The sequence below is a fragment of the Chrysochloris asiatica genome, unplaced genomic scaffold (assembly GCF_000296735.1).
Source record: "Chrysochloris asiatica unplaced genomic scaffold, ChrAsi1.0 scaffold00015, whole genome shotgun sequence".
Taxonomy (NCBI): Eukaryota; Metazoa; Chordata; class Mammalia; order Afrosoricida; family Chrysochloridae; genus Chrysochloris; species Chrysochloris asiatica.
In genome coordinates, this window is record NW_006408533.1 from 30,923,625 (window position 1) to 30,984,066 (window position 60,442).

At 44.0% G+C, this 60,442-nt stretch overlaps 1 protein-coding gene across 1 annotated transcript; it reads left to right on the forward strand.

The window, feature by feature from the left end:
• Positions 1 to 9,445: 9,445 nt before the first annotated feature.
• SLC14A2 (solute carrier family 14 (urea transporter), member 2) lies at positions 9,446 to 43,953 on the forward strand. The gene is made up of 9 exons (XM_006835101.1): positions 9,446 to 9,604; positions 14,316 to 14,496; positions 15,663 to 15,852; positions 18,570 to 18,698; positions 27,942 to 28,134; positions 40,411 to 40,558; positions 42,502 to 42,636; positions 43,221 to 43,270; positions 43,771 to 43,953. Exons 1-9 carry the CDS (start codon positions 9,455 to 9,457, stop codon positions 43,951 to 43,953), a joined length of 1,359 nt encoding a protein of 452 aa, XP_006835164.1. The 5' UTR covers positions 9,446 to 9,454.
• Positions 43,954 to 60,442: the final 16,489 nt, after the last annotated feature.

Sequence of the window (60,442 nt, forward strand, 5' to 3'; positions counted from 1 at the left end):
GTGTGGGTAAGTGTGTGCAGGTATGTGGGTGAGTGTGCACATGAGTGTGAAGACTGTGTGTGGGTAAGTGTGTGCAGGTATGTGGGTGAGTGTGCGCATGTGTGTGAAGACTACGTGTGAGTAAGTGTGTGCAGGTATGTGGGTGAGTGTGCGCATGTGTGTGGGAGAGTACATTGAGGCAAGTACGAGCACATGGTAGAGCCCTGGTATGGTGCTGTGGGCTAATGCGTCAGACTGCAAAGCTGTTTGAACTGCAAGGTCGGTGGTTCACGCTCACCAGCTGCTCCTCAGAAACCCTATACAGAGTCACTATGGGTTGGAACCAATTCGATGGCACTTAAAACAACAACAAGCATACACATGTGAATGCGGGTGTGTGCATGTGTGTGGAAATAAGTGTGCACCTGTGGGAGAGTGGGTGTATGCATGTGTGTAGATGAGTGTGTACATGCATACAGGTGAATGTGTGCATATGTGTAGTGTGTGTATGTGCGGGGAGAGGCTGAGTGTGTGGTAAGTGTGTGTATGAGTGTGTGGTGAATGTGTGTATGTGTGGGGAATGGCTGAGGGTGGCATGTGTGGGGGTGAGTGTGTGTATGAGTGTGTGGTAGTGTGTGCATGTGGGGATGTGAATAAGTGTTATGTGGGGAGTTGTGCGTGCATTTGGGTGTGAGAGTGGATGTGTTCATGGTCAGTTGGAATCACAAGGTTCACAGTGTAGGAAGCCAACGACTCTGACATACATCTTTGTTGTTGTGCCATCAAGTCATTTCCAGCTCACAGTGTCTCCGTGTAGAAGAGCAGGACTGCCTCAGTTGGTTTCCTACATTATAATCTTTAAGGAGTCCTCATGTGGCCCTGTGGGTTAATGTGCCAGACTGCAAAGCCATTTGAACTGGAAGGTCGGCAGCCCTATACAGTGCCGCTATGGGTTGGAATCGACTCAACAGCACTTAACAACAACACCAATCTTTAAGGAGGAGTCCTGGTGTGGTGCTGTAGGATAAGCACTGGACAGCAAGTTTGGTTTGAACTGCAAGGTCTGCATTTCAAACTCACCAGCTGCCCCTCAAAAACCCTAAACAGGGTCGCTATGAGTCAACTGACTCAATGCCACTTAAAAACAACAACCATCTTTAAGGAAGCAGATCTTTACGCCGAGTGACTGGCAGTTTCGAACCACTAGCCCTTTGGTTAGCAGCTGAGCACATTGAACCAACAGGGTTACATTTACAAGGGGACTTCAAAAAGTTTCTGGACATCAATACTTTCCTGCTGGCCCTGGATTCTATCTGCCACGCCTGAGCCCGACCCTTTGGAGAGACCCCAGAAAGCTGCAGCCCCTGATCCGAAGGCCATGGCCTTTCACTCACCCCAGACCAGCTGCAGATGGTCCAGAAGCTGTGCTGCCCCACCCAGCCTGACCCCTAATCCCAGTGAGTCAGGCTCCATCCGTCCAGGTCAGACTCCTTGGATTGGAACTGCCAAAAAAAGCTCTGAGCCACCCACAATAGAAGGTAGACTGGGCCAATCTCTTACATAACCCAGCCTTGAGAAAGGCCCACTTCCTGATTCTCTGCCAATCGCCAGCTAGTGACCATGCCTCTCTAGCTTCAGTCCCTCGCTGACCGGCCACTGGCATGAACCACTAACCCATGGGCCTATCTTGGTCCCATTCCTGGCAGCCTGACCCGGCGTCCACCAAGCCTTAACACTTGATCTCTCCTGTTTGCCTAACCCCAACCCCAGTGACCCAGCCTAGAGTAGAAAGGCAATTTTGGAGTCTTGTTAGCTGACCATGCTGCCACTGTGATGTAATGGCAGGGCAGCAGTCTTAGGGTAGCACAGAGTGAAGGTAAGATGTGCCCAGGGCAAGCTCTAAGTTACGTGGCACCCTCAATTTCAAGATGAGTAGATGGTGAAAGAAAGGATGAGTCGGCAGAAGTACCTTCTCTGTGCCGCTGCCTCAGTCAGACACCATTCCTATCAGTGGTACCTCAGAATGTCACTGCACACCTCACCTGGTGCTCCCCTCTGTCCCACCCCCTTGGTTATACATCTGGGTGTGTGCAGTATTTGAGTAAGGAAGTTGAGCAGTATGGGGTTAGTAGAAAGTGCTCCGTAGCACCCTCCGCCTTCAGAGGGTGCCCACGGCACATGCCACACTTGCCATGCCTTAGATGTGTCTCTGGTCTGGGAACGTGATCTGGTGAGCAAGACCGAAAGGGAGGGAAGGAGAGGGACTCACTCTCCAGTGGAGAAGGGAATTATTTTGTCCAGTGAAGAGAAGATGGGCAGAACTGGAACCAGCAACAGGAGAAAGGCTCAGGGAGCCTGCGTTGGCTCACAGATGTGTGATTTCAATGAGAACAGGCTGCCTCGTGGGGCCATGGGGCCCCAGCCAGTAGACACTGGAGAGCCATCTGTCAGCAGTACCAAGGAATGCATCACTTCACCGTTCCAGAGAGCACAAATATCTTTCAGTCTTAACCAGTTGTTATCAAATTGACCCCAATTCACAGCAGCCGCCTGTGTGGCAGAGTAGTGCTCCATAGTATTTCCAATGGCTGTGAATTTTCAGAAGTAGCTCACCTTTCTCTCAAGGTGCCTCTGGGTGAACTTGAACCATCAACCTTTTGGTTACAAGTTAAGCATATTAATTAACTGTTTGCATCACTGAGGAACTCCCTTGCAGTCTTCAGATTGTAGAAGTTTGTGAAAACTCTTCTTTTTCTCAATTGTAAGGCCTTGAGACAAAATTAATCACTTCAACAAATAGGTGGAATCTTTTGTAATTACTCTTCTTTCTCCAGAACTGCTACAACCGCAGCAACTCAGTAGGTTTCGAATACAGCATTGTTGTTGTTAGGTGCCGTTGAGTCGGTTCTGCCTCATAGCAACCCTGTGTAGGATTTCCAAAGAACTGCTGGTGGGTTTGAACCACCAACCTTGCAGTGAACAATCCGGTGCATAATCGTACAGCACCACACCAAAAGCCCAGGATGCAAGCATAAATGAGACCATGTTAGATTTAGCTCCAAGTGAACCATTCACTCCCCACAAAGGAGGGAAAAAGAAAGCTCAGTCTGTGCTAATTCACACCAGCAAGTCAAGAAACACCTCTAAGCAGGGACCCCTCCCCATTCCTGACAGCAAGAAACACCCACTGAGCAGCACTCGGAGGAGGAGGTGCAGCCTCTTTCCGAGGGCATGGGCATGGGCTTACTCTTCTTTCAGAGAAAAGTCAAAATAGTGCAGTTGTTGTTGTTACGATTTGCATCAAGTCAGCTCCAAGTCACGGCCATCCCAGGTATGTCAGAGTAGAACTGCGTGCTGTAGGGTTTCAGTCAGTGGCTGGGTTTTTGGAAACAGGTCACCAAGCCTTCCTTTTGAGGCACCTCCAGATGGACTCAAATCTTCCATCTTTTGGTTACAGCTGAATGCATTAACTATTTGTACCACCCAGGGACTCCACAGTAGACTTAGGAGTCATATTTCCTAAACTTGGAAGAAAAATTGGGTCCAAATATAGGAGCTAAGAACTCCCAGCTTTCTGGCTTCTGACCCCCCCTCCCCAGATTTGGCTTTCATTCCTGCTGATGCCCCTCCCCGTGCCCAGCAGGGTCCACAGCTGGAATGTCCTGGCAGACACCGTGTCCTTTCTCTGCATTTTCTTGGCCTAGAGTGTGCTTCTTTTTCTTGCCTGCCTGGAAGAGTCCTGATGTGAAAACACTGGAAGTTTCAGGGCAGCTACTCTGTGACCCAATAGCTGTCCCTGCTTACCCTTGGCCATGGCTTCCCCTCAGTAGTGAAATGTCTGTTCACACCCCTTATGGGGTCATAGGGCCCCAGCCGATAGACACTGAAGATCCATCTGTCAGTGGTGCCAAGGAATGCATCACTTCCCTGGTCCAGAGAGCACAAACAACATCTCTTCCAGTCTTAACCAGCTGTCATCATGTTGACCCTAACTCATAGCAACCCCGTGTGGCCAAGTAGAACCGTGCTTCGTAATATTTTCAATGGCTGTGAATTTTCACAAGTAGCTCACCAGGCCTTTCTTACTAGGTGCCGCTGGGTGAACTCGAACCACCAACCTCTTGGTTACCAGTTAAGCATGTTCTTTAACTGTTTGCACCACTCAGGGACTCCCTGCTCCCTGCTGCTCCACCCACTGTGAGCTCTTTACAGGCAAGGCCTGGACCTTTCAACTCTGTTCCTTCCAGGCTAGCCCAAGGCTGCATACAGCAAGTACTCCACAAATGTTCTGCGGAGTGAAGGAGAGTGCTCTTCCAAAAAGGACAGAGATGCAAGCATGGTTTCTGGAGCCCCCTCCGTTTGCAGAAAGTTTGAGGGCTGGCTCTTTGGAGAGATGTGGGGACGATCCAAACAGCCCTTTCTATTTCTGGGGGAGGAGATCGTGAATGCGCCAAGCAGATAATTATGTGTTCTTGGAAGCAACTTTAATGTATTGGCTCAGGACTGAGTTGGGAACAGCTCTGAGGCCTGCTGTCTTCAGACAAAAAGTGGCTCGGGCAAGGATTTCCGGGTCCAGGTCTAACAAGTGGCCGACGCCTTATGGAAACTTTTGAAGGGCTTTCTGTTTCAGACAAGCCAGCTTGTACTTCACCATGTTGCCCTAGCTATCTTTCCCTTCAACTTGGGAACACAAGAAAAGGGAAAACTAATCATCATTGAGTGCCTACTATGTGCCAAGAACCAAATCAGCAATTTCACCGTTTTAAGAGTGATAACGTTGCTTTTGAGAAGGGAATGGAGACCCACGCGGCCCCTGGTGGCAGAAAAAAGAAACGCAAGCATCTCAGCCTCAAGGACTTTTCCTTTCTGGAGGGCCTTCTTAGCTGCACATCTCAGCTCTGCCTCGCAGCCAAAACGTCCTCACTTTAACAGGATAAGCACCCCTATGGCAAATATACGCTGTGTTCTCTAGACCACGTGATTATGAAATAGAATAAAGTGCTGAGGATTAGGCGTAGGCCTTCCGGGTCTGAGTCCTACAATGCAACCGGAATAGTGGAGGAAGCCCAGGGTAGGCAAATGTGATTAATCTTGACTCTGTAGCAAGCCACACCTTTCCGTGGGACTCTGCGTTCTGCAGGTATCACAGCTTTGGAAAGTATTTTTGTTGTTTTTAAGTGCCGTCGAGTCAGTTCCACCTCATAAAGATCCTGTATAGGGTTTCAGAGGAGCGACTGGTGGGTTTGAACTGCCAACCTTGTGATTCAAAGCAACCTTTCAGACCAGTGTTTGTTCTACAGCGCCACACCAGGACTCCTTGGAAAATGTAGAGATCTGCATATCTATTTTGCTTTTCTGGGCCTTGATTTTTTGCCATCTGTAATTGGAAATACTGTTTGGCACATCAGGACTGAAAAATACAGAGTACCTTGTTGGAAAGTCATTTAGAAAATTCATCCTTGTTCAGTCTTCATTCATTCATTCCTTTCTTCATTAAGCATCAGGGGTGTGGGGTCATTACTGTCCAGCTGTGTGCAGGGCAGTGCAAATAAAGAAATGAGCAAGGTAAGCACATTGTTTACACCTAGAGAAAGAGAGAGAAATGTGTGGTTAGAAACAATTCCCGGTACTCTCCACTCCCACCTTCACTAAAACTCCACTCTTTCCTTGATTTGATGATGGGCATTGTTTTCACATTTTAACGTTTCTGAAATCGGTGCTATGTTACAATTATGGCATCTTAACATTTTCTTAAGCAGCATTTTCTCTTTTCTTGGTGATACATTTAAAATGATACATCTTACAGTTTCTAGCATCTCAAATTCAATGAAATATAATTTGACAAAAATTTTATGATTATCATTATTCAATTGGACAGATCACATGTCAAAATATCTCGGATTGCCTCTCAGTTGGCACTGAAACAGCTTCAAAGGAAATGGGCCAGGGATGCTGTATCACTCTTTGGCCACCAGAGGGAGAGAGTGCATCAGCGAGGAACAGAGCTCTCAGATGAGTGAGCTTTCCTAAACCTTTGCATCACAACAAGCCCTCTTCAGAGGCAGTCAGCCTACAGCATTGAAACCCTACCTGCAGATTCAGAATAGAGGACAAAGCCCCTGTTCTAGAGCAATGACAGCACCAAAAAGAAAACTTTGCTGGATCTGAATGATGTCTGCCGAGCATGCTACAAATCCGCTATCATCTAATGAACTGTGTTAGTGAGGTCAGGTGGCGGACATGACCCGGGACGCTCCCAGAAAAGTGGGGTTTGGGGACAGCACCTCATCCTTCCTGTGATTTGTAAACTTTTCCGAAGAAGTGCTCTCACATTAGCTGTTACCTGCGTCCTTACATAACCAATCTCTCCTTCCTTCTTTCATTTAGCTATTTTATCAACCAGGCACCTACTATGTGCCTGGTATTATGCTACACACTGAGGAGACAGCAGTAAACAGAATTAGAGAATGTCACTGTCCTGATGAATCTTAAATTCTGCAGGTGAATGAAGTAGGACATAATTCAACATCTTCTAGGAATTTGAAGGAGGCCAATGTGGGCCCCAGAGACACGAACAAGAGAAGCGCATGACAAGCTAAAGCATAATTGTTGTTTGTCGTCAAGTGCCATCAAGTTGCTTTGGGCTCATAGCAACCATGCATAGGGTTTCTAGGGAACAGCTGTTGGGTTTAAACTATGGACTTTGCAGTTAACAATGCAGTATTTATCCTCTAGTAACACATCGGCATACTGGGAGCTCAGTAATGCAGAGCATTGGGTACCAGGTTAAAGACACTTTGTTTTTTTTAAGTCTAAAGCTGTTTAAAGGTTTTAAGCAGGGGACTGAAATGAGTGGTTAATGTACTGGACTGCAAGGTTGGTGGTTCAAGTTCACCAGCTGCTCCTCAGAAATCCTATATAAGGTCACTGTGAGTTGGAACCAACTCGATGACACTTAGCAACAGTAACAATTCTTGATTGTTGGTACCCCATACATAAAACATTTAATAGATAATCTGTTGTGTAAAAATGGAAGGCCTGTAACTTGTCCTAAGATTATTTCTGGTGCCCTGGTGTGATGCTAGACTATTAACTGCAATGTCAGCGGTTCAAACCCACCAGCTGCTCCTTGGAAACCCAATACAAAATTACTATGAGTCAGAACCAGCTCAACAGCACTTAACAGCAAGATTTCTTTCAAGTTTCCTGTTCCTATTCTCATCTTTTACTGTTTCATGAACAAAACTCATGTGCTCTATCCATGAACTTCAGTCATCTCAAGATTCATGCACTGTGCGGCCAGACACCCTCCCATCCTCCAACTTTCCTAAGAGAAGAGCTCAAAAATGAGATTCTGGTCAAACTGACAACGGCAACTCAAAAAGCTAGCTAGGAACCTTTGGGAGCAGTGAGCGTGTGTTAGATGATGAAACCACTCAGTAAAGGAGAGAGAATGGTTGTCCAACTCGGACACTGTATCAGCGTTACTAAAGTGTACATGTAGAAACCACTACTTTCCAAAAAACAAAGTCAATAAAGTAAGTAATGGAGCAAGCCAAAGAACAGTTAGCATAACCGAATGGAGAGCAGTGGGGAACTGCAATGGGGTTGAGGTGACTGGAGCGGGAAGCGGGTGACCCGATTAAACTAGGAACCATAGGCTGAGAAGGTTCCGAAAGTACGTCCTGATATGAGCCCTGGAAAGTGTGATGATGGGAAAGGTAATCCCAGGCGGAACAGGGAGGACCACCTGCCTGAATGTCTACAACTTGTAGTAGAATGGTCTAGAACTTCCTACTCCTCCTAGAAAAGAAGAAGAAGAAGCTGGGAAGGGTCTGAGGTCTGTGCAGAGAAGGAATATAGACTCCATCCACTGCTGTCTAGTTGATTCCAACTCATCGTGACCACATAGAACAGAAAAGTGTGCGGTAGGGTTTCCAGGGTTGTAACTCTTTGGGGAAGCAGGTTGCTACACCTTTCTCCTGAGGAATGGCTGGTGGATTTGAGCCGCCGACCTTTCACTTATCAGAAGAGCCTTATACATTCCATGGTGCTGATGCTGTTATTAAGTGCCGTTGAGTTGGTTCTGCCTCATAGCAGCCCTCCACAAGATTTCCTAGGACCTGCTGGTGGATTTGAACTGCCAACCTGTGGTTCACAATGGAGTGTTGATCCTACAGCACCACACCAGGAGCTCATAGTGCTTGGTAACTTCTTGTTGTTGTTGTTAAGTACTGTGGAGTCGGTCCCGACTCATAGTGACCCTGTACAGGGTTTCCGAGGCTGTAAATCTTTACGGGAGCAGAAAGCTTCATCTTTCTCCCATGGAACAGCTGGTAGTTTCGAACTGCTGACCTTGCGGTTCACAGCCCGATTCGTAACCACTATGCTACCAGAGCTCCTTGGTACTTGAGTTTCTCTTAAACCCAACACAGTTGAAAACCCCAGATCTGTTTGTATGTATCAAAAGGAAAAATATATGTACAACTAGCATGTATAGTCCTGGTGTGGCACTGTAGGATAATGCACTGGACCGCAAGATTGGTTTGAACTGCAGGTTGGTGGTTCAAACCCACCAGCCGCTCCTTGGAAACCCTATGCACAGTCGTTAAGAGTCGGAACCAACTGGATGGCACTGAACAACAAGAGCAGCAATCATTTGAGGCATTGGTGGTTCTGTGGTAAAATTCTTACCTTTCATGTAGGAGACCCAGGTTCAATTCTGGGTCAAGGCATCCATATGTCAGTGGTGGTTGCATATTACTATGATGTTGAAAAAGTTTCAGTAGAGCTTTCACACTAAGATGGTCTAGGAAGAAAGACTTGGCAATCTAGTTCCAAAACTCAACCAATGAAAACTCTGTGAATCACAACAATCCAGACAGTGTTTCGTTCCACAGTGCATGGGGTCACGGGGGCTAGCTGATACATCAGCAGTTACCAACGACAGCAGCCGTTTAAGACAGTACAATGGGCAATATGAAAGGTAAAGAAAAAAAAAAGAGTTTGGCCTTCAGGAAAAAAAAGAGACTTTTGTTCTAAGTGGGTGGTCAGGAAAGTTTTCACAGGAAAATAAACTTTCCTCTGGACTTGGAAAAATGAGGTGAGTTTGAAAGCCAAAGGTCAGAGGGGCGGAGAAATTGTCCCAGGTCTTTCCAGTAACATATTGTTGTTGTTAAGTGTTGTCGATACTGAGTCTTAGAGACCCGTATCAACCCGGTACAGGGTTTCCAAGGAGCAGCTGGTAAGTTTGAACCACAAACTTTGTTGTCCGCAATCCAGTGCTTATCCTATAGCGCCGCACCAGCATAGTTACTGGACTAGTTGGTCCCAGGCATGCCACTGCTCACTCCCTCAGGACAGACCTCCTATGTCCTGAAATCTGAATCCTCCTGCATGCCATGCTGACTCACCTGTTCTTTCCCTCTCCCTCTCCCCAGCTGTATGCCAGATGAGCAGTCACCCCCTCAAGGACATGTCTGACACCCACAGCAGCCCTCTCCTGGCAGAAGCTCTTTCCAGCCGATGTAAGCTCTATGAGTCTGAATTCACCAGCCCCAGCTGGCCCTCAAGTCCCCAGGACACACATCCAGCCTTGCCCCTCCTGGAAATGCCTGAAGAAAAGGTAAGGGGTGACCCTCTGAGGATGCAGAAGGGTAGTGGAAAGTACTGCTTGCCTGGATTCCTGATACATTTCATATGTGCCTGTAATTACCATTGCCCTGACAGATCCTGTCCCAGCCAATCACCTGCCCTACATAGCCTTAGACAGAAGACTTGGTGCTGGGTGAGGCATGATTGGTTAAGCAAGTAGAGAACACACACACAAACACACACCAGCCTCCCACCAGTTTTTACATGGAGATGTGTGTCCAAAATCATTCTCCAGTTACCCTTGAATTACCCTGTTGCTGTTGTTGTTAAGTGCCGTCAAGTTGGTTCCAACTCATAGCAACTCTGTATAGGGTTTCCAAGGAGCGGCTGGTGAGTTTGAACCATTGACCTTATGGTTCAACCTGACCTTGCGGTTCAGTGCTTTCCCTCACAGCACCACACCATGACTTCAACTATCTCTCAAAAGAAGGCCTCTGTTAAAATGCAGGCCGTTTGTTAGCGTCCTCTGTACACAGCAGCACACATGTCGATTGTCTATTGGAGTGTTGTCTTTTTGTTATTGTGTTGTTAAGTGCTGTCAAATCAGTTCCAACTCACAGGGACTCTATATAGGGTTTCCCAGGAGTGGCTGGTGTTTCTGAACCGCCAACCTTGGGTTTGCAGTCTAGTGTTTATCCTACAACACCACACCAGGCTGTAATGAGATATAATTCATATATCATAAAATTCACCCTTTAAATTGTACATTAAGTGATTTTTAGTATATTCACAAAATTGTGCAAACATCACCACGATCCAATTCTACTATATTTTCATTATCCCTTTAGCGGGATAAAACACTGAACCAAAAGATTGGTTTGAACCACAAGTTTGGCAGTTCAAACTCACCAGCTGCTCCTTGGAAGCCCTATACAGGGTCAGTATGAGTCAGAACCAACTTGATGGCGGTCAACAACAACACCCTCCCCTGAACCGACTCCACAGCCCTTAACAACAACCCTCCTCTGAAGCCTAATAAAGTTTTTGTCCCTATGGATTTAACTCTTGTAGAAATCACATAATGTGTGGCCTTTTAACTGGCTTCTTCCATTATGCATAATCTTTTCGGATTCATCCACATTGTAGCATAAATCAGTATTTCGTTCCTATGTATGGCTACATCACATTTTGTTTAACCCTTTATCGGTTGCTGGACATTTGAGTTGTTTTCGCTATTTAGCTATTATGAATAATCCTGCTACGGACATTTGTTTACAAGGTTTTACATGGATATATGCTTTCAAGTCACTTGGGTATGTACCCAGGAGTGGAATTGCCTGTCATATGTTTAACACTTTGAGAATTACTAAACTGTCTTCCAAAGAGACTGCACTACTTTACATTCTCATCAGCAATGAATAAGGACTCCAATTTTTCTTCATCCTTGCCGAAACTTGTTAGTATTAATATTTTTATTAAAGCCATCCTGTTGTTGTTGTTAAGTGCCACTGAGTCAGTTCTGACTCATAGTGATCCTGTATAGGGTTTCCAAGAAGCGACTGATGAATTTGAACCATTGACTTGCAGTTCAAATCAACCTTCCGGTCCTGTGCTGTCCTCACAATCGATGTTAACCTTGAGCCCATGGCTGCTGCCACAGTGCCAATCCATCACACTGGGGGTCTTCTTCTTTTTCACTGACCCTCCATGTTACCCAGCATGATGTCCTTTTCCAGGGACTGGTCCCTCCTGAATTCCAGCTCATAGTGTCCCTCTGCTCTGAATCCACTAGGCATGTCTTTCACACTGGTCATTCATGGCTCCAGAGTTTCATTATGGGGAACAACAGTCTGATTAGAAGGGGGGGGGGGGGGGGCTAGTGTTTTAAAGTTGCATTTGCATAGCAAACCCAGAGTTTTTACTTAGACTGAATGGTGGTTATGTGCTGTGGAGTCAGTTCCAACTCACAGCGACCCTGTATAGGGTTTCCAAGGCTATAAATCTTTACAGGAGCAGAAAGCCTCATCTTTCTCCCTCAGAATGACTGATAGGCTTGAACCCCTGACTTTGTAGTTAGCAGCCCAACACTGATCTCAGAGCACCCCCAGGGTGCCTTAGCTAAATAATGTTGTTGTTGTTGTTGTTGTTGTTTTAAGTGCCCTCAAGTCGGTTCCAACCCAAGACAAAACTGTATAGGGTTTCTGGTGAGCTTAAACCTCTGACCTTGCAGTTAAAACTGACCTTGCAGTCTAGCACATTAGCCCTCAGCACCACATCAGGACTCCAACTAAATAGTAGTTCTTTACATAATCTGAAGCCAAGATTCTTATCAGATACATGATTTACATATAGTCTCCCCCTCTGTGGGTTATTTTCTTACTGGAAGTTGGAACCAACTTGGAGGCACACCACCACCACCACCACCACCATCCTTATACCAGTACCACATAGCCTTTAAAATCAGGAAGTGTGAATCCTCCAACTTGGTTCTTTTTTTCAAGATTATTTTGTTGGTTCTTGGTCCCTTGCATTTCCATACACATTTTAGAATTTGCTTGTTAATTTCTGAAAGAAAAAAAAAAAAGACAGTTGGGATCTTGATAGGGATCACATTAGACTCCTGGTGTGGCGCTAGGATAAGCATTGAACTACGAACCACAAGGTTAGCAGTTCAAACCCTCAGAAATCTTATGCAGTGTCGCTATGAGTTGGAACCAACTCCACAGCACTTAACAACAACATTGAACTTATAGATAAATTCTTAGGATCAAGCTTAAGAATATAAATCTCCCAATTTACAAACACAGTATGTCTTGTCATTTATTTAGGTCTTTAATTTTTTCAATAGTGTTTTATAGTTTACAGTGTACAAGCCTTGTACTTATTTTGTTAAATTTATTCCTAAGTATTTTATCTTTTTTAATGCTACTGTAAATGAAATTGTTTTATTAATTTTATTTTTAGATGGTTTATTACTAGAGTATAGAAATAAAACTTATTTTGTATATCTATCTTATAGCCTACAACCTTGCTGAACTCATTTTATAAAATAGTTTTTTATAGATTTTATAGAATTTTCTATGTAAAAGATTATGCCATATGCAATTAGAGATACTTTAACTTCCTTTTTCCAAATTTGGATGGATTTTATTCCTTTTTCTTGCCTGATTTTACTGGCTAGAACTTCCCATAAAATGTTGAATAGAAGGGATGAGACTAGACACCCTAGTTTTAGGACAGCTTTCAGTCTTTCACTAATATAAGCTTAGAATCCTGCTGTGGCACTGCAGGAGAATGTGCCGGACCACAAGGTCAGTTTGAACTGCAATGTCGGTGGTTCAAATCCACCTGCTGCTGCTCAGAAACCCTATACACCCTATGCAACATTGCTATGAGTCAGAAGATAAAGTTATTTGAGATCTTTCTTCTAACTTTAGTGAGCTAAGCACTGCTTAGGTGCACCCCAGCTTTTCCTCTTAAATTGTTTGGTTAGCCTGTTGTTTGCTACGTCATCACAACAGGCACAAGTTTTTCCAGTGTTCTTGATGTTCTTATGGAGAAAAGTATCTGGGACTCCCTTAAGCCACCATTTTCTATACTGTCCTTAAAACTGTTAAATGAAGGTACAAGGAAGAGGCCAGGAAAATCTCTACATCAGAAGTGTCCTGATACATAATGTGAACTACAACAACAATGACATATCTAAGTTTAAATTTTCTAGTAACCACATTAAAAAGGGTAAAAAGAAACATACCATTGATTTTATAATATATCTTACTTAGCTTTACATATATCATTATTGTAATGTGTAACCAATATAAAATATCATTGGCATATTTCACTTTTTTTTCAGACCACATCTTCAAAATTCACTTAAGACACCTCTCAGTTCTGTTTAGCCACGCTTCAAAGTCTCAATAGTTATAGCTCCTACTGACTTCTACATTCAACAGACTAGCTCTTGAGCAAGAGTTTCTGGGTAAAGGTTTCACATATAGAATTGAAGGGGGCAGGGTCCAAAGTTGGAGGAGGAAAATAGTTGATTTTTCTTTTCACTGACATCCAATGAACACTCACATTTCCTTCCATTATGAGTATAGACAATGGGCAACAGTCGCAGTTACAGAACATGAGATTTTTCCCACTGCCAGAGATTGGGTATTCCAGGAAGCAGATGCTGAGATGGAGATTGGTATGTAAGTAGTTCATTAGGAAGTACTCTTGAGATCAACATTTGTAGAGGAGTGAAGGTGGCAGGAGAACCTAGAGTGGGATATATTCACAAGAAAGGCCTCAGCGGATCCTATGGCGCACTCTGGAGCTCAGGAGAGCCTAGATTGGGATAAAGTGACCCCACTAATTTGAGATTATAATAATAATTGGATCTATCACACATACAACCATATCACATTATTTTTATATTTTGATAACTATATTTCAATATAATTGGTTTTCTATATCATTGTTTTTATTTTATGCATTGAAAAATATTATTCTGGGAAGAAGTGCGGAGGCTTCACCAAACTGTCAAAGGAATTCATGGCATAAAAATGTTAAGAAAGCCTAGATGTAGGATGGATACTAATCCTGGGAGCGCAGGCCCATGCGGGCACTCTGAGTCGCATTCATCAGTGAACGAGTATCTTACCTTTTAGTCTCATGATCCGTTACCTTTATCCCAAAGCCTGACGTTCTCCCCATCCCTAATGCCCCTGTTCCCTGAAAGCTGTCTTATTTGAAAGGATCTTCGTTCATCCAATGAAGACAGCCACATTGTGAAAATAGAAAAGCCCAATGAAAGGAGCAAAAGGAGAGAAAGCGGGGCGGCCCACCGGAGCTCTGCAGACAGTGGGGGCATCCACCTCTTCCAGGCAGTGGGCTACCTCACAGGAGAAATGAAGGAGTGCAGGAACTGGCTGAAAGGTAGGCCAATACCTGGTGGGAACAGCCGGGCCAGCCCAAGGAGACAGCCCTCCCTCCGTCCTTGAGTGAGGAAGCTATGTCTTCACTCACCCTCACCGAGACCGGGGCCCTTCTCAGGGACACAGCTTCAGATGGGCGGGATGTGCCCCCCTAACCTAAAGTTCCCAGAATTAAACACATTTCATGGGACTGAACTCCTTGCAGACTGTGCACTCGCCCATGGAATCCAGGATGATCACATGGTGTTGTTGTTGTTTAGTGCCTTGGAGTGGGTTCTGACTCATGGCGACCCTCTAGAGAGGGTTTCTGAGGAGCAGCTGGTGGGCTTGAACTGCCACATTGCAGTTCAAACAACCTTGCAGTATAGTGCTTATCCTACAGTGCCACATAATAAAATATTTACTATGTGCCTACCATGTGCCAAGAAAGTACTGGCATGACCCTGCCCAGTATTTAACTTCTTCCCACTCCTCACCTGCCTGAGCTACACACTGCAACTACAGTCCTCCCTCAACCCACCCACCTGCACAAGTTAGCCTGGAAACCAAACCACAGAATGCCAGACTGTACCTCCCCTCTTGTAGACCTGGCTTCCCCTAGGCCCAGGCTCATACTGATTCTCCCAGCCATGCTAGAGTTTCTTTCCTAGTTTCCTTGCTCTGCCTCCAGGCTGCGCTTTCCTGCCCAGATATCATACAGTACTATACAAAAGAGTTTTGTTCCCTACCTGCCCTCTGCCCCCCAATGTTGTTGTTGTTGTTGTGGTTAAGTGCCGTCCAGTCGATTCCAACCCATAGAGACCCTGTATAGGTTTCCAAGGAGCAGCTGGTGAGCTTGAACCGCCGACCTTGCAGTTCAAATGGCTCTGAAGTCTGATGCATTAGCCCACAGTATTTTCCTTTAAATGCTCCAGGGCTTCCTTTCCAACCAAGCCAGTGGCTGGAACGGTGTTAAATTGGCCTCGGCACGAGGCTTCCGTCTGTATGGAATAAACTACCAGCTACTGCGACTGATGACTGGACCACTCTCAGGGTCTTGGACCGGGTGCCAACCCCCAGCCCCACCAGGCCCCTGTATCACTGTCTGTCTTGGTTGTCACGTCAGTCAGTGGCCCAGCAGGGACACCCAGGCTGGATCCTGCTGATAGCTCTGTGTGTCTCTTCCAGACAAGCCCCTGGCCCTCCAGTTCACAGACTGGATTCTGAGAGGCACTGCTCAGGTGATGTTCGTCAACAACCCACTCAGCGGGTTCATCATCTTCATCGGACTCCTGATCCAGAATCCCTGGTGGACAATTGCTGGAGCTTTGGGGGCCGTGGTCTCCACCTTAACGGCCCTCGCCTTGAGCCAGGATAGGTGGGTCCCTCTCTATGGGGTTTGGCAAGAGGCATGGGGCAGGTAGGTAGAGAGATGTCTACTTGAATGATCAACCAACCTTATCCAGCCTAGTCTCCTGAATACCAACTTTGGCTACATCATGGAAGATCATTACAGAATAAGATGACTTCAGATGCTTACAGCAAAGCACAGCACAGGTTCTGTATGGCTGCAGAAGTGTCTCTGAATACCCCTTCTGAAGGAGATTCAGAAGAACTTCATCTTTATCAAAAGCTGTCCTGCCCTGTGTCCTGTGGAAGAGCCCAGTCTAGGTGAGAAAGACAGAGGTAATGGACAGGAAGTGTCTTAGAACAGTCAAGAACCAGAATGCAAACAGTATATCATCAAGAGTTCAGAGACGGCAGACATCAGTAATCAACTCCAGTGGGAGATTAGAGAGGGCAGCCACTGAACTAGAAAGTTTGGATTCTGAAAGAGGAGAGCCGGCTGCAGAGGAGAACAAGCTAGGGCAACTTGAAACAGAGAGCATCATGGGAGGAGAAGCCAGCTCTGGCTGGAGGCAGGCACCCAATACAATTACAACTAGCACTTTGTCAAAAGCGACCATGTTTTTTTCAGAATTTGCCATATACTATTCCAAAGTCTTCCAAACTTTCCTGATAATCAGGATAGCATGGGGTGACTGTTAACGAAACGTAGCTTCTCAGCCTCACCTATCCCCTCTCTGTAGATATTCCAACTCAGTGGATCTGGGCACAGGAATCTGTCTCATTTTTTACAGCTGCGTGGGTGCTTGTGTGTGGTGGAGGGGGCAGGGGGGTTGGTGATACAAGTGTACAAGGAAGCTTCAAAAAGTCCATGGCAAATGCAATGAAAAGATAAAGGACTTTCTCCATGAACTTTTTTTGAAGCCCCCTTGTACAGATATAATAAAACACTCAATATTTTTTATTGTGGTAAATATGTAAGTAACATACATTTGCCATTTCAATATTTTTTGCGTGTGCAATCCGGTGACATTAATTCCACCGTCACATTGCTAGTCATCACTCCTATACACACACGTATAACTGACAGTCAGCAAAGTTTGGGAAACACGAGAAGTGTGATGTCAGTTCCAACTCTTGGAGATCTGTCAGTCAGAGCATAGGGTTCCCAAGACTGTAAATCTTTATAGAAGCAGACTGCCATCTGTTTCTCCCACTGAGCGGCTAGTGGGTTCAAACTGCTGACCCTTTGGTTAACATCCAGTGCTTTAACCACTGCATCACCAGAGTTTCTTTATCTCATTCTTACCCACTATCAGTCCTGATCATAGTAACCCTGTAAAGGGTTTCCGAAGCCGTAAATCCACGGAAGCAGAGAGCCTCATCTTTCTCTGTAGAGTGGCTGGTGGTTTTGAACTGCTGAATCTGCAGTTAGCAGTCCAGTGCTTGTCCTACAGCAATACTATTTGTGGGTCACCAATCTGTGACATTTTTCTTTTATCTATATTGGTGAGAGAAAGTGCAAGAACACACAAACTGGACCCTGGTATAAAACTTTGCCCTCGCAGTGGTTCTTCTGTGGTGCATTATTGCCCGACAGGGAAGATTGTAGGATGCACATTTTGCAGTGAGGGAAAGGAGACTGGAGGGGTAGAGTTACAGAGTTACTCACCCGAGGCGCCACAGCCAGTGAGCAGCAGGAGTCGTGAGTGTGACGTGTGTGATGTGTGTCTTCCGATCTGCCGAGGCCCGGGTGTGCACAGGGTCTCGGGAGCATCAGGAGCTGGTTGAGTTGTAACTGACATCACACTTCTCCCAGGACCTTCTGGCATTCCTGTGTTGACCAAGGCGCATGAATAAGATCCATGGGCAGGATGGTCTCTGGTGAGAAGCTGCCTCTGGGAAATCAAAATTGGCTTTGGGGTGTGTCAAAGGTGTCATTCTAGCAAAAGAAAAGGTTATTTGTGATCAGATAGATGAATTTGTTTGAGGGCAGGTCTGGTGAGGTTAAAAATGGGTTCCAGCCATGATTTTGTGACTCTGTTTTCACCAGTGGGTTTCTTCATCCTGGTCCACTCTTATCCATAATCTCGCAGGCATCTGACAAGATCAGCTGGCGTCTGACTGCTTACTCTCACCTCTGGTTCCACAAACCCCCCAGGTGTGAGCACTCTCCATCCCACTGCCTTGTTTGCTGTGTGACTTCAAAGAGGCCCCAGTCCTATCTGTCAAACAGACAGTTCCGCTTAGAAGAGCCACAGTCCCTTCCTGCCCTGCCAGTCGGATCCTCTGATTTTCTCCTGACCATAATCCACTGCAATCTTGTCCAAGACATTCACAGAGACTCTGCAGATCCCCCTCCACACCTAACAGTCTGAGCCTAGCCACAGATAAAACAAAAAGTCCCTAATTTAATTCTAGTTACTGTTTGTTTTTTACACAGAAAAAACTCACATTTTATATAGTATTTTTTTCCAATCATGTCTTCCCCTCACGGTATACTTCCTTAAGCATGATATGCTACTATGTTTACATATATATAGAGTAATTAAACTGTGTGTATGAGAGAGAGAGAGAGTTCTAGAAAAGTGCTGGTAGCTCTGTGGCTGTTCAATATTCATGAAGTGAGCTGATTTTTTTCCTTTGTGATTTCATTAAAGAGGATCATCTAGATCAAGTATATCCTCAAAATAGCAGGAGGACCTTAATACGTATCGCCAAATGCAAAGTAACTCTGTCTCACCCCAGGTCTGCTATCGCCTCCGGACTCCACGGCTACAACGGGATGCTGGTGGGGCTGCTGATGGCCGTGTTCTCTGAGAAGATGGACTACTACTGGTGGCTTCTGCTTCCCGTGACTTTCACAGCCATGGCCTGGTGAGACATCTCATTCCTGGGGCTCACAGATCCACAGGACCCTGAGGTGCTTGTGTCTTAAACGGGGCCAGGACCTGCACCCTTCTGGAGCTCAGGGTCTTCATATTTAGACTGATGTATCTAGCTCGACACTGTGAAAGCACAGGAATACAATTACAACGCAGATTTTTAATATGGCGCTGTGGGTTAATGAGCTAGACTGCAAAGCCGTTTGAACTGCAAAGTCGGTGGTTCAAGGTCACCAGTCACTCCTCAGAAACCCTATACAGGGTCGCTATGGGTCAGAACCAACTCGACGGCACTTAACAACAACAGCTCTTCAAAGCAGCAAAGGATCAATTGTTTGTATTGTGCTGGAAATCTTTCTTGAACAATTGTTGTTGTTGTTGTTGTTATGTGCCCTCGAGTTGCTTCCAACCCATAGCAACCCTGTATAGGTTCCAAGGAGTGGCTGGTGAGCTTGAACCACCAACCTTGCAGTTCAAACCAACATGGCAGTCCAGTGCATTAACCCAGAGCACCACATATTCTTGAACAATAGACTTTATAATAAAGTCTAGTATTTATTATTTCCAATATGCCATACACAGTGCAAAGTTTGGTTATTATTGTCCCCAGTTTACAGAAGGGAAGGTTAAGGCATGCAGACATTCACTACATTACCCCAGGCCATACTCTCCACAGGTTTTTGGATTCTGGCCACCTGAAGCCTCCACTGTTACACAACAGGCATAGGGAGTCATCTCTTCTATGGCCTAGCCAAGCCTCAAAAACCAGAAACTCCCTTGTGATAGAAACAGAGAGCTCTCTTAGAACTGAATTTCTATATTTAAACGGAGAATCCTTTAAGTAGAAGTACTCGTTGAAATTGCTCAGTACAATCACCTCATGCTGCAGATAGAATCAAAAGGTCAAGATGACAGTTGAGTTACACATAATCCTTCATTCACTGGAATCGACAACAGGTCTGTAGAGGGCACAAGGGTGTCAGTACAACACCAGCCACCACACTCATCAGGAAGCCTGAGATGGATGCTTGTGGCCCAAACTCTGACCTCACATGCTCCACACCTCCAAGACAGCTGGTTTACCACTGATGTCCTTCAGAAGCAGATGTCTGCCTGTCATGTCAAATTCTGGAGTTACTAAAATCAGTTCCTTTCATTTAGCTTGAATACTGTTTCATTCCTTGTTGTTAGTCTTTGTTGTTGTTGTTGTTAGGTGCCCTAGAGCCAGTTCTGACTCATAGTAACTCTACGCACAACGTAATGAAACACTACCAGGTCCTTTACCATCCTCACAATTGCTGTTACGCTTGAGCCCATTGCTGCTGACATTGTGCCAATTTATCTCATCTTCTTTATCACTGACCCTCCACTTTACCAAGCATGATGTCCTTCCCCATGAACTTGTCCCTCCTGACAGTATGTCCAAAGTATGTTCTTTTTGATGATGAATGTGATTTCATTCCTCTTCAATTTGTCACCCCCAGCATAAGTGTCAGATTCTAAATATCCAATACCAGTCCATTCAGCTCACTACTACCTAGGTTATCAATCTTTATGCATTCCATTTCATTTTTGACAACTCCAATTTTCCTAGATTCATACTTTGTACATTCCATCTTCCAATTATTAATGGATGTTTATAACTGTGTCTCCTTATTTTAAGTTGTGCCCCGTTACCAAATGAAGGTCCCTAAAGCTTTACTCCATTTGCAGCATCATGGTCAACTGTACTTTGAGGAGGCAGCTCTTCCCCAGTCGTATTTTGAGTGACTTCCAAGCTGAGGGGCTCATCTTCTGGTGCTATATGTGACACTGTATTCTGGTGCTTTTCATCATATTTCAATATTCAATACTCAGGTGCTATCTGACAGTGTTCCACTGCTGTTCATAAGGTTTTCAGCAGCTAAACATTCAGAAGTAGTCCAGCTCTCCTTCTTCCTAGTATGAAGCCTGTCCACCATGGGTGTACTTGCTGGCATTTAAAATACCAGTGGCATAGCTTCCAACCTCACATCAACACACAAGCCACCACAGTAGGACCAACTGAGAGACAAGTGGTGGTTTGCAGTAGTACTTGCAATAAATGTCGTCCCTGTGTGGCGCTTAATTCTGGACAATTTATTTTTCTTCTTTGGGGTTCGTTCTCAGTTGGGACTGAAAGCTCCAACAGTCATGTCAGTAATGATGTCATGTGGTAAAGTCGTCTCTGACTCCGAATGACCCTCTGTAGGGCTTCCAAGGCTGTAAATCTTTACTGGAGCAGAAAGCCTCATCTTTCTCTCATGGAGAGATTAGTGGATTTGAACTGCTGGCCTTTCGGTTGGAGTCCTGTTGTGGCACTGTAGAATAAGCACAGGACTGCAAGATCAGTGGTTCAAACTCATTAGCCTCTCCTCAGAAACCCTATACAGGGTCACTATGAGTCAGAACTGATTCAATGGCACTTACCAACAACCTTTCAGTTAGCAACCCAACTCATAACCCACGAGAATACCAGGGAAGCCTTCTTCAGTTCAGTGCCTGATGGTGGCTGCCAGGAGAACTTGTCTTCAGTTGTACACATTTGGTAGTTTGTAACTACGTAGATTTAGCCCCTTTGTCTATATAGATTACCACCCTCAGCCACACTGTACTAGGTGGTAGTTTGTCTTCAGTGCCCCTGTTCTAATTTAAAAGTCAAGAAAAGATTAAGTACCCCTGCACCGGACTCCTGGTGTGGTGCTGTAGGATCAGCAATGGACTGTGAACCACAAGGTTGGCAGTTCAAACCCACCAGCTGCTCCTCAGAAACCCTATACAGGGTTGCTATGAGTCAGAACCGACTCGATGGCACTTAACAACAACTCTTGGCTAAGCGCTCACCTTCTAATTCAGTCCATTCACTAGTCCATTCGTGTCATCCTTGAAATTCAATCCAAATGGAAGGTATTGCAGTTGTGTTATTAGTATCATCACGTCAGTTCTGACTGACAGCAACTCTATATAGGATTTCTGAGAAGAGACTGGTGGGTTTGAACCGCAAACCTTGGGGTTAGCAGTTCATCTTCTCCTACAGCACCACAGCAAGACTCCACAGTAGGTAGTAATAGCTCCATTTTCCAGGTTTATTTCACAAACAAATATGTGTTGAGTAATTGCTATGTGCAGAGACTATTCTAGCTGTAAACAAGGAATGATCTCTATCCTATTGGAGCTTATGCTCTTCTTGGTGAAATAACAATCAATTCATAAAACAGCTAATAATTTTTTTTAAGATGTAGTAAGTGATTTGAGGAAAGCAGAGCAGGCAAATAGGATAAAGAGGGATTCCAGAAATGAGTGGTCAGGGAGGGTGTTTGCAGAGGTGCCATTCTGAAGTGTCACCTAAATGATAAGAAGCTGCCTGCCATGTGAGCATCTGGGTGAAGGATGCTGGAACAGAAGAAGTACGTGCAAAAGGGAAGTGTGATGTTCTCAAGAAACAGAGGCAAGACCAGAGAGGCCCAGGGAATGAAGGAAAAGCGGCAGGAAAGGAGGGCAGGTAGCAGAACCAGCAGGACAGAGCCCATCCTTGAGTGCCTTGGAGATCCAGGAAGTCTTTTCATTTCATTGCAGAGGTGATGGGAAGTAGTTAAAGGGCTTTAAGCAAGGGAGCAATGACCCATGCCATGGTATTTTCAATAACCTCACATGCATGTGAAAGCTGGACAGTGAATAAGGAAGACTGTAGAAGAATTGCTGCTTTTGAGTTATGGTGTTGGAAGAGAATATTGAAAGTGCCATGGGCTGCCAATAGATCCGTTTTGGAAGAAGTGCAGCCAGAGTGCTACTTGGAGGCCAAAATTGCCAAACTATGTCTCTCATACTTTCGACATTTGTCAGGAGGGACCAGTCACTGGAGAAGGATATCATGTTTGGTAAGGTGGGAGGGTCAGAGAAAAAGATGGATTGGCCAAGTGGCAGCATTGATGGACTCAAGCATGGCAACAGTAGTGAGGTTGGCCCAGGATCAGGCAATGTTTCATTCTGCTGTGCATAAGGTCTCTATGGGTCGGTACCGACTCGATGGCACCTAACAACAACAACAATGGGATATGATCTAAACAACTCACTCTGCTTGAATGTAGAGACTGGATTTTAACTGGAGTCAGAGTGGATGTGGGAAGCACAGTGGGGAATCTGCTGCCATAACCAGACGAGAGATGGTTTGGACTAAGATGATATTCATGAAGGTGGTGAGGATTAGTTGTGTTGGGAACATATTTTAAGGAAGGCAGAAGCAACAGGACTTGCAGGGAGGCTGAAAAGTATGAGTGGGGAAAAGGAGAGAAGATCCAATATACATGAATTCAATACAGCATTTGCCTGAGCAGCTGGGTTAATGGAGAAGACTGAGAGAAGAAAGTTGGTGAAGGCAAAGGGAGTGAAAATCAAGAGTGCTGTTTGGACATAATTAAATTTTAGACTTCAAAGTGGAGCTACTGAGAAAGTAATTGGATGTACAAACCTGGAGCTTAGTAATGTCAAGATTTGGAAGGCAGAAGTATATAGACAGTTTTTCATCCAACTGACTTAAGAACATCATCCAGAAAGAGAAAATGAAAAAAAAGAGGGTCTAAGACAGAACCCTAGTGCCTTCCAACATTTAGATATCTGGCAGACGAGGGGGGTATACATAGAAGGAGACTTGGGAAGGAGCAACTGGAGAGTCAAGAAGAAATCTTAGGGAGTCTGGTGTTGTGGCCGCCTAGAGAGAAAATGTTTTGATACAATGGGAAGGTTCAGCTATCAGAGAGGACAAGGAATTGATCATTGTACTTACCAGATAGATTTCATTAGTGAATGAGCTATTTATTTCCATGGCATAGTGAGGATATGGGTCTAGTTGGAATGGGTTTAGGAAAGAAAGGGAGGACAATGACTTAGGACTGCACTAGACTGCAAGATAGGTGTAAACCACAAGGTTGGTGGTTCAAACTCACCAGTTTCTCCTCGGAAATTCTAGACTGGGTCTCTGTGCGTAGGAACCAACTCCACAGCACTTTAATAACAACAACTAGAAGATAACACCCTTTTGAGGAATATTTCTGTAAAGGAGAATATAGAAATTGGGCAATAGCTGTAGGGGACATGAATTGGAAGGCAATATTTTTAATAAAGATAGAAGATATTTGTTGTTGTTAACTACCATCCAATCGGTTCCAACCAATAGCGATCCTGTATAGAGTTTCCAAAGAGCAGGTGGTGAGTTTGAACTGCCAACATTGTGGTTCAAATTAACCTTGCAGTCCTGTGCTTTATCCAAAGCTCCACACCAGGACTCCAGCATGCTTTATCCTGAGTGTGATCCAGAGGAGAGGGAGAGAGCTACAGGAGAAGAGAAAAGAATTGCAGGCATGAAGTCCATGAAACAATTGGATCCAGAGTACAGGGAGACGAACTGGCATAACAGAGCGGAGCCACTTCTTCCGGTGTAGGAAATGGACAGGGGAGGCAGTTGTGGAAACAAATCAGGCAGCGTGTGAGTTGTGTGATTGGGAAAGTAATTTTGGTTCTCATGACGTGAATTTTCATAATGACATGAATCAAGGTAGTTAGCTGAGACTTAGAGGGGCCCAGAGAGTGAAGATTAGATGATACGAGAGAAAATGTGAAATATTTGTCTCAACAAGTTGGAGTTAATTTGCTTTTGTTTTTGTTGTTAGGTGCCATCTACTCATTTCAGAATCATAGCAACAAATGCACAACAGAACCACAGAACGAAACCCCACACGGTCCCGTGTCAGCCTCATGATTGTGGTTGTGTTTGAGCCATTGTTGCTGCTACTGCGTCAATCCATCTCAATAGGCGGTTTCCTCTTTTTCACTGACCCTCCATTTTTCCAAGCATCATGTCTTTCTCCAGGGATCTGTCTCTCCTGACAACATGTCCAAAGTAAGAGAGACAATGGCTTTCCATCTTAGCTTCCAAATAGCATTCTGCCTACACTTCTGTCTGTTCTTCTGGGAGTTCATGGTACTTTCAGTATTCTTCAGCAACAGAATAATTCAAATGAACTGATTCTTCTGTGGTCTTCCAACTTTCACATACATATAAAGCAATTCAAAATAGCATGGTTTGGGTCAGGCAAACCTTAGTCCTCAAAGTTACAGCTTTGCTTTTTAATACACTAAAGAGATGTTTTGCAGCAGATTTGCCTAATGTAATACACCCTTTGATATCTTGACTACTGCTTCTATGGTATTGATTGTGGATGTGCTCCATTTCATTTTTGACAACTCCCAATTTTCCTAGATTCATATTCTCTACATTCCCCATTGTGTTTTTAATGGATTCTTGCATCTGCATTCTTCTCGTTTTGAGTTGTGCCCTTTCCTACTTCTGTAGTGCCGCTATAACAAAAAGGCCACAAATGGGGGGCTTTAACAAGCAGAAATGTACTCTCTCACCTTTTAGGAGGTTACAAGTCCAAACTCAACACTGGCTGCATCAGCAGGCCCAGTAGTCTTTGGAGTTCTCCATGTGACTTGGGATCAATCTTCCTCTGGCTCTAGGAGCTTCACAGTGTAGGGACCCCAGCTCTAAATGATGTTCTCCACTCCTAACTGATCTTCGTGGTAGTTGTTGTTGTTGTTAAGTGCCATCGAGTCGGTTCCGACCCATAGCGACCCTGAACAGGGTTTCCGAGACTGTAAATCTTTACGGGAGCAGAAAGCCTCATCTTTCTCCCATGGAGCCGCTGGTAGTTTCGAACTGCTGAGCTTGCGGTTCACAGCCCAATTCGTAACCACTACGCTACCAGAGCTCCTTCATGGTAGTAGGTCCCATTTTCTCAGCTCAAGTCTCTCTCCTTTATCTCTAGTGAGATATTGCATGCCACACCCTTGGGAATCGCCCATGAATTGGGTCAGGATGGTGGGAGTATTAAGGGTGGTATATCTCACCCTTCTTGACTGCTGCTTCCAAGAGTGTTGATAGTTGATCCAAGAAGAATGAAGTCCTTGACAACTTCTGTCTTTTCTCCGTTGATAACAATGTTGTTTAAGGAGCTCTGGTAGCGTAGTGGTTACGAATTGGTCAGCAGTTTGAAACTACGAGCTGTTCTGTGGGAGAAAGATGAGGCTTTCTGTTCCCATAAAGATTTACAGCCTTGGACACACTGTACAGGGTCATTATGAGTCGGAACCGACTCCATGGCACATCACAACAACAACAACAATGTTGTTTATTGGTCCAGTGGTGAGGATTTTTGTTTTCTTGACAATGAGATGCAATCCAAGCTGAAGGCTGTGGTCTTTGATCTTCATCAATAAATAGTTTAAGTCCTCTTCACTTTCAGCAAACAAGGCTGTATCATCTGCATATCATAGGTTGTTAATGAGTCTTCCTCCAATCCTGATGCCACATCTTTCTTCATATAATCCAGCTTTGCCTTATTGCATTAGACAAATCTTCTACACAAGACCTTTTTAAAAGCGTTGAAGAGCAAAGATGTCAGCTTGGGGACTAAGGTGCATCTAACTGAAGCCATGATATTTTCAATAACCTCATATGCATGTGAAAGCTGGACAGTGAATAAGGAAGACCATAGAAGAACTGATGCTTTTGAGTTATGGTGTTGGAGGAGAATATTGAAAGTGCCATGGGCTGCCAAAAGAACCAATAGATCCATTTTGGAAGAAGTGCAGCCAAAGTGCTACTTGAAAGCCAAGATTGCCAAACTTTATCTCTCATACTTTGGACATATTGTCAGGAGGGACCAGTCACTGGAGAAGGATATCATGTGGTAAGGTGAAGGGTCAGAGAAAATGAGGAAGACCCTCAGTGAGATGGACTGGCAAAGTGGCAGCATCAATAGGCTCAAGTATAGCAACAATTGTGAAGTTGGTCCAGGACCAAGCAGTTGTGCATAAGGTCACTGTGAGTTGGTATCGACTCTATGGCACCTAACAGCAACAACAACATCTCACTCTTGGAGACCTGGTGTGGTGCTGTAGGATCAGTGCTGACCACAAGGTCAGCAGTTCAAACACACCAACCTCTCCTCAGAAACTTAAACAGGGTCACTATGAGTCAAAACCAACTCAAAGGCAATTGACAACAACAACAAAAACAATCTCATCCTTAATCCAGTTATTGGCTCATCACATCAAATCACATCATTTGTTGTTGTTGTTAGGTACCATTGAGTCTATACCAACTCAGTAAATCACATCATGTTGTTGTTGTTAAGTACCATCGAGTCAGTTCCAACCCATAGTGACATTGTATAGGGTTTCCGAGGAGCAGCTAGTGAGTTTGAACCGCCGACCTTGCAGGTCAAATGGCTTTGCAGTCTGGAGCATTAACCCACAGCGCCACACCAGGACTCCAAATCACATCATAGGAGATAGCTATGATGTGAGCTATCTCCTAAATCACATCATAGGAGATAGCTATTTCTCACCTGCCAAACCACTGAGAATCCTGGCCCAGTCAAGTTGACACAAAACCCTATCACAGGCTTCATCAGCAAATGAAGGTCCTGAAAGCTTAACTCTATTCACATCACTAAGGTCAACTCTACTTTGAGGAGGCAACTCTTTCGTAGTCTTATTTTGAGTCCCTCCCAGCCTGAGGGGCTCATCTTTCAGTACTGTGTCAGGCAATGTTCCACTGCTTTTCATTAGGTTTTCAATGGCTAACATTATCCACTTATCCTTCAGATGTCTTAGCCTAGAAGCGCTGCTGAAACCATGGGTTATCCTACTAGTGTTTAAAATACCAGTAATATAGCTTCTAGCATCACAGTAACACACAAACTAATACAATATGACAAACTATCACAGTAGGACAAACTGACAGACTCTGCTTACATAAGTACCATAGAAGACTGTACTTTGCTTACCTAAGTACAATGGAAGACTCTTCCCAAAAGGTCAAACTTCTAAAGTGATTCTATAGACCAGGACTATAACCATTGTATATTTTGATTTGCTTCATTTTTGTGGTTTAAGAAATAAGAAATACCTATTTTTTTTAAGTTTTCTATTCAAAACAAGTTGTGTTGATTTTAAATTTTGGTTCTCAAAGGTGTAAACTTCCAATACCTAGATTAGTTGCTTACATTGAGCACATTATTCCCAACCCAGACCATTGAATCACTATAGTCTCAAAGGAGCCAAGGAAATGTGCAGTGGATGGTACGGTGACCAATGATGAGGAGATAGTAAAAAACTAAGAATGTGACTAGCTCTCTGTTTTTTCCATGTTTAGCCCAGTTCTTTCAAGTGCTTTGAATTCCGTCTTCAACAAGTGGGACATCCCAGTCTTCACACTGCCCTTCAACATTGCAGTGACCCTCTACCTGGCCGCCACAGGCCACTACAACCTCTTCTTTCCCACAACACTGGTGGAGCCTGTATCTTCAGTGCCCAACATCACTTGGACAGAGATTGAAATGCCCTTGGTAAGTTGGCCAATTACAGAAGAGTTGGGACCTCTGGTTTTACTGCAGACCTCACTAACTGGTTTGTGGCTTACTCATGCTCTCAACTGCTCTAGATGCAGCTTGACCTGACAGTGGGGCTCAAGAGAGAAGAAGACAGGAAAGAGTTGCTACCACATCCATACATCGATTCAACAGACCCTTATTAGACTCCCAGCATGAGCTGGACACTTGTTCAGCTACTGTGAATACACAGGGAGTGAGACAGACATCTGTGCTTTTGTGAACTTAAGCTCTACATGGAGAAATGAATAGTAAACAAATGAGCCAATAAGTGTTAACCTGGTAATATGGGATGGTGGAGGCTGGAAGTAAAATATTAGCAAGTTGGATAGTTTGATAAAGGAACAAGAGACTAAAGTCACTGTTTAAAATTAACATTGTAAAGGTATTAATAGAAGATAGCCAGCGAATTTTCAGTTACTTGCCATATCAGTGGTTCTAAGCCAGAGATGATTTTGCACTCCAGAAGACATCAGATAATGTCAGGGAACAGTTTTAATTGATGCAAAATGGAGTGGGGTGGCAGAAGGATAAAGATCAGGGATGCTGTTAAACATTCTACAAAGCATAAGACAGCCCCTACAACAAAGAATGATCAAGCCCCAAAGGTCAATAGTATCAATTTTGAAAGATCCTGTTATAGCCTACTAACACAAATGTGCCACCACTGGTCTGTCAGTTTGTCATACTGTGGTGGTTTGTGAGTTGCTGTGATTCTGAAAGCTATGTCACTGGTATTTTAAATACCAGCAAGATCACCCAGGGTGGACAGGTCTCAGTGGAGCTTCCAGCCTACGGCAGATTAGAAGGGAGAGATGGGCCACTTCTGAATAATTAGTCACTGAAAACTTTATGAACACCAATGAACCATTGTCAGATGTAGTATGAAAAAGATGAGCCCCTCAAATTGGAAGGCACTCAAAATATAACTGTGGAAGAGCTGCCTCCTCAGAGTAGAGCTGATCTTAGCAACGTGGATGGAGCAAAGCTTTCAGAGCTTTCATTGGCTGATGGGGTACAACTCAAAATGAGAAGAAACAGCTACAAATATCCATTAATAATTAGATCGTGGAATGTACAAAATATGAATCTAGGAAAATTAGAAGTTGTTAAAAATGAAATGGAACACATAAAGATCGATATCCTAGGCATTAGTGACCTGAAATGGACAGGTAGTGGCCATTTTTAATCAGACAATCATGGTTTACTATGCCAGGAAATGACAAACTGAAGAGGAATAGAGTCACATTCATTATCAAAAAGAGCATTTCAAGCTCTATCTTAAAGTACAATGCTCTCTGGATAAGAGAAATTCCATATATACTCCTATAAAGGAGCTCTGGTAGCGTAGTGGTTACGAATCGGGCTGCGAACCTTAAAGTCAGCGGTTCGAAACTACCAGCCGCTCCGCGGGAGAAAGATGAGGCTTTCTACTCCCGTAAAGATTTACACCCTCAGAAACCCTGTACAGGGTCGCTATGGGTCGGAACCGACTCGATGGCACTTAACAACAACAACAAGGGAGACCAGTTAATATCATCATTATTCAAATTTATGCACCAACTACTAAAGCCAAAGACAATGAAACTGAAGAATTTTACCAATTTCTTTGGGAATCCTGGTGGCATGATGTGTTTATGGGCTGGGCTACTAAGCACAAGGTCAATAGTTGAGTCCACTAGCCACTCACCAGAAGAAAGATGAGGCTTTCTGCTTTACAGTCTCAGAACCCCTATACAGGGTCACTGAGTCAGAACCAACTCAATGTCACACAACAGCACCCACCACTTTCTTCAGTCTGAAACTGACCAAACGTGCAATCAAGATGCATTGATAATTATTGGTGATTGGAATGCCAAAGTTGGAAACAACGAGGAAGAATCAATAGTTAGAAAATATGGCCTGGATGATAGAAACAATGCTAAAGATCACATGATAGACTTTTACAAGACCAACAGCTTTTTTCTTAAAAATACCTTTTTTACAAGCTGGAATACACAGGAATCAAATTGACTGTATATGTGGGTAGAAACCGTAGAGATGCTAAATATCATCAGCCAAAACCAGACCAGGGACCAACTAGGGAACAAAGCATCAATTGTTCCTATGTAATTTCAGGCTAAAGCTAAAGAAAATTAAAACAAGTTCACCAGAGCCAAAATATAACCTTGAATATATCCCATGTAAATTTATAGACCATCTAAAGAACAGATTTGATGCATTAGGGACAGATGACCAAATGCCAGATGAGTTGTGGGATGACATTAAGAACATCATATATGCAACTTAGACATTGGCTGCCTAAAATGAGGGAACCATAAAAGCACAAAATGACTGGCTTACAAGTTTTCAAGAGGAAGTTTAGTTTAAGAGTGTATCGGGGGAAGATTGAGTCCCCACTGAACAGTTTTCATCTTGTCTAGATGGGTCTGGTGAAAAGAGATGGGGATAAGATTCTTATGATTCCGTAGTGAGTAATTATTATTATGACTAATTGCAACTGTCACAACTGTAAAGGTAGAAGTTTTGTGTTGCAGACTGTCCAGACCCGGTCAGGAGTTCGAGGCCCTGTGGGCCCAAGTGTTGCAGACCGTACAGGCCGCTGGCTCTGAGAAACAGACTCTAGCCATATATGCCGAGGACCAGCCTCAACACGAGTGTTTGGTTCACGAGGTGGGGATATCTGGCGGTGATAGGGATAGCAAAAGAGGAGACCCAGAGACACAACAAGAGAGACAAAGAGACACCCCAAAACCAGAGTGGATGCATTACTGGCGTCCGGCAGATCCGGTGTTGTAAACATCTGAGCTATAAGGGCGGTAAGATCCCGCATAGTACACATCTTAGTTATGCAGGCAGTATGCACCCCTTACTAGCTGGTCAGCAACGCATGCCTAGTCAGCCGTATAGCACACTCTCCAAGCTGTAATGCACACCTGGGTAGGTCCGTGCCTCCGTTTTATTTAGGGGAGGTACTTTACACAAAGCTGGGAGGGACTAAGACAAGGTACAGTGAACATTCGTAATATTCCAGACATTCAGGCAACTTTACATTGTATTTCGAAGGTTCGAATCTCATGATCACAACTTGGTTTCTCAAGCTTAATTAACATACCTTTTAGCACCTAGCCTCAAATGGGGGAAGGAAAAGGAGGATTGGGAGGAGTCCCATTGTGTCGGCTGCCCAGCCCAGGTTCTTTAGGAAAAGAGATGCCTGGGTGAATAGGGCTGCACCTGGAAACACTTTAGGGAGGGTGTCCTTTTGTCCTTAGAACAAAGACCGGGAGCCACCCAATTTACTTTGACTGAATTCTTTGAGGGAAGAATTTTGCCTTTTTGGAATTTTACAGTCTCGGCTTTTAGGAAAATATTACATTTATCTGTGGATATCAGGGTTTCATGTATGCAATTAATAATAAACATAACTGAACAATAAGATGAAAGACAGTTTGCTATGTCTGCTAAGTGGCTAGAGTTTGCTCCTCAGAGCCAGCGGCCTGTACGGTCTGCAACACTTGGGCCCACCGGGTCTGGACGGTCTGCAACAGTTTTGTAACAAAACCAGAGGAGAGGAAGTAGCTGAGAACTCTAGACTCATGGAAAGAGAGGGACTGAGTGCTGGCAGCCAGGAGGCAGAGTTGCAGAATGTGCCCTTTGATTGCTTAAATTATTATATATTCTTGAGTGTTTTTGTGCACACACTCCCAACAACCCCCCCCCACCGAAAAAAAAAACAGAGGGAATGGAAGCAAATACTGTTGAATGATGATGAATGGAGGAGAATGTAATCATTACAATGAAACAATGGTGTAAAGCCAATGTTCTCCCTTGTAAACTATTCCTCGCTTCACAATAAAAAAAAAAAAAATTTTAAGGTATTTAATTATTTTACAGTCAATAAAGACATAAAATTCAAAAAAGAAAAGAAAGAACATAATACATGAAGAAAGCAAAAGGTCATTTAAAAGACAGGAAAAAGAGAAAACACTAAAATGGATATTAGAAGAGACTATGAAACTTGCTTTCAAATGAAGAGAAGCTAAAGTGACTGGATAAATGATAAAGCAAAAGAGCTGAACTGAAAATTTCAAAGGGAAGCTCGAGAAGAGAAAGTCAAGTGTCATAATGAAATGTGCAAAAGACCTAGGGTTAGAAAATCAAAGGAAAGAACATGCCCATCCTTTCTCAAGCTGAAAGAACTGGAAAAAAAAAAAGTTCAAACCTCAGATTGCAATATTGAAGGATTCTATAGGTAAAATATTGAGTGACTCAGAAAACATCAAAAGATGGACTCAGAGTCATTGTATCAAAAAGAATTAGTTGATGTTCAACCATTTCAAGAGGTTAGCATATGCTTCCTTCGACCTGAAAATTAGAGAGAAAAGAGGAAGGACTGGTTGATCTGAAGTGTGGTGAGGCCTGGGGACTCCTGAGCCCATGGACAAAGACATAGCCATGGAGGGTTAGAGCTGAGAGTGAAGCATCCAGCTGATATGAAGTGAGGGGAGATGCACAAGAACACCTAAACTTGTAGATAGTACCCATTTGGCCTAGTCTTGATGGCTTGATTATCAGAACTCAACTAGAGGAAGATTTGAAAAAACCATTTTTGATAAAGAAAACAAGTTTAAATTGCTATGATTTGATTAACTTGACCTCTACTTATGGATATAATAGCTCAAAATACCAACTGAGAGACAGGAGTCAATCCTTTCCCCTCTGTACACAGGGTAGATAGGAACGGGCAGCTTAGACATTGGCTACCTAAAATGGGGGGATATAAAGGCGCGAAGTGACTGGCTTACAAGTTTTCAAGAGGGAGTTTAGTTTAAGAGTGTGCAGGGGAAGATAGAGTCCCCAAGGAATAGTTTTCATCTTGTCTAGATGAGTCTGGTGAAAGGAGATGGTGATAAGATTCTTATGATTCAATAGTGAATAATTGTTATCATGACTAATTACAATTGTCACAACTGTAAAGGTAGAAGTTTTGTAACAAAAAGGGGGGAGTAGTTAATCTTACAGTCCAGGAATCTAGGACCCTAGGACCATCAAGGGAGAAGAGCATGAGTGGAATGTGGGACTCTATGCAGAGAAGCAGCAACACCAGAAATGGAGGCAGAGATGTAGACACAGAGAGATAGAGTAGCTGAAGACTCTGGACTCATGGAAAGAGAAATACTGTGTGCTGGCGGCCAGGAGGAAGCTTAAAGAATGTGCCCTTTTTGGTTGTTTAAATGATTATATATATTCCCAAGTGTCTTTGTATATATCCTCCCCTGCCCCCCCCCAAAAAAAAAAAAAAACAGATGGACTAGAAGCAAATACTATTGCATGATGATGCTTGGAGGAAATTGTAATCATTGCAATGAAGTGATGAGTGTAAAATTGATGTAATTCCATGTAAACTATCACTCAATTCACAATAAAAACTTTAGAAAAAAAAAAAAAACGGGTTAGCATGTAATCAAGAACCAATGGTATTGAAGGAAGAAGTTTAAGCTTCACTAAATTCATTGGCAAAAAACAAGTCTCCAGGAATTGATATAAAACAAACTGAAATGCTTCAGCAAACTGATGCAGCCCTGGGGATGCTCGCTTATCTATGCCAAGAAATTTGGAAGACAGCTACTTGGCAAACCAATTGGAAGAAATCCATATCTGTGCCCATTCCACAGAAAGGTGACCCAACAGAACACAGAAATCATCTAATAATATCTTTAATATATGAAAGTAAAATCTGCTGAAGATAATTTAAAAATGTAGAAATACATCCACATGGAGCTGCCAGAAATTAAAACCAAATTCAGAAGAGGACATGGAATAAGTGATATGATATGATTGTTGACATCAGATGAATCTTGATTGAAAACAGAGATACCAGAAAGATGTCTATTCATGCTTTATTGACTATGCAAAAGTGTTCAACTGTGTTTATCATAACAAACTATGGACAATATTGCGAAGAATGGATTTTACAGAATATTTGATTGTGCTCATAAGGAACCTGTACATAGACCAAGAAGCAATCACTCACATAAAACAAGAGGATACTGTATGGTCTAAAATCAGGAAAGATATACACCAGGGTTGTATTCTTTCACGATACTTGTTTAGTAAATCTGTATGCTGAGCAAATAATCTGAGAAATGAAATTACAAGAAGAACTTGGAATCAGGTTTGGAGGAAGCCTTACTCTCAGCCTTCAATATGCAGATGACACAACTGTGCTTGCAGAAAATGAAGAGGACTTGAAACACTTACTTATGAATATCAAAGACTACAGCCTTCAGTATGGATTGCACCTTAGTATAAAGAAAAGGATCCTCACAACAGGGCTAATAAATAACATGATAAATGGAGCAAAGATTGAAGTTGTCAAAGACTTCATTTTTCTTAGATCCACAATCAACATTTGTGAAAGTCAAGAAATCAAAAGATGTTTTGCATTAGGCAAATCTACTGCAAAAAAAAAAACTCTTTAAAGTATTAAAGAGCCAAGATATAGCTTGAGGACTAAGGTGCGTCTTACCCAAGCCATCAATTAACTCATATGCATGTGAAAGTTAGACAAGGAAAAAGGAAGACAATAGAAGAATTGATGCATTTAATTATGTTGTTGGAGAAGAATTTTGAAAGTACCATGGCTTCCAGAAGAACAAACAAATCTATCTTGTAAGATGTACATCCAGAATGCTCCTTAGAAGAGAGAATGGTGAAATTTCATCTCTCGTTCTTTGGTAATGTTTTCAGGAGGGACCAGTCCCTAACAAAGGACATAATGCTTGGTAAAGCGAAGGGTCAGCAAAAAACAAAAGGAAGACCTCCAACAAGATGGACTGACAGTGACAGGAACAGTGGGCTCAAGCATAACAACAGTGAGAATTGTGCCGGACCAGGCAGCATTGCATTCTGTTGTACATGGGGTAGCTATGAGCTGGAACCAACTCTATGGCACCTATAACAACAACAGTATCACAAATGCGTATGTTTTTTATTCTATTGCCTTTTATGAAGTCCTGGTGTGATGCCATAGGCTAAGCACTCGACCATCAGGTAGGTTTGAACCACAAGGTCAGTGGTTCAAACTCACCAGCCACTCCTCAGAAACCCCATACAGGGTTGTTATGAATTGGAACCAACTTGATGGTACTTAACAACAGCAATAACATTGACTTTTAGACATTGGGTGTAAAGGCATGTAATAAAAATCTAAAATCAAACTTTCCCTTATTAACAAACATGTTGTTGTTGTTATTGTTAAGTGCCATGGAGTCAGTTCTGACTCATAGCCACCCTGTGCAGGGTTTCTGAGGCTGTAAATCTTTGTGGGAGCAGAAACCTTCATTTTTCTCCTGCAGAACAGCTGGTAGTTTAGAACTGCTGACCCTGAGGTTAGCAGCCCAATTCATAATTACTACACTACCAGAGTTCCTAGGTCCCTAATACCAAAACTAAAGCAAACTCAGTATGTATCCAAGCTATTGACTCATTTATCCCTTAAACTAACTCAATATTATGGTGGTGGTATTTATGTGCCGTGGAGTCGATTCTGACTCATAGCAACCCTGTACAGGGTTTCCGAGCTGTAAATCTTTACGGGAGCAGAAAGCCTCAACTTTCTCGCGCGGAACCACTGGTAGTTTCAAACTGTTGACTGTAAAGTTAGCAGCCCAACTCGTAGCCACTGGTTATTATATTGTTATCCTCATTTTACAGCTTAGGAAACTAAGGCACAGAGAAACTAAGTTACCCAACGTCAAACTGCAGCTAGCACCTGTGCTTCAAACCCAGTTCACTTGGCTGTGGAGTTCAGGCTTGAGTGAATGCACTGAGGCAAAGCCTGCTGCTTCAAAACGTGATCCACCTCATTCGGTTCCTGAAAGGGTTGGAATCATTCCTTTGCACTCCTCTGAAATCTGTCCCCCGTTGGCTTTCACCCACTAGTTCTTGCTCTACTTTTAACAATAATTCAGAATATTGCTTTCATGATAGTCTTCTGGCTGTTAGGAGGCATAGTCCATGTCTTCAAATGCTGTTTGTGTGATTTGATTCCCAAGCCCTCCCCGTGGAGCCTGGCCCATTCTCCTTGGGCTGAGACCTTGGTGACTTTCTGCAGCTGGGGTGCTCAGATCCAGAGCCAACACTCAGGTCCTGGTGGACACATTACAGCTGCAGCCTCCAGGGACAGCTACACTGCTAAGCCTACAAAAAGAACGAAAGTCTCCCTGTCCTTATCAGCAAACCTACTGCGAACAATGCAAGGCCTATTGAGGGTTTTTATCTTTTTAAAGTTGTACCAAAGCCTGGGACTGGGGTAGGGTTGGAGGCAGGGTTATTTAGCACATAAATCCAAATAAATGGAAAAGACAGTCCTGCACTGAAGGGAACGCGCTGGTGGTATTGTGGTTAAATACTTAGCTGGTGCTAACGCAAAGTTCGAACCTGCCAGCCACTTTGCAGGAGAAAGATGTGGCAGTCTGTTTCCATAAAGATTATAGCCTAGAAAACTTGATGGGGCAGGTCTGCTCTGTCCTATTGGGTCTCTATGAGTTGGAGGTAGCATAGTGTTTATGAGTTGAGATGCTAATCTCAAGGTCTGCAGTTAGAAAGTACAGGTGCTCCACAGAAGAAAGATGAGGCTCTCTGCTCCCGGAAAGATTTACAGTCTCAGAAACCCTATACAGGGTGGCTATGAGTCAGAACCAACTTCATGGCACACTACCACCAATCACCACAGACAACAATAACCACTCTTTCACATGTAAAGCAACCAGAACAAGACAACGAATAAGCTCAAACTTTGATGGAATCATCAATGACCCAGCCTCCTGGCAATTTGGCCAGCTGTCTTTGGAGGCACTGGCCCCACTGTCCCTGATGTCTACCCATGCAGCACTGTCCAAATGATCGCCATGGTAACATGTGGAGCTAGCAGAGAGAGAGGCCCGCTGAGCCCTGGGAGGACCAGGGTCTTGTGGGCTACAGGGAGAAATGCCTCTTTGATTCATCGTCGAAATGAGCAATTAGAAAGTGGTAGAACCAGGACCCAAACTCAGATACCAGGTGGCCCAAGCTCACCCTCTTAACTCTCCACCACACTGCCACTCTGACCACCAGTTCCTTGGATCCACACCATTTGGATCCAAGTTTTTTGAAGAATCAATGTCGTTTCCCTCTTTCTCCTTAAAAGGAGGGGGGTAATGACTTCCTTTGTGTTTAATCAGCTTGTTGTTGGTATGTGAGAATTTGTTAGAAGTTCAGAGGATGCCAGTGTTCAGTACATTTCCACCACACAACTGACTGGTCTTCATGTGTGGAGGGAGGGCCGGGACCCCGGTGCCACAATTCACCAGGTTAGAATACGGATCCTGACTGAGGACGCTTCCTTCTTAAATCCAGGCTCCTTTTCAAGGCAGTTTGTTCTCGCATTCCTCTCATTCTTGACTGCTTGGGCTTAACATCTGTGTTCCCTGGTCCAAGAGCAAAAGGTAGACTCCCCTGAGCACCCTGCAGTCCTCAGACGTTTGGAAGTTGTGGGGTCAGGGAATATTTATTGAGTACATTTCCAGCCTCCTCCCCACACTTAAACTGAGTTCTCTTGTCTAGTACAAAATGTTTTCATGGTTCCCTTAAATAAGATTCCTGGTGTGGCACTATGAATAAACACAGGACTTCAAGCCACAAGATCGGCAGTTCAAACCCACCAGTTGCTCCTTGGAAACCCTGTACAAGGTCGCGATGAGTTGGAATCAATTCAATGGTAGTTAGCAACAACATAAATAAATAAGATGGGACCCCAGCCTGCCATTCCTTTCACATGTTTGTAGGCTTTGATTCAGACCATGTTAGGTGAGTAGAAAAGCCCACTCATTCAGAGACAAGGGTGGGCAAAGGTTAAAAACTCCCTGGGAATCCTCAAACACTTATTTCATAATGAAATCAAACTGGTTCTAGAATCAAATCAAACTGCTAAAAAAAAAAAATGCAAATGTGTATCCAAAGAGAGAAATGTAGTCATCTACCAACATTTACAGTGAATTATCTACAACGAATCCAAAACAACCAGCATCCATGAAGGTTGTCTCTACTCAGGAACATCCATGTGTGTCAGACTACAACAACGCCTCGTGGGGTTTTCAGTGGCTGATTTTTCACAAATAGATCGCCAGGCCTTTCTTCCAAGGGGCTTCTGGATAGACTCGAACTACCAACCTTTCAGTTAGTACTAAAACCAAACAAACCAAACTCTCTGCCATCCAGTCCACTCCGACTCATAGTGACCCTGGATAGGGAGTTCAGGGCTGTATCTCTTGAGAGGAACAGATAGCTAGGGGAACAGAAAGCTTCCTCATTCTCCCACAGTGGGTTTGAACTGCCAGCCTTGCTGTTAAGTAGTCCAGTGCTTTCCTACAGTGCCACCAGAGATCTTCTTTTTTGGCTAGTGTTTAAGTGAATGTTTAGGGACTCTATAACTAACCCAGAAGTCGCTAGTCACCTGATGCCTAGCTTCTACCCCTGTGTTGGTATCTAGGAAGGAACTCAACATCAGAATTTGGTTTTTATTTTTTTAAGATTCCCAAATGATCCCAATGTGCAGCAAAAACTTGGAGACCACAGACCTAATCACAGTGATTACATATCTAGCTGTTGTTAAGTGCCGTACAGCCAGTTCCAACTCATAGCGACCTTGTATAAGGTTTCCAAGGAGCCATTGGTGAGTTTGAACTGCCAATCTTATGGTTCAAACCAAGATTGCTCATGCTACAGTGCCACACCAGGACATCCCGTATCTAGTGTTACCCAGCCATAAAACACTCTGTTCGCCAAGAGGTCAAAGGGCCTGGAAACAGAGACAGGAACTACAGGATTTCAAAGCTGCCAGGGTCATCTGCTAACCAAAGTCTACCCAGGCCAGTGTTCTGCTTACCCTGCCATGTCCTCCTCCCCATTTCATTTGTGCCCTAAAAGGATTGCCAATGTGTAAACAAGTCAACTTGGGCCGAGAAAGACCATCTGACATCACTGCCAAATAAGCCAGCTGCTGTCAAGCCAGTTCCAAATCCTGGCAGCCTTGTGGATGTCGGAGTAGAACTGTGCTCCAGAGGGTTTTTAATGGCTGCTTTTATGGAAGCAGAACATCAGCTTCTCTTCTAAGCCATCTCTGGGTAGACTTTTTGGTTAGCAGCTGAGAGCATTAGCTATTTGCACAAATTAACTATTTGCCAAATTAGCCAAAAATCAAACCCATTACCACGACAGCAACCACATATCATGTTTCAGATGCAGTAAATACTTGGTGGTGGTGCTGGTGGTGGTTATGTGCCATGGAGTCGGTTCCGACTCATAGCAATCCTGTACAGGGTTTCTGAGGCTGTATATCTTTATGGGAGTTTAAATTATTATCCTTCTCCTATGGAGCGAATGGTGGGTTTGAACTGCTGACCTTGTAGTTACAGCCCAGTGCTTATCCTAGAGCGTCACCACGGCTCCACTGCCAAATTAATCATCTCAAATTCCAATGCCACCAAGTCGCTTTCAAGCTCTGGAACATTTGGGCTTCTCGCTGTTCTCTGGATACTCAGCACGCCACGCAGATCTTCCTCAATGTTAAGGGCTCCTTGAGAGCAAGGGAGCACCATCTCCTTCTGGGAGCCCACAGATTCCAGGGTAGCAATGAACAAGTGGCAGCCACCGAAGAGGACTCATTAAATGTGGCTTGATGAAGAAACAGTGAGGTGGCAAAGAGCCATAGACTAGGAGTCAAAGTTAGAGGCTTTAGCCAGAGTTTGGTCATCAATAAGCTGTACAAACTTTTGTCAAATTATCCATCAAAATGGCCCCTGGCATTTCCAAGAACATTTCCTAGACTATTCCCCAGAATAGTTTTAGAATTGCAGAAGGTCTAGAGAAAAACTCTCAGTACCCTGATACCTCCAGTGGCCACCGTGGTCCCCTAAACTCTCTGGTGCCTTCAAAGCTTCCACTGTGTTCCCCAGAAATGTTAGTGCCCAGCCCTGTGTCAGGGGTCTGCCTGCCGTGCCTGAGGGGTGCTCAGATGCCTGCTAGGTGGTGGAGTGAGGCACCGTTTGTTCTGGTTCTTGCCTTCCTGTGGTCTCTCACACTCCGGAGGACATGGTCAGCCTCCTGTTCCACCCATTACTCCCCGAGGCATGGCTCGGTCCTGGCACTGAGGTCAGCCCTGCTCCAGTGACCTGAACTCTGCTAACTTTACAGCTATTACAAGCCATCCCCGTGGGGGTCGGCCAGGTGTACGGCTGCAGCAATCCCTGGACAGGTGGTGTGTTCCTGATGGCTCTGTTCATCTCCTCGCCCCTCATCTGCTTGCATGCGGCCATTGGCTCAATCGTGGGAATGCTAGCAGGTAAGACACGGCCCCACTCTGCTGCAATGTTTTTCCTGTGGGTTTTTCTCCCATGCGCACAGCACATACCCTGGACTTACAGTTCAGATACTTTCCTTTTCTTGATTCTCTGAGGAGAGCAGCAGAGTCAGACATAAGGAGAGATGGGAAGGAACTAAAGACCCCATCAGCCTATAAACAGGGATCCTGGGTGCTGAGGGGTGAAAGGAGGAGGGTCACAGGGTGGGGATGAGGAGCCCTTGCAGACCATACAGCATGTAAATGATCCAGCTTGCTGAAATTTCTAGTAAGCCAAAGGGAAAACATGGCGGTCCCAAGGGTACAGAATAGAATAGTACCCACTAGGCTCTTCCAGGCCATGCCCTTTCAGAAACAAATCACTAGGCCTTACTTCTAAGATGCCTCTGGGTGGATTTAAACTGCCAACCTTTCTGTTAGTAGCCCAACACGTAACCATTTGTGCCATGCAGGGATTTACTTGGGATGGGCAAAGTGGCAGCATCAATGGGCTCAAAGCATGGCAACAATTGTGAGATAGGCCCAGGACCAGGCAGTGTTTCATTCTGTTGTGCATAGTGTCGCTAGGAGTCAGTACCAACTCGATGGCACCTAAGAACAACAACAAAATCATGAGTTAAAATTGACTCAACATGGTGCAAATGTAAAGGTAGATGTTTGTAACAAAAGAAGAAGAGTGGCTGATTTCACAGTCCAGGAGTGAAGGACCCTGGGACCATCAAGGGAGAAGAGTGGAGTGCAAGACCCTATCCAGAGAAGCAGCAACACCAGAGATGGAGGCAGAGATGATGACATGGAGAAATAGAGCGGCTAGGGACTCTGGACTCCGGGAGGGAGAGGGTTTGTGTATTGATGGACAGGGGGCAGGCTTACAGGGTGTGCCCTTTGGCTCTTTGATGATGCATGGAAGGAATTGTAATCATTGCAATGAAGCAAAATAAGATAGGATGAATGTAAAGCTAATGTTCTCCCATGTAAACTATGACATAATTCACGATAAAAACTTAAAAACAAACATTGACTCAACAACAGCTAACAAAAGGGTAAAGTTTTCCAAAAAATTTGATTGCCATTGAGAAATGTTATTTAATATTAATACATATATGTACGCATGCACATTTACATATGTATAGAGAGATCCGTGGTTAAAACGCTCACCTGTTAACCAAAGGTCAGCAGTTCAAACCGAGCAGCCATTCCTTGGGGGAAAGATGAGACAGTTGCTTATGTAAAGATTACAGCCTTGGAAAGTCTGTGGGGCAGTTCTACGTTGTCCCACAGTCTCTGTGAGTCAGAGTGGGCTCCAGAGCAATGCACTGTGGTATAGATGTACATGCTGGCACTGGAGTCAAAAACTGGAATGCGAGGATTTGGGAGTAGGACTTAGTCCATGCTTTTAAACCATTTTTTAAAATAGAGTTTTTAACATTTTTCACTTTGTAAATAATTTCAAACATCAAAAAAGTTGTAAAACTGGTGAAAAATACATCCATAAACTCTTTATCCAAATTTGCCTGTTATTAACATCTTGCCCTTTTGTTGTATCACGTCTCTATCTACAACTATCATTTTAATCTATGTACACAATTTTCTAAACCATTTTAAAGTGACATCATTCTTGCCAAAAATGCAGCTGCTCTGGCCAAAGGCATGGGGAAGGGCCTGGAACCCCACCTCCTTGATTGCCCCTCATCCCAGAAGTAATCACACCTATGTGTGAAACATGGCTACAGAAGAGTTTGAAGACCACTGTTCTCTTGTTGTTGTTGGTTTCATGAGTCTAGCTATCGTTTGTGGAGGCTCATTCAGCACATAGGGACTGGGGTGTTGCGTGACTGACTAGAGTGGTGTCGGACCTGCCCGTCATGCTGAGACCTGGTGCTAGCCACAGTGACCTTTGTACTATCCCACCTGTTGTCCCACAGCCTTGACGGTGGCCACGCCCTTCGAGACAATCTACATGGGCCTGTGGAGCTACAACTGCGTGCTCTCCTGCATTGCCATTGGTGGCATGTTCTACGCCCTCACCTGGCAGACCCACCTGCTGGCCCTCATCTGTGGTGAGTATTCCAGAAAGCTGACAAAAAGTCACTGTGGCTATTTGATACCCTTCTTAGTTATGTGAACCCCATGGCACCCACTGATAAGTAAGTAGGGTATCTGTGGTACAAGGACCAGCCACTTGGGTCCTAGCACCAGTGTTGCCTTTAACAAGGAATGAGAGATGCTTTTTCTATCAGATGGGATTGTGGCCATTGTCACTGCTATTATACAGTGTTCTAAAGTTTGCAAGGAAATTACACACACATTTTCTCATGTGTTTGTGATGACTTCCTGCTCTCTAGAACTCTTCATTCAACAAGTATTTGTAGAGTGCTACATTTGTAGCACTAAATGCCAGGCCCTAGACTAGGCATGAAAGATATGAGGTGACCAAGACACATAGGAAGTCTGTCCTCATGAAATCACACTGTAGCAGAAGAGAAGTCATTTCACAGATCATCAGCAAGACTGAGATATCAGCAAAGATTGTTAGATGTTGTGAGAGAGGGGGTGAGCCTTCTGCTCTAGGTCTGGGCATGAGACTGGGAAGAAGGGCAAGCTGGCGGAAGCTGACTCTCTGATGGTCCTTGTTCCTCCACAGCCTTGTTCTGTGCTTACATGGGAGCAGCGCTGTCCAACATAATGTCGGTGGTAAGTATGGACTCTCCTGAACCCTGCCCTAAAGCGTCTTCCCCAACCAAGGTCTCAGGACACTTGAAGTCTGAGTGGCTTGTAGTAACTGGTGTCCACAAAACACTTCCATCAAGGTCTATCCAGGGTTTTTCCAGAGAAGAGCTGGTATGCATGTACACTTGCCTCTGGTTGATGTGTGTGTGTGTATGTGTGAAAGAGGGAGTGATGCAACCAGCAGGAAAACATGTGAATGAACAGATGGATGTACTGGTGTATGATTGGATGCAGAAGGGTAGCCCTAGGCTCATTTTCAGCTCCATCATTAAAATTATGCTCAAAGGTACCAACACTTTAAATTCCAGGACCAACTAATCTGTTATTATGAATCCAACACCACCAATACCTTCACTGGGGGAGATTCCCATCTCCAACACTTTCCATACACTTTGCTCCGAGGGCCCCTGACTCAAGACAAGGACCTAGGAACATTCCTCAGGCCCCAATGCTTTTATCTCCAGGTTGGTGTGCCACCAGGCACCTGGGCCTTTTGCCTGTCCACCCTCATCTTCCTCCTCCTGACGACCAACAATCCCGCCATCTACAAACTCCCGCTCAACAAAGTCACCTACCCAGAGGCCAATCGTATATACTTCCTGACCGTGAAAAGCAACGAAGAAGAGAAGTCCCCCAGCGGTGACTAGCCAAGGCCCAGGCAGAAATACCCTTTGCCTAGAGCTGGTGTCTGTTCCTATGTCTGTCCTCATGTCAGCAACACTTCTTTGCCTGTCTTTGAGAATTATAGCTAGAACTCTCTTTCCCAGAAGCTGATTCTCTTTCTCTCTCTGCCTATCTCTCTTAATTCTCCTTTGTAGGACATTAGAGAAAGTTGGTATTGAACTTGATAGAGTTTTAAGTAAGGAGTGTGTTTTTAATGCTACTGACTTAGAACAAAAACTTTATTTAGTCTTTTAGGAAAGTGACTAATTGATTATCTTGGGTTGTTTAAGCAAATCATAGATGCTCCCAAGCAGGATAAGCAGGGAAGCTCATAGAATCTCAGGGCTGGGAGAGTGTGTGAAGGTCATGTGGTTCCCCCATCATAAGATGCATAAATCTCTTCTATAATGAAGGAGAGAGACTTCAGTTCCTTGCCAGGCTTCCAGAGAGGGCTAAATTACTCAAAAAAAGAGAGACTACATCCAACATATTCTAATAAAAGATGATAACCAGAATGAAAACCCTCATTGATTCACTATGGTCAGATTGCCCTAGAAAAACTCTTCCCCTCTCCAGTAAGCCCTTGATGTTCTCCACCCAAAGCACTGGGTCTGGATGGAAATGGCTTTTTAGTCATGTTTTTTAATTGGCTTTCCAAGAATGTGAACCAATTTAAATATGGAAAACTCTGTCCGTTCACTTTATAGTTTGTCATTCACTAGGTACCACAGGCCATGAATATCTGGGGAGGGGTTTTCCCCTCAGGTTCTCATTTTAGCCCATGATAGCAATGAAAATTTAACTGCATTAAAGCTGCCAAACTCACTTGATGACAAATGGATAAAGACTAAGCTATTCTGAAAAAGGAAAAACAGTATGTTGTTGTTGTTAACTGCCATCAAGTCGGTTCTGACCCATAGCGACCCAGTTCAGGATTTCCAAGGAGCAGCTAGTGGGTTTGAACTGCCTATCTTATGGTTCAAACTGACCTTATAGTCCAGCACATTATCCTGCAGCTCCACACCAGGAATATATATATATCCAGAAAGTCTGGAATAAACACAGGGTCCCAGAAATTCTCTATTCTACACTGTGATCAACATTATATATGAATCAAACAGAAAATCATATTATCTCCTATTTGGTAGTAAGAAATAACTGCCTTGTATTGTTATTCACTGAATTGGCTTGCCAAGAAAAATTACATATGAGCAATGAAATGCTTTAAAACCATCTTTGTGGGCTAAGAGGCAGAATGTTGATAGTATTTGCCAAACATGGCTAGAAGAGTTCCTTCTGGAGGCTGAAAAACACTCGATAGGGCTGGATGATGGGCTGAGACTGCATCCTTCCCCCAGGCATGGATAAGGATGAGGCAGAAGTCAAAACCCCCCAGCCCTCTAAGAAACGTCTGCACAACGCAGGTAACCCTGCCCAGAGGCCAAGGGCAGATGCCCAGATGACTTCTGAAGTAGCCCAAGTAGTCTAGTGGGACTGGCTTGCTCCCTGGAATGATCTTTTCCCACCTTGCCAGGGCCTTTCCATCTCACTGGCCTATAGAATGTGTAGGCACAGGAAGCCTGGGTATACAGATTCACACTAATAACACAAGTTTTCAGCCACTTAAAAGAAGGAGTCGAGCTTTGGGACTCCCGTTCCCACTGTTTTTCTGCTTGTTGTTGTTATTATTAGGTACTATTAAGTTGGCTCCATTCTATGTACAACAGAACAAAACACTGCAGTCCTGTGCCATCCTCACAATTGTTGTTATGTCTACAGCTCGTAGCTGTAGACACTGTTAGTCCATCTTGCCGAGGGTCTTCCTCTTCTTCTCTGACCTTCTTTTAAAACAGGTTTATTCATTCTTCTGGCAGTCTGTGGTAGAGTCAATATTCTTTGCCAACACTATAATTCAAAGGCATCAATTCTTCTTCATTCTTTGTCCAGTATTCATGTGCTTATGACGGGATTTAAAATACTGTGGCTTAGGTCATGCCCACCTTACTCCTCAAAGGTTTTTCTATACCTCCCCCAAATTGCTGGCAGCTCTTGGTTGGTGCTCAAGTTGAACATAAATTTGGAATCATTCAAGAGAATCAAAAAGGGGAGGCGCTAGTCAGAATGTACCAGGAGACTTCCTTAACCTCCATTCCACTGTATCCAACATTAATTTTGCTATATCTGCTTTCCTTCTAGCATTGTTTTTTATCCCATTGTTTTCAACCTTTACAAACTTCCTTTAACTAAATTTCTTTAAAGTGGTATATTTTTATTTTTTTAACCTAACCTCAGTGTTGCTATGATTTAATATAACTGTTCAATCTGTTCACATTTAGTGTACAATCAAAATGATTATGTTATTTCTTCTAGCTTAATCTCTTTAGTATTTATTTTTTCATTTTGCAAGTTTGATCGAGTTACTACCTTTTTATTTTCCCTTTTGATCATTTTGAAGTCCTGATGTTCTTTTCCATCCCCCTATTGTTGCATTCCCTTTCCCAGCATTCAGGATTTAATGTTTATTTCTCTATCATCCTGTCAAAATACCCCACTTCTCCAAAGCTCCTTTCCTTCCTCTGAGAAACAAAGCCTTTTTAATACTTCCTCTATTCCCTCCCTATGCCGCAGACCTTCAAACACTTTTACTTCTCTCTAGCCTTTTCTCATCCCTAGATTTTGCTTATTTCTTCAATTCTTTACCCCTGTACAAATAAGTCTCATTTTTCAAGAATCCTTATTTAGCCCCTTTATTAGTATTTGCAGTAATTCTACCATTGTCCATTCATAGTTTACTATGTATTTTGAACACGTCACCTTTTGTTACTGGTTCCCCTTTTCTTTGATTTCCCATCTTGCAATCTGTTCTGGTTCATTTATTATTTATTGGGAGTTCTTTTTTTAGTGTTTTTCCTTAAACTACATGTGAAGGATTACAGATGACATATTCCCTGGCTGTTTGCATGTCAACAAAGCTTCTTTCATCCTGATAGATGAATGGAATTTTGGCTAGGTGTGATGTCCCTGAGTTGCAGCCTTTCCTCTCAGTTACCTGTAGGTATTATTCCTTCATTTTCTGGCTTCTAAGTATTACAGAGGAGAAGTCTGGTGTCAGTCTCATTCTTTATTCCTTTGTAAATAACTGTTCTTTCTTTCTAGATAATTTTAAGGTTTTCTCTTTAGAATTCTAGAATTCTGCTGAGGTATACCTAAGTCTGTCTTTTCTCATCAATCATGCATTTTAATCTGCATATTATAAAGTTTTTCTTCAACTGTGCAAACTTCCTTTCAATATTTGTTTGATTAATTGCTTTTCTCCCATCTCTACCTTTCTCCTTGATCTCACTCCAAGTTGCTTATCCTTTTCTTTACCATTTTGCCATTTGTAGATTTGATCTACCTCGAGGTACTTCTTCCACTTGATCGTCTATGTAATTGATTCAGGGTCCAATAAGATCTATTATTTTCTTCAACTTACCTGTCAAAATGTTTAGTTCAAAAATCATGGTTTTAATTTCAGATCATCTTTGGGATGAAGGGCTGAAATTGAATCTCTGTATGTGTTTTTATTATTCTTTGGTTGTTGCCTGTCTCCTCTTGTTCCAGAAATCAGCTAAAGCTTCTGGTAACTTGTTGTTGTTGTTGTTGTTGTTGTTGTTGTTGTTGTTGTTGTTGTTAGGTGCCATTGAGTCAGTACTAACCCATAGCAACATTATGCACAGCAGAACGAAACACTGCCAATCCTGGGCCAACCTCACTATTGTTGCCACGCTTGAGTCCATCCATGCTGCCACTTGGCCAATCCATCTCACTGGGGGTCTTCCTCTTTTCCTACGACCCTCCACCTTACCAAACATGATATCCTTCTCCAGCGACTGGTCCCTCCTGACAATATTTCCAAAGTATGAGAGACGAAGTTTGGTCATCTTGGCTTCTAAGGAGCACTCTGGCTGCACTTCTTCCAAAACTGATCTATTGGTTCTGTAGTCCCCCAAATGTTCCTATTTCCCTTGTTTCCTCTCATATGGGCTCCTGTGTTGATTTCCCAGGGCCACTTGCCAACTTTCATGAGCCAATCCCCTAGAAACTCACTTAACCACATCGTGGCTTGACCTCATCCACTCATTCATCCAGAAGACATTGCATGAGGAACTATTAATATGTTACTCTGTCCTGGGGCTTAACAACAAACCAGGAAAGAACTAGATGAGTCCTTGCCTTCAAGGAATTCATTTTGTAGACATTTTCCTGGCTGGATGAGTAGTCTTACCTGAGTTGAAGATGAGGATGGAACCACAGACTGCCTGAGACCACATAAACTCATAGCATAAGTTTTATTGAGTGAGTTATCTGGTTGGGTTAGTCTTCAATTCAGAAAAAATATCAAGCATGGCTTTAAGATTTCTATCCCTCTTGTTTCCTTTCTTGCTGTGTGAACATTCCCAGCCATCTCTTTTGAGGATTTAAACCTGTTAAGATGCAAACAGCCCTGGGACACTAACACAGAAAGCGTGGTCATTCATTTGCACCTTAGGGAGAAGCCATCTGTGAGAATGGTTTGATGAAAGAAGAGAGGAAAGTGCAAGGAAAACTGGGTAGCGTATCTTCAGAGGGTCTTTTGCAAGATGTGCTACCTATTTTATACCCAAGGGTTGGCATGTTGAGATGAGGACAAGGTGGGGAAATGAGGGTCCAGAGCCCTCTTGTCTCATAGGGAATGATGATGAAGGTAGTTGTATCTGTTTTGGAGAAGAGAAGTCCTGGCTGGGACCAAGGCTACCTTTAGTATGAAGAAGAAAGAAGAGATAGAATTACTCAACATACTTCAAAGCACAGAGCAAGGATTTCTAGATAGATGTGATAAGCAGGTGGACTTTGAAGGAGGAGAGGTTTTTCTAACATTGCAAATTAACCGAGGAATGATTGTCCTATGAGTTCCCTATTCGGGCAGTAAGAAAGCATGGACTAGAGAATTGTTGAGGAGGCTAGACCTGAAGAACTTCTGAAGCCTCTAGCTTCCAGCTCCAAGTTCCTATGATTCTATGGCCCTGAGTTGTTAAGAAAGTGGAGACCATATATGCCAAAAACAAATAGTTGCTGCTTTGGAGCTTTTCCAAGAGCTTCCAGTCAGCCATTTGGTAGTTTATTAACATGCTGACCATGGGCACAAGTTGGGGTCCAATATCTCTCCAATTCTTCACCTTCTCCTTCCTGTCACTCTTCTCCCTGAGAAGGTTCTTCTGGTCAACACTATAAGACATGCTTGTTGTTGTTATTGTTGTTGTTGTTGTTGTTGTGAAGTGCCATCAAGTCAGTTCCAACCCATAGCGACCCTGTATAGGGTTTCCAAGGAGCAGCTGGTGAGCTTGAACTGCCAACCTGGCAGTTCAAACGGCTTTGCAGTCTAGCGCATGAACCCACAACGCCACACCAGGACTCCAAGACATGCCTATTGGGAACCCAATATTGCCCATCTGTGTTTGTGGTTACTTCACACCAGCAGTATGCATGCTTTCTGTATGAGTTTGAACTTTGTTTTCTCTAATTGTAAAGGTTTTGAGTGCCTGGAGACAGCTACAAGTTAAAACCAGAGAGGAGTAGGGGGGTAGCATAATTTTTACTCAATAAACCATAGTCTCATTTGGCAACTATAAAGGCATTCACTTTTTTTGTGAGAATTTCGACGTCTCTGATCATTCAGAAAAGATAGAAGAACCCAAATTGAACCCTGTCGTCCCCTAGTGAAACTAGGCACTCTAGCGTTCCAAAGAAAGAGGTGGGGAAGCCAGAAAGGTTCTTTTCCCCTCTCTAAGCTGATCAGTAGGAACCTCCAGTCCCTCTTACATCTGCAGGGGTTGCTGAAGCTAAGGAAGCAGCTCGCTGGAGAACCTCTAGCTCAGTTGGCATTTATTCCACATGGACTCTAACCCTTTGGCCTTGAGGAATCTGATGTCTCTGAGTTTAGTCCCTGGCAGTCAATGTAGCCCTCCTCCCACTAAACCAACTACCTTCCAGTGGTTATGATTCAAAGTAATCCCACAACTGTGCTCCATAGGGGTTTTGATGACTGATTTTTCAGATCACTAAAACCTTTCTTCTGAGGTTCCTCCAGGTAGACTCGAATCCCCAACCTGTCAGTTAGCAGTCGAAGAGGTAATCATTTAACCACCCACAAGTTCCCTCCTCCTTCTACTAGGTTTGGAAATGTAGAGTTGGAAAGCATCTTGAATGTTATAAAGATGTGAATTGGAGTGAATTCTGATTGGCAAACCTTCAAGACAGGCAAGGTCTGTTGGTATAGACAACTCTCCTGGAACCCTTTGGCATCTGAGCACCAGCTGCCTCTGAGACCTCTTGGGATGTGATTCCATCTTTGCCTTGTGCTACCCAGGATGAGAGATGATTGCCCCACCCTAAGTCTACCTGTTTGACAGATACTCACAATACTTCTAAGCACCATGATCCAATTTGGTTCACAGAACATGTGTGAACTTCCTGCATGGCTACCTTGGGGTAATTGCTTTCTGTCTTTTCAAATAGTTGCATATTATTCATGGGGGTCATCCCCCTAGAGTTGTTGGGTACTTGGAGGACTGGAATGAGCTCACTACCGAAGGTAAGACCTCAGGAAGGCAGAGCAAGAGGGCAAGGGAAGAGTATCCAAGATTGAGCCAAGTGACCAGTCAGAGTGGGAACCAGGAAAAGGTGATCATTCAAGTGTCATCAGGGGATGGTCGTGGGCCCTGAACCAGCAACCAATGAAAGGTCCCAGTACCTCTGCCGGAAACTCATCTATTCTCCTCCCCACTCTGCACCTCTCCCAGGAATGTGGAGTCTCTGTGTTCTTCCTATAGCCTTTATTTGCTTTCCTTCCTTCATTGCATCTTTGAAAGGATCCCTCTTTAGCAGTTCCCAAACACCTGGCCAGGTGGGACGGCGCCTTTGACGTCAGTGGGGGCATTTGTCTATTCAAGTGTAGCTAATTTCCTCAGTGTAGGGCTTTGTTTCCAAGCCTGGGCAGGGCCCTCACAACCAGCCACTGAGTGGGTTTATGTAGGAAGGGAAGGGAGACATGGGGGGGGGGGTGAAGCATGACCCAATAGACTCACAAAGCCAAACAAAGCATATTTGGATGGGCCCCCACCACAAACTCCAGCCCATCAGACCCTGTGGCTTCATGGGACTTGGAAGGGCCAGCTTCCCTCATAAATAGACCTCAGTTATTTCATGAGACAGGGGTTAGATCATGCCCTCCTTGCTCTCAGGTGGCCTCATGGCAATCCCATAGACTTGTCAGCAGGAGTTAGAAGGAAAAGAGGTCTGAAAATGTCCACAGAATCAGAAAAGCATCTACTACTAAGCTGTGCAGAAATTTCCATCCAGAAGATGAGGCAGTAGTGTTCCTCAGCCTATGCCTTGCCTGTAAAGGGAATTAAGGGAGCTCATTGAGGTTGGTAGGCAAATTGGCCCCCTGAGGAGACAAGACTTAGATAATTGCTTTAAAGACAAATACTGGAGTGAGACTCTAATGAAGGAAGGACTGGGAAGTAGAGTCTGACAGGGAGGCCAGTAGACTAGTACGGGACTCTGCCCCTTTAAAGAAAACCAGCCCAATCTACCAGGCAGAGGATCCATGGCAGCAGGAGCCAGCTGCCCCTGGGAGTTTAGAAAGTAGTCATTGGACTGGAAGGCCAGCGAGAACTGCACAAGGAGCCCTGCCTTCTTCTCCCTCCTCCTCATGGTACAGTTTTCCACCTGGCAGAAGGGTACCAGGTATAGGCTTAGGGAAATGCAGGGTGACATTACAGAAACATAAGCAAAAGGGTGGGTGAAAGGCTCCAGCAAGTAAAGGGGTTCGGGTTTAGGGAGAAGTCACAGCGCCTGGAATTGAGGACCAGAAACGCCACCCCCAGTGGAAAGAAGCTTCTGGAATCCCTCCAGTCCTGTGCAGGAATCAAAGGAGCTCAGGTAAGAGATTCACGGGGAGAGAAGAGACCCAGAGAGCAGGACCTGAGAACAATAGGACCATTTGACTTTTCAGAGAAACAGGAAAAGGGAAATTTGGTCTTGTTCCTTCCTCCTTTTAAGCTTGCTCTGGGAAGTCAGTCCTGGGTAGAGAATCTTTCTAAGGACTCCAAAGAAAATTCAGATCCTGAAGCTTTAAACTGGAAAGCCTCGTAAATATTGATAGTTCCAACTCCCTTATTTTATAGATGAGAAAACCACAGCTTGTACAGAGGTTTGCCCAGGTGATAAACAATTCAGGACAAAAGTCTAAGTGTCCTAACTCACAACCCTGAGCTCTTCTTATAAACCTGGCACAAGAATCATCTAATCCATCACCCCACCTGGCCACTAGGTGTCATCCTTTCCATAACTCGTGAGTCCCACCTTGCATCTCTGGAGTCTTGACTTCCATGCTATGTCCCACATCTTTGACAATGGTATATTTCTTGGATAGCACCATATTGAGGTAAGCCTATAGGACACAATCTTCAACTAAGGAGGTCGAGTTGAATACCTTCTGCACTGGGTGCAGACTCAGGTGGAAACAGTGAGGGCACAGAGGATAGCATGTTAGGTGTGCAGGCATAGACCACTTTGGGTAAAAATTGATTTATTGTAAGCTAGAAAAAAATGTTATATCTTTTGGATTTGTCTAGTTTCCCTCAAATAAATTGCAGTAAGCTTCAAAATTATGTAAAACTAAAGTTCTCCCATGTAACCTATCATATAATTCATAATAAAACATTTTTTAAAAATTGTTTGATTTTACAAGTGCATTTTTCTACAAAATCTTTTTTACTACTGATATTTGAACGATTGGCATATTGTGAGTGTTAGAAGGCGGTATAAGCATGAGTACTTTGGAATCACTGCTCCTCAGAGGGAAAAAAGTGTTTCAGAACAGATCATTTTGGTTATAGCTGGTTTTACCTTCTCCAAGTCAATGGAAGGGAAGCATCGCTGGATGCCTGCTTGTCAAAACATGGGATGGTGGCAATCCTCGAGAGCAAAAACCGTGTCCCTGAAATGGTCCTGAACAGCCCCCAGCACAAAGGTACGTGCATTGGGGCATTTAATAAGGCTTATTAGAGGAGTAGAGAACAGCAGGTGCAATACCAGGAAGGCATGCCAGGAGTCACTCAGCTGCTAAGGTCTACCACAGCTTACCTAGGCCGGAGCTGCTCCACCGTGTGGCATGGCTGTGCCACAAGAGCAGCCCCTGAGGCCCTCCAAGCAGCCAGGGGGCACTTTAGGGTGTTCAGAGACCATGAGCACAGGCCCTTGAGCCATATATCTAAATAACCCGGGGGGCTTGAGGGTGTCAAGTCCCTGGGTGCAGACCCTCGAGTCATATGACATCACCTGTTGGCTGCATCATCAGAGTAAACACTGTTTTCTCTGTGTGCCATGAAGTAAGGAAAAGGTTAGAAAGGACCCCAAAAAAGCGAGTGAGTGCTTATTGTGAATGAAATTTACTCTTGAGCTTTAGAACACCTAGCCCCAACTTTAAGCAGCTTAGGGGTTTATAGCCAGACAGACAGAACTATGTATTACTTTATTAACCAAAAAAAAAACAATCCCATCAAGCAAGACCTTGATTCCCACTAGTGTATTTTCCTCTCGCTCATTAACTGAGGTCTCCCAACCACTCTTACAGGGATTTTGAGTTAGTTGGTCATAAGTGACCAGCCAGTGAATCGCCATCTTGGATAATTTTATCTAATTAAACCCCAAAACCCAAACCTATTGTCATCGAGTCCATGCTGACTCATAGCGACCTATATAGAGTTTTGAGACTATAAATCTTTATGGGAACAGACAGCCTCATCTTTCTCCCTCCTAGTGGCTGATAGGTTTGAACCACTGACCTTGCAGCAGCATGATACCTAATGCTGTAAGTAATCAGTCCTTGTTGTTGTTAAGTACCATCAAGTCCGTTCCAACTCATAACGACCCTGTATAGGGTTTCTGAGGAGCAGGTGATGAGTTTGAGCCACTGACCTTGCATTTCAAACCCATCTTGAGGTTGAGTGCTTATCCTATGGTGCCACACCAGAACTCCTCCCTAGCCAAAATAAAAGGAAAAAAAAAAACCTTCTCTAAGCAGGAAACCAGGAATGGCAATAAAATTTAAAACCAAATTAAGGTAGCTTATTTTTAAAAGCATTATTCTATACTTCCTAAGTCTATAAGTAAAGGAACAAAGTATGATCCACAATGCAAAGCGCTTATTGATGTATACAAAGCTGTTCTGAATGACTGAAATATAAACATGACAATAAAGTTAATAAAGACAACTCTGAACAGGAAAAAAAAAAAAAAAAAAGTCAATGCAGGTAGATGTCAAATGCTAGAAGTATGCCAACAATAGGGAGTCAGCCAGATGGAACAGGAAGTATCGGAACTCATTTTCATAACAATATGAGAAAGATGACTCCTGGTGTGGCTCTGCAGGATCAGCAATGGACTGTGAACTACGAGGTCAACAGTTCAAACCCACCAGCTGCTCCTCGGATATCCTATACAAACAAGGTGGCTGTGAGTCAGAACAGACTCGACGGCACTTAACAACAACAATGAGAAAGAAATGAAAGGTACTCATTGGCACAAACAGTTATACCTTTCGCTACTAACCAAAATGTTAGTGGTTCAAATCCATGCAGAGTTGCCTCGGAAAACAGGTCTAGAGATCTGCTCCTAAAAGGTCACAGTCTTGGAAACTCTATGGAATACAGGTCTGCACTGTACCCTTGGGAGTGGGCAGGTGGGCAACATGATTCTGAAGGAATTGACTTGATAGCAACTGTTTTTGTTTTCTGGATTTTTGTAAAGAACCTTTTTAAGATAACAGTCACCATGTTCTAAGCTGGGTTTGCAAGATCAGCTGTATAGGGTCTGAGTATTTCTTTCAGGGAGTCCTGCCTGGGATTGAAGAAACTGGGCAGGAAATGATTTGTAAAACACCATGCAGAAATTAGTGACTCTGGTCTCAGCCAGTTCTTACCATCTTCTGTTTATATCTAGAACCTTCGATAGATGTGTTTATGGTATTCTAGATAGTGGCTTTTATGTATTATAAAATATTAATTATGAGCATTTGTCTCAGAGGCAGGGGGTAAATTAAGATCACAGTTTTGTTGTTGTTGTTAAGTGCTGTTGAGTAGATTCTGACTCATATCGACCCTGTATAGGGTTTCCAAGGTTTTACATCCTCTCAGGAACAGAAAGCCTCATCTTTCTCCCATGGAGCGACTGGTGGGCTCAAACCGGGGACCTTGTGATTTGCAGTCCAGTGTCTATTGTATGGAGCCATCTTGCTCAAGTGTCACCTTAGCGTTAAGTATTTTCAAAGCCTCTGGAAGTTTGTTACTTTCCTTCTAATCTTCTTTGTCACATCTGTTCCAGACTTTTATCCTCTGCTCATGATGGGCACATCTGGAGGGGCTGCTCTGTTGGGCATCTGGCATCCTGGCATTAGCCATGGATGTCAAAGCACCAACATCATGCCGGGCCATATTTGGTGCCACCTCCCTGAGTCACCTCAAACAAATGTAAAAGCATTCCCAATAGAAGGAAAGATGTTTTTGTAGTTTTGTGATTTTGTGTCCGGGACTCTGGAAACACGTAATCTGTGGCTTTGTCCCACTTTCCTAGATTCTGAGCAGGCAGCGGTACCAGGGGCTAACGTGACTAGCAGGTAGTGGAAGGTGATCCAGCCGGTGAGTGGGCTTCTCCATTCCTGGTAGCCATCCCCCTGGCTGTCTCTGTGCTGTTACTGTGACACATTCCTCAGGAGAACACACTGGGGTATCCTGAAAACCAACAACTTTCCTAAAGTTCTGGGTAAATGTTGTCTTGGTTCATTAGACAGATGCACTCATTGTATTTATAAAAAAAATAACCCAGGTTAATAAATGTCCTTGGTCATGATCTCCAATGAGCAGAACCAGACCCTGGAGTTACAAAAAAGCTCTCCTCTTGTCCCAAACAGATCTGTGCTGTGCTATACAGAGCAGCCTTGGGGTAGGAAGAGCAGCAAATAGAAAGCCTAGGGTTTAATACCCAGCTTTGTCATGAATAATGAGCTATATACTTGGATGAGTTGTATGAGTTCTTTGGACAAAGGAAGTGGATTGTGATCTTGAAGTTCCCAGCCACTTCTGAAGCTGTGAAGCTCAGGTGAGAACATTGTTCTGCCCAGGATGAGGCAGAGCTAACTGACTCTGGACATATGAGAAGAGAGCAATTGGCAGCAGAGGTGTCCTTGTGTACCTGCAGACACATACCAAGGATTGACTCTATGAGGAATTCCAACTTTGTCATGTGATGTGACAATAACACCTTTGGGTTCATCCCCTTTGTGTGGGTTCTGACTGCAGAGGTGGCCCAAAGTAAGGGGCTACTTCCTTAGCCTTGGGAGTTATGGCTCAATGCTGACCCCTGGACAGGATACTGAAATGGGAGCCTCTTCCTTCCTGAGTCTAGAGGAAACGCTTAGTTGTGTGTTTTACCTTTTAATCTGAGAGTACTGACAAGCCCTCTTTCCTTCTTATTGATGTCTTCCCCCACCATGAGACAAGGACATCAAGTTTGGTAACGTCGAGGGTCCGTGAAAATGTGATGGGTTGACACAACAGCTTCATCCATATTAAGCACCCCTAAATGGACTCAAACATATCAAAGGCCCTGGAGATGGAACAGGACTCATTCTGTTATACGGAAGGGAGCCCAGTCAACAGAAACTAGACCAGCAGATGCCTCCTGGCTTCAAATCACATGGTTTCATCAGCATTTGCAACAAGCACACACTATTGTTTTCATACTACCAGTGTTTTTGTAGTCATTGATTATGTCAAATTTTTTTGGTCCTTTAGTTACAATGTTATGGTAATGAGTATTTGTGAACCTATATCTATAACTTTTTTGAGAATGAAGTAGTAAGTAGAGGGAAAAAATGGAGGAAATTCAAAAGAAGCTTTGCTCAGTTAGTAATAATGTTGTAACTAATGTGGCACTGTAGGATCAGCACTGGACTGTGAATCATAAGGTTGGCAGTTCAAACCCACCAGATGCTCCTCAGAAACACTATACAAGGTCACTATGAGTTGGAACTGACTTGATGGCACTTAACAACAATAATAATTCAATGTAGAAAATTTTTTTAAAACAGTTTTGTTAGCATTAATATAATCTGAGAAATATTACATTTAAGCAATTTACAACTATACTCATATCAATCACACATTATTCTATGATTAAATGTGATAGTACACGTTACTAAGGATTCTGTAGGGTCTGGTACAGGAAGAGGTCCTGGGGAGGGGACATGTGGCACTATGAGTTACCATGCTGGGTGGCTCCACCCTAGTGACACAACTGGCTAGAAGTCTAAATTCAGGGCCCTAGCTCTAAAGGGAAGAGTCCGGGTGTGGCGCTGTGAGTTAATGCACTGGACTGCAAAGTCAGTTTGAACTGCAAGGTCAGCAGTTAGAACTTACTAGTCACTCCTCGGAAACCCTATACAGGGTCACTGTGAGTCAGAACCGACTCCATGGCACTCAGCAACAGCTCTAAAGCAAGCTCACTCTGAATACTTCGGGCAGAAATCCTTGTGTTGGTTTCTCTGCCCTGGTGTTCTTTGGTTCCTTGGAGATCCCTGCACAACATCTGCCTTCCCCTGTCTGTGCTTGCTTGTCTCTGTACCAAATCTGCTCTTTTCATGTCTCAAAAGTGATTAGGTTTAGGACCCATGCTTCTCAGCTATGGCTTCAATAACATAACCAATAAAACCCTGTTCCCAAATGGGATGGCGTCCATAAGCAGAGGGGTTAGAATCCCAACACACATGTTTGGGAGACACACTTCAATCCATAACTGATGGGTCAGAGAAAGCAGAGTTCCTGGCTGGAGAAATAAGGTAGGATGGCCCACCCATTCTTGGTACTGATACAGCGTGGGTCACCGTGGGAAGAGGAAGTGAAGGCTTCATGGAGACATTATTTACTAACCCGGCTTCAGACCTCTCTGTTTTTTCTTTCCTTCCTCAGCTTCCATGGTTGACTGCTCTTGTACTCTCTGCTTGGCTCTCTCTGGGGGAGGGGGACCAGGCTGGATCACTGACCTGTCTCATTTTTCCTTGGCTAGGTGGCAGTGGGGAGCAGCCACCAACGGCGGGAGGCCCTAAAGCCAATGAGAGCTCAGAGGCCGTGCTCCCCAAACCCAGGAACGTGTTTCACATCGAGTGGTCATCTATTCGGAGGAGGAGCAAAGGTGTGCATGTCCTCTCCTTTCTCTTGGGGCCTCAATTTCCCTGTCTTTAGAATGACACAATGGCAATACCATTCGTTGGGTTAGACTCATTCCCATCACATCTCACCTCTGATTTCTGGCCACAGCCAACTTTTGAGGTGTAAAAGCCAATGGGTTCCTGTCATTCTAAACCAGGGGTTCTCAAACTTAGCTGTACATTGAAATCACCTGCATGTGATCCCTGGCAACTCTAATTCCATTGGTTTCAGAACAGCCTGGGTGGGCATCAGGACATTTAAAAGTTCTCCATCAGATTCAAATGTTCAGTCAAGTCGAAAACTGCTGGTCTAGGAAACTAGAGATGAAACGGTCTTACTTAGGGCAGAAATGGGGCAGCAGAGTGGGAAGAGGGTTAGCTCAGCAACTGAGACTATGCAAGGGGGGGACCGGAAGCATAGGCTTGGAAGCTGAGAACAGGTGCTAGCAAAGGGTGAAAAGTGAAGTCCCCCTAATCAGCTGCAGAGGTGGAGCAGCCCCTTGAAGAGCCGGGACAGAAGACAATCGAGCCCCCACCCCATCCCAGCTATGGGAGCAGACATGGCCAGAGTCACCCAGCCATCTGTGACAATGAGGATGAGACTGATCCCAGACGCAGTACCCTTATGACTATAGCATATGTTTCCCAGACAATGCATTTAGTTAGTGACTCTTTTCCTTCAGTTTTTTTCTAAACTCCATCACTTCATACCAAACAAAGATCAGTCAGTGGATGGCTGGACTTATGGGGACATCATGCAACATAGGGACATCAAGTGAACACAGGGTCCCTCTGGCCCAGAAGCTTGGCTTTGCTTGGGTCCTAGGTATGCCTCAGAAACTTAGGTACCCGCCTCTAAGCATCCTCTTAAGGTAGTGTCTGAATGTGGAGGGCTTGGAAGAGAGCTCCTTGCAAAGGAGCCTGGGAGATGGACGCTGGGCAGAGTTGCGCAGTGTTGGCCAGCAGAGGGCGCGTCAGACAGACTCGCCGGTCGATGGGGTCTCACACACTGCTGTCAGAGTTCAGAGGGATCCTCTCTGCTTCTTCATTTGTTTCTTCTACATGATGTAAATTTCCAACCACACTAGTATTTGCAACTCCGGCTCCTTCAAAAGTGAGAGTACAGTGCCTTTGATGCATCCCTTCAGATACCCTGAGGACTCATGAAACCAGAACGAAAGACCGGCAAGCAATCAGAGCCCAACCTGCCATTCTTAAAGTTGGCCACTGGGGGGAACCAGAGCACCAAAACTGAAATTCTAAAGGCTACTTTTGCGGCTGGTGCCTTTGAATGGATATAAATTATCATGGTGTTGTGCTGTAGGTTAAGCACAAGGTTAGTAGTTAAAACCCACCAACTGCTCCTTGGAAACTCTGTACAACGTCACTATGAGTCAGAACTGACTCGGTGGCACTTAACAACAATGAAAAATATATTTAAAGTCACATTGCAAGAGTTTTCTAGAATTAAAAGGACATGTCAATATCTGTTTCAAGATATTGAAAAGGATATCACTTGTAAATATAAAAGGAGCTCTGGTAGCGTAGTGGCTACGAATCGGGATGCTAACCTCAAGGTCGGCAGTTCGAAACTACCAGCAATTCCGCGAGAGAAAGATGAGGCTTTCTGCTCCCGTAAAGATTTACAGCCTCGGAAACCCTGTGCAGGGTCACTATGAGTTGGAACCAACTCCACGGTACTTAACAACAAATATAATGCAACCAGCAACTGCTGCTCATTTACCTAAAATGCAGACATACACTAAAACAAAACGAAACAAAAAAATATCAAAACTACCTACATCTATCCAACTGGGGACCTTGTATCGCCCTGGCAGTCTACATCTGTCTGAGTCGGAAGTCAAGGGTTCCAGCAAAGCCCGATTCTTGGCACACCTGCAAATTCTCGCGGGGCTCAGGAGAAAGAGGCAGGGACCAAGGCTCACGGGCAGCCCCCTAATCCTCATGGCTGCTGTTTCTTCATCTAAAAAATTATGGGGTTGAACTAAATCAGGGCTTCTTAACTAACGGTCAGTGGAGTCCGTGAACCTCCCTCCTAACTCCTATAAAATGCCCTGTTTCTATTGTTGTTGTTGTTAAGTGCCATCGAGTCGGGTCCGACCCATAGCGACCCTGTACAGGGTTTCCGAGGGTGTAAATCTTTACGGGAGTAGAAAGCCTCA

Bases quoted from the DNA above. Each gene is read 5' to 3' on its own strand.
- SLC14A2 (XM_006835101.1), top strand. From the start codon at position 9,455: ATGTCTGACACCCACAGCAGCCCTCTCCTGGCAGAAGCTCTTTCCAGC. The intron at 9,605-14,315 runs GTAAGGGGTGAC...CTTATTTGAAAG, and splicing joins TGGAAATGCCTGAAGAAAAG to GATCTTCGTTCATCCAATGA. The intron at 14,497-15,662 runs GTAGGCCAATAC...TGTCTCTTCCAG, and splicing joins GTGCAGGAACTGGCTGAAAG to ACAAGCCCCTGGCCCTCCAG.